Source organism: Syzygium oleosum, unplaced genomic scaffold (genome assembly GCF_021117445.2).
Source record: "Syzygium oleosum isolate NSW1041296 unplaced genomic scaffold, Sole_v2.1 Sole_v2.06, whole genome shotgun sequence".
Lineage (NCBI taxonomy): Eukaryota > Viridiplantae > Streptophyta > Magnoliopsida > Myrtales > Myrtaceae > Syzygium > Syzygium oleosum.
The window spans coordinates 5430383-5499083 of record NW_026607490.1 but is presented as its reverse complement, the minus strand read 5'-3'; the positions used below and the strand labels follow the sequence as shown (position 1 = coordinate 5499083).

Here is a 68701-nt window from a genome sequence, read left to right as displayed (position 1 = left end):
CTAAACCGGCCTAGATAAATAGCGCACAAGCGGACCCCTTCTGCGCGCGCACGCTAGATCAGGTCGACCCGACTTGATCGAACGAGAGCTGCGGGACTTTGCTTGCCTAGACTTCCGATTGAAGCGAGGAAATCGTGCGATTCTAAGCTCACATTGGCAAAAAATATATGCGCAATACCTACTATTCTTCGACACATGCGCTTTTGCATTGGGTTTAAGACTCATTACATTACGCAAGCGATGACGTAAACTCTCAGCGTCGTATTAACTTTGTGGGAACCAATGCAATCATTTAGGAATTGTTACGCATCAAATGACCCTCCAAAGGGAAACTCAACGTAAAATTTGCGATCGTAGGAGGAAGATCAATGGCAATTTTGACGCGAAGGGTAGGAGGAAATGGATCGTGGCCGTGGCTACCACTCTATGGCGACGTGGTTCGTGCGATTATTGCTTGCGGGCGAGGAAAACGGCCGGTCTTTATAGCCTAGAGGCAACGCGGTCCACGTACCGCAATGCAACCCCCACCCCCACCCTCACCCTCCCCTCTTTAGGCGCCTATGCCGTATCATCGTCATGTCGTGTCGGCGAAAAATCGAGTTGTCCACCCTTTTAACAGATGTTGTTCTAGGACCGGTTTTGGTGCGGCATGTCCTTATTGTGAAGGACAAATGGTGACGATTTTCGTACTAAGGAGTGCACGAGATGTTTATAGGATTTACGAGATGGCTATCTAATGTACCGAGATACTGTGACATTAGTTACACTCAATTACGATCAATCAATAATATGCACAATCATGGGAAATGTGGGGGAATCTCCTAATTATCTCTAATGGGTTGATGGATGTAAGGGTAATATTCATAACTTATAAATCATCATTCAGAGGCGTGGTCGGAGCAACTTTCTTCAATCATAAATGGAGGAAAATAATGCCCCTACATACTTTGGTCATTGCACTATCGCCCAGCAACCAACTAAGGAAAAGTGAATTATTCCCTCATTATGTATGCTTAACCAATTTCCGGCGCACTCGTTAACAATGTCCTCGGCTCTACAATTTCCTTGCCTCCAAATCCAAAACGACCATGTTAACGGAGAAGAAACGGTCTTAAAAATTACGTATCGTGCTCGAATGATAAGCGTGTTCGTCTTTCTCGTTCGATGCTCGGACTTTGAAATTCTCTCGCAGCCAACCGAAGAGTACAGACCCCCCCTGTATCACCGATTAGTTGGGTAAAATCCCCCGAACACCCCGTTACGAGGTAAAAGAACCCGCCTTCCGTGAGCTTAAGAGATTGTTATCGCATCCCCTCTCTCTCTCTCTCTCCATACATATGTATATCTGCTATAGCAAGCTGAGTGTGAAGAACACTAACGAGATTCGAGCATTACAATGCTTATTGATAAGAGGACGAAGTAGCAAAAAGCATATCCGAAGGAAAAGTCTTTTCTTTTTTGGGGGAACTTCTTCGCTTTCTATACAGAGGAGGGAGCAAATTACAGTCACCGATTCAAACACCACATAAACAAAAAAAAAGACCCATCCATAAGCTGACTTCGTACTTCACACACGACCTTTGACCAACACGAAAAGAAAAACCAAGAGAACAAATACATCAGATGCTCTGCTAAAACAAACATATATAAGACGCCATAAAACAGGAAGAAAAAAAACCCGTAAAAAAAGGAACCAAAAAAGAAAGAAAGACTAGGAGAGAACGTCGCCGACTGTTACTGTACCCCTCAATCCTAAACCGGAGCAGAACGAGCGACAACCTACGACCAAGCACCAGCCCACGAGAACTCCTCTTCCTCTGCATTTTCGTTCGTTTCCATCAGTATACGGCACGTCAACGCCATTCTCTTTTCTCCTTTTCCTCCTGGTTAGAACAGAGCCCACTGTAAAAAAAGGGGGGAGGTGGTTAACGGCGGCGGAGTTGGCGGCGGGAGCGGCGGGCTAGAGCCAGAGCGCGCCGGCCTCCTTAAGGAGGGGGACCAGGGTGCCGTTGATGTGGCTGGCCATGACGCGGTCCATGGCGCCGACGAGCTTCCCGCCGATGAAGACGACGGGGACGGCGGCGGAGGGCGGGGCGCCGGAGAGCCTGGCGAGGGCCTTCTCGAGCTCCTTCCCCCGCGGGTCGTGGTCCAGCTCGTGGACGGTGGGGTTGACGCCCATGCCGCAGAGGAGGCTCTTGACGGCGTGGCACATGCAGCACGTGCTCACGCTGAAGATCACCACCGCGCTCTCCGCCGCCATCCGCTCTATGCGCTCCACCGGGTCGCCGGCGAGGACGCCGACGGGCCTCGCCGCCGGGAGGTACGAGCCCCACGACTCCGTCTGGTAGTGCATTGTCTCCGGCGACGGCGAAAGGGGCGTTGGAGCGGGCGTCGAGTTAGCCAAGTGGCGAGTGAGCGAGCGAGGTTTTCGCGAGAGCTGGAGAGAGAAAGTGTCAGAGAGAGAGAGAGAGAGGGAAGAAGGTTGAGCGAGAGATGGATGGAGATGGAGGTTGGTACTTATAGACGGCGACGAACAGAGAGAGAGAATCTCAGTAGAGAGAGAGTGTGCGGAAGGGGGAAACACTTGCCTGGACCTGGGTCCACGTGGATCGGATCCATCGCGACCGTCGATTCTGTGGGCCCCGCGGGCGGCTCAGCAAGATCGGGCGGTTCAGCTCCGTTTGGGTCCGTGCACCCGGGTCCAGGGAGAAATCTCTCGAGTCGGAGAGGAATCGGGAGTTATTTATTGCTATTACAGTGGGGATTGTGGGATGTGGAGTTTCGGAAGGACGACGAAAAAAAATGAAAAAAAGAAGAAAAGGAAAAGAAAAGAAAAGAAATATAAAAAGTGGGGTCCTTCGGGTCGTCGTTGGTCAGCACACGACAGTGACGGATTAGGAAAAAAAATAATTTGCATATATGCTAGATAGATATATTAATATCTGGCTATTAAATCATGCTACTAGACACCAAAAAAAATCATGCTACTAGACCAAAGTAAATAAATAAATAAATCATGCTACGAAATTTGATAATTTGTGAATGAGCTTCAAAAAAAATAAAATTTAAAGAGCATATAAGTTTCGAGTTTCTCACATATCCTTACCACTGCACCACTCGCTGAGTAGTTATTACACGATTTAAGATCACATGGATTAATATAATCTCGATCAATAATCGCGTGAATCTGAATGTGGAGCCCACATGATCAACGGCGGAGATGAATACGTAGGTCTTCTAAGATTTTCTAAGCGCTTGTGACAGATGGAAAAAAAAATACTTTTATGGCTCGTAATGTTCCTTTCATCGACCGTTGGAATGTGCGGGACATCGATAACGACAAAAGAGATGTGGGATGATATAGATACACATCAAGCCACAAGTAAAAAAATTAGGACCTTTAGAGAAAGGAAGAATCGAAGTACAGAGGAATAAATGAGAACTTAAAACTACGAACAGTAAAAGAGAGATAGATAAAACAGAGAACAGAAACAAAGATTTTAAATTAATACTTCGTATTGATTTCTCCCATTAATGATTTACAAAGAAATGATGGTTTTTATATACACTTGTAGAGAATATGTATAACAAAATTCAGTTGAAGATTGAATAAAATTGAATGAGTTATAGATAAAGATTTAGAGATATGGAGAGGAGCTGTAAGTTTCTCGCTGAACCAATTCTGGCGGAGATGACTTTGACTTGTTCAACATGCCCCTGCAAATTGACGGGGTAGGACGAATTGTCAGCTTGGATCGTAGAAGTCGGAAACGTGCAAAAGATAGTCCTTTGGTGAAAATGTCGGCAGGCTGATCTATGGATGAAATGAAGTGAAGATAGAGCTGCCCATGAACTAGTCGTTCACGAATAAAATGATAGTTAATCTCCACGTGTTTTTGTGCGAGCATAAAAAATAGGGTTTGCATTCAGGTACAGTGCTGATTAATTATCGTACTAAAGAGTAGGTGGATGTGGTGGAAGAGCATTTAGATTTTTCTGGAGATATTTAACCCGTATAAGTTCTGCGGTCCTATCACCCACACGGGTACACTCGAGCCCACTTCTTCCACTTTTTTTCGATTATCAAATGTTTTAGTTGCACCATTTATCACTAAAAACTTATTCGGTCTCTCAATTTACCATTGAAAATAATTGTGTTTTCTTGTTTTATGGCTTCTTCGGGCGACACAAAATCTAGGCACATGGACGATGGTTCTATATCTCTATATAGGCCTCAAATAATAATAACAATAATAATAATAATAATAAAGTCAGCATGATGGTCTCGGTCCCGAAATTGGGATGTGACGGGTCGAAACTTTAGGGTTCTTGAATTCAGTCTCGAAGACAAAAGAAAAATTTGAGAAAAAGAAAAATTTAGATCGAGCTTGAAATTTCTTGGTTTTTTAGGCCACTTGGCTATTACGAGAGTTCCAATAATGATGCCCATGTTTTTGTAGTTTTGGAAAGCTCTGGCTACTCCCATTCAATGCGCCCGCCGTGAAAATGATGGTACGTTTTGCTTTTCCTCTTCCTCTTATTACTTTTCGAGCAAAAGCCACCAGAAAAAACAAAATCTCAAATCGTGTTGCATTTACGGTAAACATTTTCCGTGATGCAAAAAATTTATCCTCTAATAGAATTTCGTTAATAAGGGCCATTGAAAATCCGCCTATATTAACGCCGAAAAGCAAAATTTGCTCACGTGACTATGACGTTATTTCGAATGAAATTATTCGATGAAATCCTAATAGAGGGTAAATATGTCACACAAGTATAAATTTAGGCTTTTTTATATCGTAGGAAAAATTTTAAGGTAAATATGTCGCAGTGGGCATTATTTGATTTTTTCGATGTAAAAAAAAAAAGTTCGGGATAAATGTATCTTAATGGATATAATTTGAGATTTTTGGTATAAAAAAAAAGGGCGGAATAAATGTGTCGTACCGGACATAATTTAGGATTTTCCGCGGTCTTTTTCATTGATTTTTCTGTCCTAATAAAAGGAGGAAAAGGTAGAGGAAAAAAAGGGCGGGGGGATCAAAAGCGATTAAAATTAAATAATAAAAAAAGGAGGAAAATGACGCAAAAAATGGGGAGGGAGGTGGAGGTGGAGGGACAGGAAGAACAGGCTTTTTGAGGAGGAGTTGTTGGGTTAAATTTGGTTCATTAGACGGCTGTCTCCGTCCTTGCTGTCGGCACCACTCCTGTCCGTCTGCTACGTGGCCCTCCCTCTCCAGCCACGAGCGTTTTCTTCTTTCGATCTTCGCCTTCTTCTTTTCGTTTTTTTTCTCTCTTTTTTTCGGCTTCGCCTTTTTAGCCTCCTAAAACCACACGTCACCCTCTCGCCCCTTTCGCCTATGGAAAGGCATTATTGACCCTAGATAGCAGGTGGTGCTAGGGATGTCCCCTCCTCTCTTCTTTTTGCTGGCAATTTCTTCACCACATGTAGTGGGGGGGATTCTCATGGAATGTTGTAGCCAAAGGGACCTCCGTGTTACCATATGATTCATATGTGTATTCATATGTCAGTTTGAACATGCCATTTTTACTTTTGGCAAATTCTGTATATATTGCTTGGTAAGTGAATTGTTCGTATTCGTGGTCGTACGAAGTGCTTGTCGTTTTGGTTGGGATCAAGTGCGGGTCCCGCGTCATCTATATGTGAACTAAATTTTGGGTAAATGACACCAAACGGTCTTATACTCTGATTTAATATGCAATGCGATCCCTGAACTTTTAATTTATTCAAAGTGATTCCTAGTCTTTTGACGCCTATTTAATTTAGCCAGTGGATTATATGAAAAATGGTCAGTGTCGTCCTTCTATTAATTCAAGTACATTGATAATATTGAACATTTTTATACATTTTAGGGACTAAATTGAGCATATACAAAAAGTTTAAAGACTATATTGAATATATCAAAAGTTCATGGACGATATTACACACTCTGAACAAATTTAAAGTTCATGGATTATATTGCACATTGAGCCAAAATTCATGGACCATTTGTATCATTATCCTCTAATTTTTTTTAGCAGGTATGTTCCTTTTTGCCTGAGTTCCTTAGCGAACTCCTATTACCGTGAATTGAATTTTTGCGTCGGCTCGATCCATAGCTCCTGATCTAATAAGTTTAGACAGACCCGATCAAGAGTTTTCTCGCGGGCAATGCAATGAAAGAGGAATCTCGGGGCTGCACGAGCGAGGATTACCACACGATACGCACGACCCGTTTGGTCTTTCCTTTTGCACGAGCAACCGCCTTCATCACTCGTCGAAAAACTGGCCCAACTATCCCAATCGATGATGACAGACGTGACTCAAAACTCTTTCCGATGGATAAACTCGAAAGTTAAAGCGAAAACCCCATCCATAAGTTTGAAATTTGTCTGCCCTGTTCGTGTTGTCGTCGAATGTTCCGATCGTCGAATGTCCCGAGCTCGAATTTGGGAGGAGAACAACAACTTGTCAGATGTTGCTGGAAAAAAGAAGATTTTTGGGTGAATATTCTTTGTCTATTCATCAGGATAAGACTCGATGAACATTCTCCATAACATTCATATTTGATTTGGGCGGTCTCTCTCTCTCTCTTTTCATTTCCTTGAAAATGGTAATACGTTAATTAAAGGATAAGAATAATCCTCTTGTGCACCTACTAATCTTTATGTACTATAGCAGTAGCAGAAGCATCAATTTGTTTTCCAAACAAAAAAAAAAGTTATCTGATCAGCATCAAACCAGGTGGTCTGTACCCGCTAAGATCTTGAAATATGCTTCAATTTTTCTTGAATGAAATCCGATTACAGATGTAAAATGATTGGTTGTTTCGACGCTTCCCCCATTAAGCCGAGACGACAAACATGCTGAGAATCCAAGATTTGGCAAAACTGAGATCCATTACCATCCGTTTCGATGGACAAGCGTGATCAAGAACGAAACGGGACGTGTCCGGAACATCGCGCTTCGTGGCGGGGGCATCTCGACAGGTTATTCATTCGATGAATTTATCATCGGACAGTAGCATTCTAAAATCCTTAAATCGCATGCGCGCGCATGGTCGGACCCCGAGACACAATCGTACGGATCTCGTCTGTTCACTTAAACGTTGACCCTCAATGATAATCAAAATTCCCCGTCCGGCCATTTTCTTTCTTTCCTTTTGTTTGTGGAATCAATGCAGAAGAAGGAGAGGACAGCAAACAGCAAACAGCAAACAGCAAACAGCAAACTCAAACAAACAGCAGCAGGCGGGGGGGCCGTCCGTACAGAAGGTGTTCCCACCACGAGAGGGAAAAAGGGAGGTCGGATTTTCCCGGCATTTCGACTTGGGCCTTGGCCTCGGAGGCCGTGGTTTTTTTTTCTCGGAAAACTTTTTAAATTTCCCAGAAAATTAAAGAGAGAGAGAAAGAGAAAAAAAGAGAGGCGAGGAAAAAGAAAATGATACGGTGGGATCGTGCTTGTCGGCCCCTCTTACATGCACAGTCGGGAGGGCCGTATTGCACGACATTCTGACGTTAGACGCCCGTCCTAGAGATAGAGATAGAGATAGAGAGAGAGAGAGAGAGAGAGAGAGAGAGAGAGAGAAGAGGGGATAGGATATTGAAGTGATTTTAGTTTTTTAATATTTATTTATCCTATTTATTGGAAATTTCGAATATCTGAATTTTTGCCTCTTCTTTCTTTCTTCTCTTTTAATGAGTCAATGAGCATGCAGGGATTTTCCGGGAAAGAAAATGACTTTTGTGAAGTGGGTCGCAGTTTGGTCGGTGGCTCGACCTGTTCTGATTTTCCCGAAATGGTCTTTGTGCTTTCGGATTCATTTTTTTTTGCATCTGAAAGGGATAGCAATATTTTAATATATACATATATACATTTATATGTGTCCGTAATTTCGGCAAAAAACTATGAAGAAAAGGGAATAATGAATTCTTCACTCCGATCAACTCCGTGGACTCGTGGTTGGGTTCTTAATAGTAACAACCATCGTGTTCGCAGCGAGTCGTTTAGACTCTATAGAGCGTAAAACTATAATAAGCATACGTGAATTCAAGGATATGTTCAAGACGAGTTGGAAAATTTGAGAAGGTCCGCTTAAGAATTCTTTGATTAGAACCCTGGTAAGTTAATTTTATTATTTCAGTGGGATAAGTACACTGAAAATCATAAAACTTGTCACGAAAGTGCAATCAAGTCATAAAAGTTTTGAAAAGAGCAATCGAATCCTAAAACTTATCACAAAATTGCAATTGAGTTCTATGTACTAGATTGGATTGGACCAATTTGACAAGTTTTAGGACTCTGCTGCACTTTTTTGAAATTTTTAGGATTCAATTGCACTTTCGAGACAAGTTTTTAGGACTTAATTGCACTTTCTGATAGTTTTACGACTCAATTGCACTTTCGCGATAAGTTTTCGAACTCCCAGTGCACTTATCTCTTATTTTAATTCACGCGAGAGTTCGCTTTAACCGATCAATTAAACTTTTAAATTAAAAATTTCACTGCTCCAAGATTTTTCAAGAAGTTAGATTAAAGGAAAAAAAAAATGATGTAAGCACGTGGTAAGATAGGCGACGTGTTGTAAACTAGGATTTATTTTGGGGGGGTGTAATTATGATGTTGGGGGAGGTCAAGGCAGCAAAAGAACATGTCTCCACTCCATGCCCGTTCAAGTGCTCACTTGGTGGCCTTTCAAATTTATTGGCCGACGGATTGCACGTCGGCTTAATGCATTGCTTATTAAATCCCATAATGTGTGATTTATTTATTTATATTTATCGAAGATTGACGAGGGACACAAAAGAGAAAATTAGGACATTAGAGCATGTTACAACTCAGAAACCGCTTCATTTTGCATAGAATGCATGTAAGAACAATAAATCATGTACAAAGTAGAGCCCTAGCCTACCCATTTTGGGATTTTGCAGATGTTATAAGCTCCTAAACTTAAAAGCATTGAGGTCGGAATTGGTATCGGATCGAATTGTCGGAATTGCATGATGCTTGACTTTCGTGTAATTTGTACTACAAATTCAGCGGAAGAGGTAGTAGAGGATACCATCTTGAGCACGATTCGCATGGATTTAATTCTCAATAAAGAAAAAAAAGTGTTTCGATGATAACTGTTGGATATAAGTGTCGAGTTATGAAATGAAATCTCTTTCATTCTATGTGAGATTTGGAATGCTACACGTAAAAGTTGAAGACGTGTTAATAGAATAGTAGAGGAAACCCGCTAAGTAGCTACTACTAATTAGATAAATATTGTACTTTCGACAACTCTCGGCATTCTTGCAATGGGAAACTCAATGGCTATGGTATAATATTCCATCTCTTGTCTTCCTTCCACATGACGTGGAAAGCACGCCTCGTGTTTGTATTTATGCGTCAGTCACAAAATCAACAAAGTCTCTCTATGGCGCGCGCAAAGCACACCTCTTTCGTAGTTCTGTGCTATTCACAGTCCATCCTTTAACCCCCTCCTCCCAACAAACTTTCCCAATCAAAAACACAACTTGATTTTCATATTATAACGGGGTTCTCGTCACAAACAAAAATCAATGCGTTGAAAATCACAAATTTTTGTGTTAATACCACGAAAAGTTCCAAACTGGTACACCCCGTGACAAATTTACCATTCGATAATTTCGTTTAAATTTTACAGTCAAATTGCCGGGTTGGATGACGCGCGGCAGTTGACGGACGTACCGATTTGGGGTTTTACCTTCCGTTTCTCACAGATGTACCATTAATTCAATTTAACAGAAATTGACGGAGAGTAAATTTGTCACAAATGTACCGGTTCAGAGTTTTTTGGGATCAAAAAATTAGTCACAAGTAAATTTGTCACATGAATATCAGTTTGAGATTTTTCGTGATATTTGGCCCCAAATTTTTTTTTTCCATTGATTTTTAAAGCGCCTCGACGTCACTTTTAACCAAAGTTTACGCACACAAATAAATTCCGATTCCAAAATATTTTCTTGCAAAAAGAAAAAAAAAAGAGAGATTTCTCGAGCAAAATGATGGTGGCCTTCATAAACCTTTTTTTATTTTTCCTCGCATTCGTACAATTTTTTATTTTTCCATGAATTAGGCCGGCACTCAGAAACTGTTCCCGCACATTTGCAAAGCCTGGCGCAGACCCCCTTCCCCCCCCTTTCCCGAAACGACGACAAGTCCCGCTTTATCGACTGCAGCCCGGGAGCCGTTAAAAGCAAAAACGACACGTCGGCTTTTTCTCAGCCTTTTTGTTCCTCCTCCCCCCACCCCCCCTTCGCTAAACGGCTGACGTTTATCTCTCGCAGCGTTGACCGCTTTTTAAACCCACCCCCACCCTTTTTTTAAAAAAAATAAAAAGAAAAATCCATCTTGACTTGATTATTATTTATCTTATTTTTATGGAAAAAGCCCCCCTTTTTTTGAATTATAAATAAAATAGTAAATTAAAACTAAAGGGAGCACCACCCCCACGGCTTGTCGTTTTCGACTTTCCACGCACTACATGCGATGGCCGTCCTCAGCATGCCATAAAGGATGGGGGTGGGGGGCTTCACTTCCGAGGAATTTCATTTATTTTTGTTGGAATTTCTTTTTTTTGGGACTTTGAGCTTAACTGGGTTTTTTTTTTAATATAATGATCTTCGATTAGTTAAATCGTTAATTACTGTCGGGGATTGATAAAGGGAGGAACAGGGTATTGGTGTTGGGATCGGACGGTGCGTTTTTGTCCCGCCTGGTGTTCCTACGTTGTCGCATGTTGGGAATGTCTGCCTCTTGTTTCCATTCTCGTTTTGATAACTGCTGTTACTCCGCTTTTGGTTGGTGGGTTATTATTTCGTGAGAAAGATGTGCTGTGAATTTACAGTAAGAGAAAAATCCACCCAAAGGAACGGAACTGGTGGCGTCGTGAAGTCTCTTGGACATTTGCAGAGCAAAATTTGCATCGGAAACGCGGATGATTTTTGCCCGAACTTGAATGAACATGAATCGGGTCAATCGCAATCACCCATCGTATGAATTTCACACGAATCCCGCAAATTTCGATTGCTGTGATTGCATAATAAATGGCCGGTGGAGCGTCATCTGTACAATGATAAAGATTTACATGATTTATTCATTACAGTGGACTTTACGAGTCACGAGCTCTGAATACAGAGCAAGCTAAAAAGGAGAGCGGATTAAAACTTACCGCTAGCATTTCAATGCTAAGGCGGCTCGGAAACGATTGCACTCCATCCAACTTCAAAACAGAAGTGGGTTAATTAAATTAAGGTTGCCCTAGTCACATCTTTTCCCATTTGTAAGCATCTGTGCAGATTTGACCCACTTGTGATGTGAGAGGTTAGATTCTCTCCGGACCTTTTGACCCAACTTGCTGTCTTGTCCTCCCTCCTCTAGCTCTCTCCGGACAGTTACATGGGTTCATATGGCTATCTCATGGCTTTTGCTGGTGTCCTCGCCTTGTTGGAGCGAGGATCATGAACTTGACCAGCAACAGTACAGAACACTTTCCTATGTTGCCTTTCTTTTGCTCTTCTTCTCCTCTCTTTTTCTAAACTCTCTAACCCCTTTTGATTTGAACCGGCATATCGACAGAAGAGAAAGCGATTCTTTTTCTAAGACCCACTTGACGACACATCATGCGCACGTGGTGGTTTCCATCACCACCACCGACCCTTGTCTAGTCCATGGCACCGGGACCTCTCCGTATGAAACCGTCCCTCGTCCTGTTGCTGATAATCAACCCTTTTTTTTTTGTCTCGGTTGCTTGCATTTTCCATGTCCGCCGTCCTCAGTTCATTTCAGTTTCTGATAAAATATTGTGTTTTGGGGGTTGCTAGAGCATGGGAAGACAATGGGGAGCTTTCCACAATGAACATGCTTGGAGATCTCAGAAGGTATAACGAAAAAGAGAAGTCGAAGTGACATGGACTAAAAGGTGTGTTCCTAAAGTTTTAAACGCGAAGCGAAAGCTATTTGGACGTTTTCTTCAATCAAGAAAGTGAAATACGTCTGTTCAGACGCACGATGGCTTTGTTGCTGCCGTAGCAAACAGTAATGGTGCTGACCACCTTCAGGGGCAGCCTTGCAAAAAGATAACAGTGACATTACAAAGAGAGGAAAGTGGCTCATACGTCAAAAGATCCTCAAGCATTGCCGCTTAAGCTGTCGCTGCTGAGTCCAGTATCATTCATGTATTTATCTGCAGTTTGGTTTATTTATCTGAGGTGCAGTTGTTTATAGAATAATGTGCCCGTAACTCCAATTTATATTTCTGTAAGAAATCTCTATATCAACCCATTAAAAAAAATACCAATTTCTCGAAAAATGAATAATTTGAAAAACATTTTCTAAAAATATAATCGCTTCTGACAAAAATAAATGCATGAGTACTGTTCATTGTCATGACAATATGCTGCCACACTTTTCCAATTCCTAAGAAGCCCCAGATAGCATAACTATGAACACATTCATCTGGACACACGAAAGAAAATAGATGCACGCTTATTCACAAACCACACTACTCGATCCACAACCAACTAAATAAATGTCAGCTGATTTTGTCATAACAATCAATGTACACTGGCTCTAAAAGCGTAATGCCTCTGTCAGTTCAAGTTAACTTCACATTTTCGCACTCGCATAAAGTAAGAATCGCATAAATACTGACTACAGACACTTATGCTATGTTATATGTGCAGATGAAAGTATGTCAACTGCAGATGCACCAAGGCAAGGGAACTCCTAACTAGTGGCTCACACCTTAGATGTCAAGAGAGGACTCTCGTAAATACTCTGGCAGTCCACAATGAAATCGAACACTTCCTCCTCAGAATCAAAAAACTCGGCTTGTGATCTCTATTGCCGAGACATTGGTGCCGTTGGCAGGGACGTTGGCTGGTTGTAGAAACCACCTTCTGAACCAGGGAAACCCTGATAGGAGCTTGCTGGAGGTGTAGGGAATGGTGGTAATCCACCAGACACTGAAGTTCCAACTACTGGATAACCTGGCAGTGATTGCGGCTGTTGGCTCATGCTATAGTTGAATGGCATGCCATTATTCATTGGTCCGGCAGCGTGCATGAACTGAGGCGGTGCTGGGTATGAAGTCATGGGTGGGAGTGCTGGCGGAAGAGGTGCAGAGGATGGAGGAGGAAGCAGAGGCTGTTGCACACCGGTTGTGCCATTGTGTTGGAGGGACTCTGGATGGGGAAAAGGAGGAATAGTTGGCTGCTCGGGATTTTGAGACGGTATGTAAGGTGTTTGGTTGTTCTCGAGCCTAGGACGCTTTTCGGAAGCATAATCACCAGAAGAGTCCTTCACTGGATTACCAATGGCACCGCCAGATGCCAGCGAGGAAAGGACCATCGACAGCATTTCGGCTGATGATGTCGATGCTGTCAGCTTCGCAGCCACAGCAGCAGCAGCAGACTTCCGAGGGTCTTCCTCAGTGTGGCCGGACTGCTCAGGATAAGATGGTGCCCGCTGCGAGTACATTACTGGGACAGATTGTTCCCTGTCTGCTGGTATGTAGGTCTGGGGTGCTATGGATGTCTGGACGTCTTTCAAGCTCTGGTTGGCCAGCAATTGACTAGTATTGCTATTGAGTAACTGTTGGCAGATAGTTTTTGCCTGCTCTGACTTTGATCGAGCAGCCTGAAGCATCAATATAACTAATAAACAACCCATACTTAACAATAAGCACAGAAAGACCTGTCAAGTTGTAAACTCAACAAAGTATGCAGTCTAATACATGCATATGGTATCTCATCCCTAGCAATAGTTGTGTTTTCCTTCTTCTTCATAGGGCAATGAGTGGGCTGGTGGCATGGCCATAGAGATTCAGTATACAAAGAATTCCCTACAATCTGTAACTTAGTAGCAGATGTTTTTGGCTTTTGATGAACCACAAGGCTTGCGCATTATGCCTCTTTTAAGTTTTAGCTTTACTTCCGACCAAAAAAAAAAAAAAAAAAGTTTTAGCTTTACTAACTATTTCAAGGATAGAGCACACTTGTAATAGTATTTCAGGCATGGCCCATTTAATGACATGTGCCAAACAGGTGGAATTTGAGCGAAGCTCAACTAAGGGACACTATGCCTAGGAGGAAATCAGATTATTACAGCAGGATTTTAGATATTCAAGTGCATCCCTGGCTTAGGGCTTCCACTCTATATTTCACTTTTTTCAAGGGATGCGTTAACCTTTACAAATTTCTAGGCATGCTAGGATTATCGACCTAAACACCTTCTACTCAAAGACACTTTCATCAGATGTCGCCAAAACACAAAAAGTAGGGACTGACCTGAAGTTCATTCCGGATTCGGTCCAACTTGAATTCCTGATATTAAACCAATGTCAGTATGAACACAACCAAATCCAGTTCACTTAAACTACGTACTAGTCAAACCAAAAATGAAACCTGCTCTTGAAGAGCCTCCCTAAGATGAGACACGAGCCTTGCTCTTGAGGATTCAACTGTGGTTAATTGATCAACGCAGTTCCTCAGTACAGTATACTGACCCTGCACCTCCCCCACGAATGCAGAATCACGGGATCCCCCTGTTCGAAAGAAAATTAGTTTAACACAGACAAAGTTTAAAAAAGTAGTGGAAATTATCCTGTACTTCAAAAGGAGAAAGTCAGATCAGTTAATTGAGAATTCCATTAATTTTTTGACTCTCCAACACAAGCCTTCCCTCCTTCCTAGTCACCGACTTATTTTTTGACCTTATTCATGAACCAATGTCCCAATAACATAATCCAGTCCTTTTAAAATGATTTTACTCTACTAAAGAGATAAGGCATCGAAACCATGAGTTGAAATGCTGTTGATGTAAAATTATTACAGCGGACAACTCAAACTTCTCACGAAATTTATTTTGATCGACAGATGCTTTAACATTTTGATTGGTTGCATTGATTACATTATTCAAAAGCTGAAAAGGAGATTTCATCTTAGATCAGCCAGCATCTATCCATTAAAGTCCAGAATCTGATGAGACTACATTTGGGAATTCCTCCACTTCAGTTGGGTAGAACAAAAACGACATGACTCATAAGAACAATAGCCCTTGCCCAAATGAGGTTGATCCCACATTGTTTTACCAGAAATATGCAGGGATCATGAATTCACAATAATTTCTATAAACAGGAAAAAAATTTGAAGAATAAATCCATCAATTGTAGTTTCCTGGCTAGCATGTAAACCATAAGAAACAAACAAACATGGTCAACAGTTTTTTCCTCATCTTTCATGTTTGTGTGCATTAAGGTGGGCAACCCTGGTCCCTAGCTGCTGACTTCAGGCATATGTTTTGCTTTTCCAAACAAAACTTGCAAAAACTGGATGATTAAGAATGAGATTATCAAATTTTATATTGCAACACGGATTTCAGCGACCAGGGATACCAGAAAAGGGTACTTAGCCTACAACCATATCGCAGATTGCTGGTGATCTGGATCGCCAAACATGGCATTCCAATAGAACTTCGACAACCTACCACTCGCGAGAGAGGGGGGACGACAGTGGCAGACAGGGAAGAAGCTTGGGGAAAGGAAACCCCAAACCAAGCAACTCAGATCATGTGAAACTTTAAAAACTCACAAGTCTGATCTTCTACCAATATTGCAGGCTGAATCATAAGGTAATAAAAGCCTTTTTTTTTTATAAAATAAACTCGGGCCTTCTTTCAAGAAACATGGGCTTTTCTTTCACTTTTGACTACAAATTGTTTCTCACTCACGGGAAGAAAACTAAGCCTTTAATTTACTTATAACAGAAAACTTATTCATCTAGCTAAATTTTAATTTTATAATTTCCATATTCAATCTTAGCATCACTCCACGTTCTAGATAAATGAATTTCATTAGAATAAAAAAATTCAGAAGAAGACTACCCCCAACTAACCATGTTGTATGACATATGTTCGGTGTTCACATTTTCGTACCACCATTGGAACATTTCATGTTCTGGGTAACTCTGGTATGGACAGTACACAACCAGAATACTTGATTCACGATTGGTTACTCATGGGTATCCTACTGAAAAAAGAGCTACATGTGTTTGTTTACACTTCAACAAAAAGCAAAAAGCAATATTTTGTTTTCCCTATTATTCAACTTCCAAAATTATGGAAAGATTATATATGAATCGACATGTCACCATTTGAGTTTTATGAAAGTTAGAGGAGCCTCTGATTTAAAAAAAGTCAAAATATGTTGGCTTTAAGATTTAGATCAAATAAAAAGCAAGAAGTAAAAAGAAATTCCAAATAGACCCTAAGGTGATATAGATTCAGAGAAGAAACTGCTTATCGAGTACCTGAACCGCTGTCGCTGCCAATTTCTTTTTCTACTTTCTCAAAACAGCTGACAGCATTCCTACATTTGCTCAATATAACGTCTTCATCCACTTGGCCACTATAAAAATGTTGATAACCTGATACTATTTTGTCCAGGATATTTCCAACAGGCTGTTTCTGTTTAAACAAAAGAAAATCTTTTAGGGGAAAAAAGTACTATAATACTCATCTACTTTCTAGGAATAAGAAAGAAAGCAATAAAGAAAGAGAGAAAAAAGGAGTATTGGAAATAACATGAGCAGACAGAATTTGAGCTACCACCTTATGTCCTAAATCCTTCCCATTCCTGTCACTGTTCTCCAGGTGTCTGCCACCAAATTCTTCCTTAAGAATCTGGCCCCTTGAACCAAAGACTTTCCTCTCTTCCCATATGTTAATCTGCAGGTAAAGCAGCACGAATGCAACATTGCAAATCAAACATGTTAACTATTGCAAGCTTTAGCTTAAATAACTCATTATCCTCCTCCGCCCCCCCCCCCCCCCAAAAAAAAAAAAACAAAAACCAGGCAAAGAATAGTGCTTGCTGGAGAAGAACATTGTAGAACTTTTACAGTAAGAGAAACGTGGTCTGCATTTTCTACCAAACAACAGAAGTATAAAGCATAGCTTCTCAAAACACTTCATCATAAAAGTTACACAAGAGCTTCCAGAAATCATCCCAGGTATGATTCGGTACCACAATAAGAATTGCCCTGACTTATGGAGCTGTACATTTTTGGAGGGAAAGATAAACCATTAAAATCTTAGAAGATCATAGGATCGTTACCAGATACACGAAAAGGAATTTCCTCGATCTTTAAGTCACTAAGGATGCGCTAAAGAATTCTTATAAAGCTTCAGATATGATTTTAAAGTACGTCTCGAGATCCTTCTCTAGCACCTCATGTTTGGAAAATCATGGGACGTAATATCTGAAACACGTAACTGTACTATCCTATTAGATGTCTGGCTCATTGAGATGACTCGACCATAATAAGAAGACTTTGGAAAGATACAGTCAAGAAACAGAACATAAAAGTCCTAGACAAAGGCAAGAACCAGCAAGACCTCATTGCCGGCTGGCAAGCAGCTACACAGATGTTGCCAGTCAGCAATGGGTAAGTCCGATTCAGGAGAGAGAGAGAGAGAGAGAGAGAGAGAGAGAGAGAGGGATGAGATGAGGTTAATGAAGGTGCTTAACTCTCTCATTATTTCCCTAAAGAAAGAAACAGAATTGAAGACAGAAGATGAAAAAAGTTCCTTTGAAGTGATGCACACCCTTTTAAAGCCAAAGGAATACCAGCATACCAAACAACTGAATTAGATTGAGGTCATCAAAAGTGAAATTCTAGCAGTTGAACTCTCAAGTCTCAAAACCTCATAACATATAGGTTGTTGAGAACTGAAAACTCCGGCCACATCAAATACATTGCACGATTATCAAGTAGATAGTCGTATACGGTAATCAACTAAAATAAAGTTGCAGCTGCACAGGGAGATGTTCACATGCACGGAACATTTCCATCATAAGCAGCATCCATATAGTCTTAACGCATGTCCTAAAGTCGGTTGATTAGGATAAAATTTGTATCCCTTAAGAGCCGATGAACAATAAAGTAGTTAATATCTAACCAAAAGAAAATATTAAATGATTAAATAACCGATACTTCCACATACACCGATTTCTAAAAGGCCAGCTTTCGTCCATAACCAAACAACCCTGGTCCCTGATAATGTTACCACAAGTAACAATATGGTTACTAATGGCCGATATATTGCACTCCAAAAGGCATTAAACAAGCAAGAATTTTGCACGAGTTCCACCTTTGCCTATTAAATAATTCTTTAGTTTGATTGCCAGAGATCACATTACAGAGCAGAAGACATGACCATATAAGGTCAAGTTCGCTGATTTGACTTTGCCCTTACATATTTGTGTATTGCCTAAAAGAACATAAACCAGTAAAAAATGGTGTAGCAGAAAGTATATTACAAAAATGAATCATCTGGAGGACAAGGAGGGGAAATGAGGAGAAGCCGTAGCACATAATGCCCCCACACAAGGGAACTGAGAACGAATTTTGCAAGGCCTTCCTTTGTTGTAGTCATTATTTAGCCACCGGCACGTAACTTCTTTCCGAGTTCTCATCCTTTTAAAGACATAGTTACAAAATGTACAATATTCAGATGCATAGTTTTCTTTCACATTAAAGGCATGCCAAGCATTTATGAAAAGGTCGTATAAATGTATGGTATAAATGCTTAACAAACAAAGTCCCAAATTACAAGCACAAGAGAGATCTTTAGATAGGAAACCAGAAATTCATATGATCAAATCTGTTAGGGTATTTAGGCTCGGGGAAGAGGTAAAAGATAAATTGCTAACGAAAAGACAAAGGAATGAACCAATAAATCAGATGACAGCAAGCGGAGTAAGAAAAACATACCAATCGCAGGGCAGCAGTTTTTCCAAAATCATCCCCATTTTCAATCACATCACGAAGGGCCTCCGGAAGAACCTTCCAGAACTCACCGACAAAGTCAGAACCCTTTCGCCTACTGTTTTGCAAAATATCATTCGCAAGATATAGAAAAGCCACACGTTGTTCCCTAGGTGAGCAGTGAAACTGCCTATCCCATGTCTCAACAACTTGTTTTGCCTTGTTCATATGGAAAATACACCAATGTGACAAAGCTTAACAGCATTAAGGACAGCAACTCAGAAACATACACCACTTTCCAAATATTAGATGGAACAGAGAGTGTGAACTTTAAAGAACAAGCATTTAAAGATAAAGAAAAATTAACAAACTTGATGGAAACAGTTAGCTGGTTCTGACAGCCAGTAATAAATAACAAAAGAAACAAACCATGAAAAATAAGACCAAACAGAGTGCAGTAGCACCAACAACGTAAATGACCTCCACACAAGCTAACATAGCAGTTGACTGGATCACGAAAGGCGTGAGTTAACTTAACATTGGTCTTCACTTCCCTCTCAAAGAACCCCCAGCATGTCAGTGAAGAATGTCTATATATCAGCAAACAACATATTAAACCAAAACAGGAAAAAAGAAAAAACCTAATTTAAAGGTCTTAAACAACAGAAGCTTGACCCATCTACAGAAGTACAGGCACATTAACAAAGTTTCTTGTTGGCAATCATCATAACTTACTTAAAAAGCACATTTTCGTAGATATAGCAGGTGCCAAACAGTCAACAAGAAGTTAAAAGGATACTTTCTATGCTTGTCTGTGAACTGTTAAGCTTTGATAACTTTTCAACTAAAATCTGTGGATTGAAGGTACTGCCCATTGATGCAATCAGATTAGACTGGGCAGATTAGCCCCAGTCTACCTTAAAATTTGGTGAACCTCTGCTGGAAGCAAAAACCTGTGGAGGGAGTGGAAGAGAGAAAAAAAAAAACAATCAAAATCTGGAATGGAAATAGACAGCTGAACACAAAAATATCAGTGGAGCGCATGAGGGCTGCGAGATTATAGTTTTAATTGTTCATAGAAGATTTTCTACCAATTCCTATACTGGTCCAGCTTGAGTTAGCTGCAGAAAACCGAACACTATCTGCATAGGATAACTATTTTACTTCCAGGACAAAGTCATGCATTAAATAACATTGTGTTGGTAAGAAAGATTCAAAATGTTATCCTCTCAACGGGTGTATAAAAAGCAATGAATTAGAAAGAACAAAGCCAGAAAAAACAATCTATGAGGGGTTTCAGAAAAGATCTCACATCTAACTTCATGAATTTGACAGCATCTTATGGAGTATTGTTAAAGAATACAAATAAGAAAAACAAAGAGTTCCACAGACACGGACAACCTAATAGCATCACAGATTCCATACAAGCTTCATATATAAAATCAAAAAACAAATTTTGGCAACTGACGAATTCTAAATTATATTATGAGATCATAAACAAAGAAAAAGGATACCAAACAAAATGAGATCACAAAATAACTCAACTCCATAGAAAAGATCCACATTTCACCAGATAATGAATGACCCTATGGTTTATGAAAAAGGTATACGCTATTAGGACTCCAATCAAAATGGGTAAGCGTACCAAACTTCATACCAAATATTTAAATTTTGACCAGATAATACTAGCCATATAATTTATGGAAGAGGTACATGCTATCAAAGTACATGCTGTAACAATCAAGCATTGACATACCCATTACCTTCAACATATGCTGGACACGAATTTCATGCAGAAGTTTATGTGATCCTATTTGCATATTCATCATGGAATAGTATACTATGCTAGAATTACGAACTTGTGGTAGGAAGAAGCTATTCAGTAACCCGTATCTTAATCATTGACTAAACAACAAATCTCCATGTCACCAATATAATTCTCGTGCTATACTTTTTATAATAAATAAGAAGAAGAAAGCATTCTTCATATCAAACAGAGGGAACACAAAGAAATGTGTACTACTAGTAGCTCGCAGAAACACAATTTGAACTGCATTTAAAATGCAGGGCAGGAAAACCTCCAAGTTTATAAGCCTCTTTTCCCTGAGAAGATCTCAGAAAACTGTAGAAGCACAGACTTGAACTGAGAATAGAATAAAATAAATTTCTATCACTATTTTCCTGTGCAGGGTCAAACCATAATAGACTTGATCTCAGAGAGTATCATAGTGTATTTTTACGTTGACGGATACGCTCATGTCTAAAGTTTTGGTCATGTATTATGGATTCAGAAACAAATAAATAATTCCATCCGCTGGTTCAAAAGATCTGGAGTTTTTGGGCAATTGGTTTTGGTAGACCATATATGGACATTGATTAAATAAATCAACAATGTGGTATATTGTCAAATTGTGGAAGAGATTATCTTAAATTCTCATATGAAGAAATAAGGATGCTAAAAAGAAAAGCAAAAACTCTATTTGCAAAGCCAATGAATGGCCTTTTCCAGCAAACAATGAACACAATCGCTAGCAACATCATTGAATGTGAAAAATAAATTATGTTGCTCACTCTGTGAGGATCAAAGCAGTTAGAACTAGCATATAGAACCCATGCTCCATACTGCGTGGCCATTTGATGTTAAAATCTATTTCAGGTTTTTCTGTGCCAATTATTATTGATTGATAGCTTTCTGTCTGATGAATCTCCTTTTGTAGGCATCCCCCTGTTTCCCTATTTCTTATATGCAGAAACTAAATATCGTAGCAAACAAAAGAAAAGAGCAAAGGACTGTTTTCTGTATTATCTTAAAGAAATTGTGAATCAAAGACGAAAATTCTCTCGTGAATATACCATAGCCTTATCAGCTTCAATCAAAAGGGAACAGAAAATTGTCCTAACCTTAAAACGCAGAACAATATATGATTTTCCTGAAAATTCTAAAACCAAAAGGCGCAGCAGCCTTCATAAAACTCTCAATGAACGGTACATCCTGACAGATTCTGCAGAATCAAAGGTTTCTCACCATCCCAATCAGGTGCAGCATCATCAGAGCATGATCGGCACAGATACTAGTTCAGGCACCATAAGCACTTTCAATGCCAATGATTGAGAACACAAAAGAAACCTCCACTAATTAATCAGCAACACCGAACACAAAAGAAATTCTCCCAGACGCGCAAAAGATTGCATCTTTCCAGCACACCCTCTAAACCATAACGCACGCGAAGTCTCTCCATGCAAACTGCTACCAAATAAAAACTCCGCCGAATACTGAAAGCTGCAAATCAACTACTCCCACCATTATTACCCCAAACAGGCATAAACAGCAACTATATACACAAACTAAGCTCCAACTCCGGCACACACCCTCGAAGAGAAGAACCGAAACACGCACACCCATCTCGACCGCGCTAAGCCCAACAGCTCAAAATCTTATCTTTTTCCCTCTCCCTATCCTTACGATTGAAATCAAGAGCCTGGCAATTTAAACAAAGAATTGGGGGGGGGGGGGGGGTGGCGGCGGAGAAGAGACCTGCTTTGCGCGAATACGAAGCGAATGGCGCGGCGGCGGCGGCGAGAATCAATTGGCAACGTAGACGGAGCAGCCGATTTCGTCGCCCATTGCGGTGAAGCGCAGGCACAGAGAGAGAGAGAGAGAGAGAGAGAGAGAGAGGGAGAGGGAGGGAGGTGAAATTGGGGTGGGAGAGCACGAATTTGGAATGAAACGAGAGAGAAGTAAGAGCAGAAGAAGAAGAAGAAGAAGAAGAAGAAGCTGGGTGTTCAGGAAAACGTGGCTTTAGAGAGAGAGAGAGAGAGAGGCGTGGTTTAGAGAGAGAAAGCTCGGGGTTTTCTGCAAGAGGAGCGGTGTTTGCGTGCGAAGTGACGAAATTGAAACGAGCAGCGAGCGACGGAGGAACGAGGAAGACGACGCCGAAGTTACGAGATTGGCCCTTGCTGCGCAGTGTGTAAGGAAACCTTTGCGAAACGACCCTTCGTTTTTGGCTCCTTCGCGCACTCTCTCCCATTTGCCCCGCCTCTATATGTATTGAGGGTGGGTAGAAAATTTCCACGTCATCGTACCGCCACGTCGCCGGCTGCGGACGTGGCGCGCGTTTACGTGGTCGGATCCGGTTACGAATCGACAAGTGGCAAGCTACTCGAAATGGAGTTCAAGAAGATCCGACGGCCTGTCGGCGTTGCGAACCGTAAATTACTGACGGCGGCGGCGGCGACTTTGATGAACGTTTCGAAATCGAAATGGCCCCCCCAAACTCGACTGTCCGGCTTTCTCCGCTCCGGGAGGCTTCTTTTGTCCATTCATTCTACCTTGCCCCAATCATAAGGATCGCCATGAAAACACCATCCCTGACGGTGTTCATTGTTCGTCCTTTTACGAAAATGTTCTTCTTCGTTATCATTCTCCTTCGTGGTAAGTGCTGCAACATATCCGTTTGCTCGTTAGAATAGACCGACCCTGGTAAAGTGACCGATTTTGCCACAATTGTAGAAGGGACTGTCTCGCCTCCGACTGCTCTTATCTTCATTGTTATTAACTTTCTCTCAATCTCGACGAACTAATTCCCCTGATTAAGCGCTCATCCCTTCTGCTCGTCCTTGCTAATCTCCATGATCTTTCCTTTGTTTGCCATCTTTAGTGTCCGATCCTTATCTCCTCTTAATCTTGATGAATCCCTCCTTTATTACTGAAGAGTACACTTTCATCATCCTTGACTGGAAGCTTAGACGACTGTTTTCCCAAAGCCTCTTGATTGGCAAGTATATTCTCCAATTTAGTAAGAGTTGGGAAAGGTTGTAACAATGGCATTGTACTCCGACCGTAACAAAAGACTAAATGAACTATCAATAGATGAAGAAACTTTCAATCAATTAAATAACATTGTGGCTGCAACTGATGATGACCCTTCTTCAGAAAATCTTCTTGAAGAAGAAGGTCTTCAAATTAAAGTAATTGAAACCACTTTAGAATTAGAAGCTAAAGATCTCTCTCCCAATGAGCCAACACCTGAAATAAATGTGTTAACAAAAAAGAACAAGAATTTCTGTTAGATACTGTAGATTAAATATCTGATCCTGAAGCTAAGAAAAATTATCTAGATAGACTCCAGTTTTCCATACAAATCACTCCTTAGGCTAATACAACTTATTATCTCAAAGATATCCTTAAAAGAAATAAGAAAATTCAATTGAGGCTAATCCACATTAACGATCTCAGTAATGAGATTAATCATCAAAAATTAGAAATTCAGCCTCTTAAAGCTACCCAAACTCAAATGCAAAGGAAATTTTAGATATTAAATCTAGGATGGATATAGGAAAAGAAGAAGAAGAAACAATTGAACCTGATACTTCTGATCCGAATTTCTTAATGATTTTATCAAAAATAACTTCTAAGAAATGAATAATAGAGATAACAATAAAAATCAATGATGAGTTTGTCATTAATACTACAACACTCTTCGATACCGATGTTGATCTCAATTGTATAAGGTCTAATACCAACAGAATATTTTGAAACAACAACAGCTGCAGTAGAATCAACCTCGGGTATTAAACTGCGTATTAAATGCAAGTTACTAAAGGCTTCAGTAGTAAAAAATCAAATGTCTTATAAAACATCTTTTCTCTTAGTCAAAGATACGAGACAAAATAAAATTCTAGGAACGCCATTTATACAACTAATCCAATTATTTACTGTTACAAATGAAGGCATTGAAATCCAAGCTTTACACAAAAAAATGGCGTTCATTAAACCTTGGATTAGGCAAAGACAAATTATCATTTTCAATTTTATCACTAAACCTCAAAGGCTCAAACAAGAGCGGAGTAGCTCTAAGGTAATTGACTTTTTTAGATAAGTTTTTTATTTAATAAATCAAGAATTTTTTTTGGCAAAATTTCAAAACTTCTTGATTTATTTGAGCAGGTCTGGCTCTAGTAGGGATTTGTTTCTCAGAAAATCAGATTCAGAGGGTAAACTAACAAAATATAATTCTTTCTTTCCCAAAATGCATTGGGTAAGGTAGAACATATCCTTTGTTCTATGTGTTTTTGAAGAAATGCAATTTTATCTTTGATTTTGGGTTCAATAAGGTTTTGTTCTATTCACTTGAACTTTAAATCTTATTGTAAACATTGGAGTTTTTTTTTTTTGATGACCCAGGAACCCCCCGCACGGCCGACAGCCGGAGGGATAAACCTGGGGTGACGCTAGCGCAGGACCCACCACCACGGCGCCACACTTAAGAATCCCTAACGACTACGCTGGGGTTCGAACTCCGATCCCTTCGTGGGGGGACAAGAGCGCAAGCCAGTTGATTTTCTTTATTTCTAATGAGACATTAAATGTTCTTGTAAGATGTTAAGATTTTGTTCTATTGTAAGCATTTTAGAATGCAACATTGGAAAGGACGAGTTGACCTGATCTATGCATAGTAAAGATTGGGGATGGGTGGAGTCGATAAGATAACTGTTGCCAAGCTCATTCACGAGCAAATTTCTTCTCGATTCGACTATTGTAGTTTCCTTACAGATATTGAAGTAGCTACGAAACAACATGGAGGTGTTTGGTTTTTGCAAAGCAAGTTGGTGTGCGATATCCTAAAGCGAGAATACGAGGTTGATCATGTTGTGAAAGGATTCAATTGTTTTTTGAGGAGATTTTACCGAATACAAAAGTCCTAATTGTTCTTGATGATGCGGAGGTATGGATGCATCTCCACAAAATTGTTGGAGAAAAGCTCCGTTGGTTTGGTCATGCAATTAGGATAATTGCAACACTGGTATCGAATCTATTCTTAGTCCATATCTCAAGATTTGGCTCATGGTTACGGCATCAACATGATGACATGATCAATCCCTCGAGCTTTTTCAGAAGGGATGCATTGTGAAGAAATCTTCCAATTCTTGGTTTTGACGAAGCTGCTCAAGGACTGGCTTGTCTCGAGGAGCGACGAGATTGGTTGCATCGCGTCGGGGATTCCGGCAACTCGTTGTGCATTCCGTTTCTTCCCAGCTAGTTTTGACAGTATTTTCGCAGACGACCGACTGCCTGATCTCCTCCTCCCGCGGGTCCTTCCAATTCAGCATAAATAGAATTTTGGACATTTATAAATTATTGACGTCAAAATTCATAACCGCACTTTAAGTTATGTGATTTTATGATTATGTAAACGTTTGATAAGAAAAAGAATTATTTAACATAGCTTGAAAAGTATAGTAGAGGAAATTCCATTATAAAAAAGTGACAGAGAGAGAGGAAAAGAAAGTTAAAGTTGGGCAAAAGTACATCATAAGTGCCATAACTTGTGTACGGCGATCACTTTGGTGCCATAACTTTTTTTCGGATCACTTTGGTGCCAAGTCGGAGGAAAAGAGATCACTTTAGTGCCAATTTGGCCGGAAATCCGACGTGGGATTTTTTTATTAATTTTTGACGCCTACGTGGCTTGCCGGAGGATGAGTCAGCGTGTACAGTCAGCATTTTTATTTTAAATAATTTTTTCCAGCGTGTACAGTCAGCATTTTTAATTTTAAATATTTTTTTTCCTTTTTTTTTCCTCTTCTTTCCTTTTTCTTTTCTTTTCTTTTTTTTCTTTTCTCCCCTCGCCGGCCGGCTATCGACGAAGCCCGGGAAGGGCTGGGCGAGGGCGGCCTTGCCCATGGCCGGCGAGGGCTGCCCTCGCCGAATCTGGCGAGGGCGACCCTCGCCGGCGTCAGGCGAGGGAAGCCCTCGCCTGGACGGGCGAGGGTCGCCCTCGCCAGATCCGGAGAGGGTTGCCGTCGCCGGCCATGGGCACGGCCGCCCTCGCCCAGCCCTTCCTGGGCTTCGCCGGTGGCCGGCCGGCCATCGGCAACCGGTCGGTGAGGGGAGAAAAGAAAAAAAAGAAAAGAAAAGAAAAAGGAAAGAAGAGGAAAAAAAAGGAAAAAAAGTTATTTAAAATTAAAAATGCTAACCGTACACGCTGGAAAAAATTATTTAAAATAAAAAATGTTGACTGTACACGCTGACTCATCCTCCGGCGAGCCACGTAGGCATAAAAAATTAATAAAAAATGCCACGTCGGATTTCCGGCCAAATTGGCACTAAAGTGATCTCTTTTCCTCCGACTTGGCACCAAAGTGATCCGAAAAAAAGTTATGGTACCAAAATGATCGCCGTACACAAGTTATGGCACTTCTAGTGTATTTTTGCCGTTAAAGTTGATCAATTTAGTAAAATGAAGGTTAGAAAAGAAGGAAAATATAAAAAGGAAGGAGGGAGGAAGTGACATATGTCATATGTCCTTCTAATAATTTCCTTTAGTATGTAGAACAAATAAATAGATGTATTAATAATCTTTCTTTTTCACCAAAAGATACATTAGTTAAGGAAAAGGCAAAACGGGAAGTAGGTTAAGAAAAACCAAAGCCCACTTGCATCAATTCTACACTCGACCTCCACGAGAGAGAAGCTGCTCAATAGAAGTCTATATGGTATATCTAGCATCTCCTCTTTTTGGGTCAATATAATTAGGAGTGAGCATTGGGTCTAGTTCTACCCAACAATAGGATCGAAACAGCTAGTTCTATCCAGTTTTAGGGAGAACTAGTCCGGTTCCCGATTTCAATAACTTAGAACCGGTCGGTTCCCAATTCTAAGGTCAGAACCTACCTGGGAACCGGTGTCCCAATGTTCAACATCTTAAAATGAATCACACGTAGTGAAATGTGTGTATAACACGTGGTAAAGATGATGAAAAAGTCTAATCATGTAATGAATATGTGTCGGATTACACTAAAAAATTCATTTTTGTGGTAAAAAAGTCCCAAATATGATAAAATGATTTTTTTTTTGCGGTAACTATGTATAGACATGTTATGAAAAAAGAACACTTTTGCACGTATGGAGAATCAAACCATGATTTTCAACGTGAAGAAACAACAATATAACCCCTTGATAAATATATGTTTTTATGATAAAATGGTGCAACCATAATATTTCATTACAAAAATTTGATTTTTTTTTGACAAAACAATAATTGGACAAGTTCCCAGTTTCAATTTTTTTGGAATCGGTAGTCTCAGGGTTGCTTCCCGGTTTTAGGTCGGCAACTGCTTCAGAGTCTCAGCAGGGACAGTTCGAATCACCGCTCCTGTTCCGATAGCGGCCACAACCGTTGCGCTGGTAAAGTGGCAATACTAGAATCTTGACATCGGCAAAAGACCTCGCTAGTGGTACAACCTAACCGATGAGATACACTTTACAGGCTCTTCTAAAGCACTCGTAACTTTGTCTCCTTTGTTATAGTTAACCAAGACGACAGCAAGCCTGACCCCGCCGCAGTCGTGAACTATCAGGATAGTGATAGAAACGGTATACAGCAGCAAAACCAAGAGGCCTATCTTGGAAATTGCCTTGCTGATCACACGTCTTTCGAATGAGAAGATACAGCTCCCAACTTGAACCGGTTACACCAATAGGATTGCTACCTGATTCATTGGAAAAAAGAACTTGCTCCGGATTGGAGATTTCTATCCATGACATATAATGCGACACGTGCACAGCCAAATAACCCATGAGAAGCCACAACACTACAATGATAAGGCAAAAAAAAAAAAATGCACATTTCTTCTTACAGCTTATCGACATTCGTGGTACAACCAACTCAAAGAATCAAAGGTGAGATTGCTCAAAAGAAGAGGAGTTACGCTTCCCTCGACAGGCTCTTATCGAAACAGGAAAATCTCGATGAGCAGCAGTGGGGAGCGAACACGTTCGTCAGGCAGATTTTACCTAGTACAAAGCACAATGAAAGTCAATTGGCATGTTCATCATATTAGGTACACACACGACAATGACGAGCACCCAAAATAGGGAATTTAAATGAGCACGGGCAATGCTAGTGAGCAACAGAGATTAGAGAATTAAAACCCACCTTGGCATCAGGACTAACTTTCAGATTAGACACGATCATCAGAGCGTGTGTGCTCTAAAATCTACCCCCACCGACACCGTAGACCCGAGAATAACGAATTGCAGGAATGAGGAAAAAAGAAAAAAAAAGAAAAGGAACTTGTAATCTTTAATTGGGTTTTGCATTTTCTTCAGATCTAGCACAAGTTAGCCTCAATTTGTATCAAAACACCCCCCTCATCAAACAATTCTGAAGAGAAGCACTCAGAAAATAAAAAAATGAAATAAATGAACATAGGATGAACAAAAGGAAAGGAAAAAGAGTTACGTGGGAGCCAGAGGAGTCGAACGGGCGAAGGGGGGACTACCACCATGTCTTGGTTTTTCAGAACTGGAAGAAGAAGAAGAAAGGGCTTTTTAGTCTTTTCCACCCGATGGACCGGTTTCGGGTTTTTTTTTTTTCCTTTGGGAAACGTGGAAGCGACGTTTCCAAATAAAAAGAAAACTCTGGAAGCCCCCGCCATCCTAGGAGAAAATATTCAGTACTAACTTAACATCACGTCATCGTCCTACGTGGCGTATATGTTCCATTCAGAGTCCGACACGTGTCAGCGAAAATGAAAAATTGAAAAAGCCTTCTTTTCATTCTCTTCGCGGACAGGGGAAAGGACGGAGCAACAATAAATGCCAAAAATTGAAAGCCAGCTCCAATTCTCTCTCTCCCTCCTCTTTTCAATTTTCGGCTTTACCTGCTCAACGACGAAGAGTCTCTCTCTCTTTCTCCAGCACTTCGATCCCGAGCCCCATCCCCCTCCGCCTCCGCCGTCGCCTCCGGAGCCCGGCTCTCTCTCTCTCTCTCTCTAGCACTCCCCCCACCGCCTCCGCCTCTCCCAAAAGCCCCACCGGTCACTCCAAGCTCAGATCTGCCTCTGGCACGTCGCCCCCCAAAAGTCCCGCCGGTCGCAGCTCTCGTCGACTCTGGGCTTCCTCGGACGGCATCGCCTTGTGCCTTTCGCGGACAACATCACCACCGTGCTTGGTTGCTGTTCTGTGTTCTTTCACGACACCGTCGTAGCTGCTGTGCTGTCGCCGTGCCGAACCAGCCCCGCGTTGTGCCAGCCGCTGCCATCACCGTTTGACGCCACGCCAAGCCCGCTGATCGCAGAGCCGCTCTCGTCCGTGCCGCCGTGTTGCCGTCCCGACGCTGACCCGAGCTTGCCCCGGGCCACCCACGTCCTAGCCGCCGCTGGCCACTGGGACCTGAGCCCCCTCCGCCTCCGCGTCAACCATGAGGGAAGCTTTTTGCTTTCCATTTCGGGTCAACCACCATGATGTAAGTTTCGTCTCTCTCGTCCTTCCTCGGCATTTGCTGAAGAGAGGGTAAAAATTAACTAGGGCTTTTTTGACTGAACGTATTGTCTCTCGAGAACAAAAGATTGTATCTTGATTGACCTCACGCTTCATATACCTTGTTTTTTTCTTTTAATTTTTACCAATCTAAAAGGGGCCTTTTGATTTTATAGTTTCTCTACAAAAATCGCACTTAACATTTAGAAAGATCATATCAGGCGTTGTGGGTATTTCTCTTTCTACTAAAGAGTCAGGCCTTCAGATTTAGTCATAATATGATAATGTTGATTGGTGCTCGCTGATTCCTTAAGCTTTCTCTCTTCTTGTCATGTTGATTGAATGTATACCTAGAGCTTTTGAGATTTAAGCCACATAAATTTCTGCACATGCCTGCATGCATGAAACTTCATATATTGTGTATATTTGTTTACTTCTCTGTATACACTCTTCTATTTTCAAAGACAATGCCGTGCCTTTATAGATCTCTATGACATCTTCTGAGATTCGCTATTGAGATAGCCAGTAGGCACTAAAAAAAAGGAAAAAGAAATAGATGTACTGAAGCGCAAGTTATAAGCGTCGGGCCTTTGTTTATTAATCTCAAATGTAGTTCTTCTTAGATGTTGAAAGTCTCTTGTTTCATTGGTGCTGAAGCTCATCTTAGTGGTTGTCAGTATGCAAGCTATTGTCTAGGTATTAATATGGATAGGCTTTGGCTTATGGTTTCTTGAGAAAATACAGGCCCTCCTGGATCTGGAAAAGGTACCCAATCACCGATCATCAAGGATGAATACTGCTTGTGCCACTTGGCTACTGGTGATATGTTGAGAGCTGCTGTTGCTGCAAAGACCGCTCTTGGTCTCAAAGCCAAAGAAGCTATGGACAAGGTATGACTTCTTTTACATTATTTTTGGCCTCTCCACTTGGAGTCCTCTTTTTGTTTCTATGATGTCTTACGGTATGTAGTTTGGTGTGCAAAACTGCTTTCCAGGGAGAACTCGTTTCTGATGACTTGGGTACCACATGATAACCATTCTGGTTCTGTCCAGAACTGGTTTTTTTGTTCCCAGAATCAGTTTTGGACCAAAAATCCGTTTGTTAACGCAATTTCATTTTTCTATTTCTGGGACAAGTTTTTGTTCCAGAACCGATTCTGAACTAGAAATCAGAACAAAAAAAAAGTTGGTTTTCTATTTCTAGATAAAAAATGAGAATCATTTCTGAGAGAACTCTTTCTTCAAAACACATGTTCATCTGGAAGTCACGATCTTTGAGGTGGGAAAAAAAAGCAAAAAATCAAAAATTTCAAAACTTCACATAATGGTTTAAAATCTGTGGCTACCCACTTTGAGCGAAATTTAAATTTTTTTAGGTGCCGAAAAAAATAAAAAAAATCAAAAAATCAAAAATTTCAAAATTTCACAAAATGGCTTAGAATACCTATGGCCACCCACTTTGAGCGAAATTTAACTTTTTTTAGATGCAAAAAAAAATAAAAAATAATCAAAAAATCTAAAATTTAAAAACTTCACAGAATGTCTTAGAATACATGTGGCCACCCAATTTGAGCAAAATTTAATTTTTTTTAGATGCCGAAAAAAATTAAAAAAAGCAAAAAATAAAAAATTTCAAAACTTCACAGAATGGCTTAGAATACCTGTGGCCATCCACTTTGAGCGAAATTTAAATTTTTTTATGTGTTGAAAAAAATAAAAAAATAAAAAATTTCAAAACTTTACAGAATGGCTTAGAATACCTGTAGCCACCCACTTTGAGCGAAATTTAATTTTTTTTAGATGCCAAAAAAATAAAAATAGGCAAAAAAGCAAAAATTTCAAAACTTCACAGAATGGCTTAAAATACCTGTGGCCACCCACTTAGAGCGAAATTTTATTTTTTTAGGTGCCTAAAAAAATAAAAAAAAAGCGAAAAATTAAAATTTTAAAACTTCACATAATGGCTTAGAATACATGTGGCCATCCACTTTGAGCAAAATTTAAATTTTTTTAGGTGCCGAAAAAAATAAAAATATAAAAAAATTCAAAACTTCACAGAATTGCTTAGAATACCTATGGCCACCCACTTTGAGCGAAATTTAATTTTTTTAGGTGCCAAAAAAAATAAAAATAAGCAAAAAAGCAAAAATTTCAAAACTTCACAGAATGGCTTAGAATACCTGTGGCCACCAACTTTGAATGAAATTTTATTTTTTTAGGTGCCGAAAAAAAGAAAAAATCAAAAATTTTAAAACTTCACAGAATGGCTTTGAATATATGTGACCATCCACTTTGAGTGAAATTTAATTTTTTTTAGGTGCCGAAAAAAATTTAAAAATAAAAAATACCATTTGGGCACCTAAAAAAATTAAATTGCACTCAAAGTGGGTGGTTAGAGGCATTCTAAGTCATTCTGTGAAGTTTTAAAATTTTTGATTTTTTTATGTTTTTATTTTTTTTTCGGCACCTAAAAAAATTTAAATTTCACTCAAAGTTGGTGGCTACAGATATTCTAAGTCATTCTATGAAGTTTTGAAATTTTTGATTTTTTACTTTTTTTTCACCTCAAAAAATTAAAATTTCACTCAAAGTGGGTGGCCACAGGTATTCTAAGCTATTCTGTGAAGTTTTGAAATTTTTTTGTTTTTGAATTTTTTTAGGCACCTTAAAAAATTTAAATTTCACTCAAAGTGGGTGGCCACATGTATTCTAAACTATTCTGTGAATTTTTGAAATTTTTGATTTTTTGATTTTTTTGGGCACTTAAAAAAATTTAAGTTTCACTAAAAGTGGGTGGCCACAGGTATTTTAAGTCATTCTATGAAGTTTTGAAATTTTTGATTTTTTGATTTTTTTTGAAAAAATTCAACAAATTTCCTATTTTCTAGAAAAATCTGAATTTTTTTTTATTTTTTGGAAATTGTGATGAATTTTTCTAGAATTTTTCAATTTTTTTGGATTTTTGAATTTTTTTGAGATTTTTAGGAATTTTTTGGATTTTCTAATTATTTTTATTCCATTTTAAAAAAAATGGATTTTTGTTTTTGGAAATAGAATTTTGTGTTGTTTATCAAACGGGTTTTTGTTTCAGGAAATAGAAATTTTGTGCTGTTATCAAACGGGTTTCTGTTCCAGAAATAGAAATTTTTGGTCGTTATCAAACGGGTTTCTTTTATCAGAAACTCATCCTGGAACCAGAAATAGAAAAATCTATTTCTATTTCAGGAACTCATTCCGGAACAGAATGGTTATCATTCGCTACCTGGTTGTTTGCATTATAGATGAAGCAATGAAAAAACCTTCATGCCAAAAAGGTTTCATTCTTGATGGATTTCCAAGAACCGTCATGCATGCGCGGAAGGTTATGTATTAGTACTTTGGTTTATCAAATATGTCGTCTTTTGTACGTCAACTCCCTGTATTGTCTCATTTTTTCTCACAGGCTGCTCTGTTTTTTCTTTGACAGCTTGATAAGATGCTAGAAAAGCAAGGTGCCAAAATTGATAAAGTTCTGAATTTTGCAATTGACGATGCAATCATGGAGGAGAGGATAACTGGTCGGTGGATACATCCTTCCAGTGGCAGGACCTACCACACAAAATTTGCTCCTCCCAAGGTTCCGGGGGTTGATGATGTAAGCATTTTGGATGCTCATTTTTCTTTCCTTGGTTTAAAAGGTTTAGGAACCTGTAAGTTCTTGTGCAAGATGGCCTACTGTACATTGAGAGAGGGTCCTTTTCCTTTTTCAGTTGTTTTGCTTCGATTATTAAACTGTTTGTTAAAGTTGATCTGTTTTTAACTCCGGCCGTGTCTCATTACTTGTTTATTCTGTTGAAGGTTACCGGAGAACCTTTGATTCAGCGCAAGGATGATACTTATCTCGTTATTTGTTCGTGTTCCATATATTCCGACTGCCTCCTGCTTCTGCTGATTTAATCGGTAACGACTTCATGCCTCGCTCTCTCGTAACAAGTGTTTGTTTTTTATTCTTTTGTTAGATCACGTCTCTGTCTCGCGAGTAAGGTCGTATCTGCGGAATTTATGTGACGTTCGAAGGCCCAATGCTGTTAAAATTCACGAGTCACTGGCGAATGTGAGGGTTTTGGTAACTAGAGGCTCTGTTGGCTTGCTGAGAAAATGCAAGGATAGGGAAGAAGCATCATGCGGTGGCCTTCTTTGAATGAACTCAATAAGTTTGGCCATGTTTTTGCACGTTTCACTGGACATTTGTCGCGTCGCCGGCTTCATAATCATTCAATAGAGGATGGGTTGTGTATCAATTTTTTCTACCCATATCAGGGGGAACACAAAGGCCCTTACTATTGCATGGGGACACTAACCCTGGTTACGGAAACTAACTGGACAATTAACTCGCAATCGCTTGCCACTTACTCTATAAATACAAACTAATCCTCACATGCTATCCTCACTCGGACAACGTCTATCTCTAGACAATTCTGTAAGCGATCTTTCTAATGATCAGCTTTAATCAAACTCTCTCTCTCTCTCTCTCTCACATTTTCTATGTTTATCAACAAAAATTAATAATAATGAACATCCTCTTGCTAGTAAAACTCACTTTCTTGTTGATTTTCTCCTCTTTCGTGGTAGGCCAATCTTGATACCCTCCCCTCATTCTCTCGCTACACTCTCTCTCTCTCTCCCCTTCCTTGTTGCACTACTTCTTGGTCCCCAGCGGCTTTGCATGGAGGAACCACCGCCACGGAGGTCACTCAAAGCTCAAGGGACCGATCGGTCGGCCTATCGTGGGGAGCATACCCCAAAACGGCTTCTGCACTAGCTCATAGGAAATTAGCTTCCATGGCGACTTCGCTCGGGGCGAAGAACCTCGTGGCGCTTAGCCTCGGCCCGACCCTGGTGATCATTAGTAGCGATCCCGACACCGCCAAAGAGATCCTCCACCACTCGGCCTTCTTAGACTGCCCCGTGAAGGAATCGGCTCGCTCGCTCATGTTCCAGAGGGCCATCGGGTTCGCCCCCTCGGGGACATACTGGCGCCGCCTTCACCACGTTGCGGTGAGCCACATGTTCTCCCCGAGGAGGGTCGGCGGCCTCGCGGAGCTCGGGGGCGCGTGGCCAGGGAAATGTCGGCGAGGGTGCGGAGGGAGATGGGGGAGAGAGGGTCTGTGGAACTGAGGGGGGGTGTTGCAAGGAGGCTCTCAGAGGAACATGCAGGTGAGTGTGTTTGGGAGTGAGGTAGGGTTGGAGAGCGAGATGCTGTTGAGCCATATGGTCGGAGAAGGGTATGAGTTGATAGCGAAATTCAACTGGGAGGACCATATTCCACTGAGGTTCTTGGACTTTCATGGCGTGAAGAGAAGGTGTCATGAGCTCACCATTAAGGTTAAAAGCGTGGTGGGTCAGATTGTCGAAGAAAGGAGAAGAGGTGGGGTTGTTCATGGCGGCAATGATTTTCTCAGTGCCTTGCTATCTTTGCCTCAAGTGGACCGGTTGAGTGATTCTGACACGGTTGCTGTCTTGTGGGTAAGGATGATTTTTTAATTTCTCGATCTTTACATATTTTTCGATCACTCTTGCTTCCAAGGTTCGTTGCACAAGAACACACGTCGTATGACGATCCGATGCATATGCTTTGAATAGCTGAATTTGATGGGCCATCGCGTTTAGATCCGATGAAATTCACGTGAGACTCGCAATAGACTTGATATGCTATTATTTTGTGCATGCACAAGCAAATGCAAAGAATTACTACTTTTTTACACATAAGTAGATGACGAGAAAATAAAGCTCCGCAAAAAATTCATGAAGGTATAAATATTACATGGCATGTGTGAAAGTATTGATTTCCACTATAAGTTTTAACCATGTTACATGTCCATTTAAACTTAAAAGTTTACTTACTTTAGGAGAAGCTATAGTAAATCTCACTTGATATGCATTACGCACTGTAAACTAATTCATGACTTTTTAAAGTAGTTTTTGCTTTTAAAGTAGTCTCCTTCCACACGTGGTATGTCGCCACTCTTGTTGCATTCACGGGAGCAATTCGCCATATAGAATTCAGATTTAATGAACTCCGAGATCTCTGGAGAGGAATAGTTGTCTCTGCGTCTTCTATTGGTAAGATCCTTCAGCATACTATCTCAAAAGATAATTTGTCTTTGCCTAGTCCGTTGATTATATTCATGTACTTGTACATTCCTCTGCTTCTATTAGAGTCGATAGCTGACCCAATGTTTCTTTGAAAAATATGCTATGTGAAGCTTGACTTAAAAATCAAAGGACAGAAATCAGATGCCTAATTGCAACATTAACCAATATGATTGTATTTTTACTTTTCACTGAATTTGTATATGAAACTCATTGCTTATCTCCTTGTATCTGTATGAAATTGTACAATCTTAAATAGGTCAAACTGCTCTTGTGTGTTCTTATCTTCTCATTGGTGCTTCCTTTCAATGCATGAGTATGGATAGCTGCTTATGTTTTGAATGAAATCCACGAGGAAATCGCATGGCTCCAAGTTGTCTCAAGATTTCTGCTTTTAGTCACAGTATGCTTTGTTAACGATTCATTATTTTTTTTAGCCCCTGGTATCTGTAATTGTATGTTCAGACTCAACCTTGAAGCTCACGTATTTGCTTATAATTCATGTCTTTTTTGCAGTCCAGTATTCTTGTCCTAGCTTTCTTTTCCATTTCAAGTTCACAACTCTCTCCTGTCTCAAATTAGCATGAGAAGAAAAGAACCTTTAAAAGTATGAGACGATGGGTCAGGCTTTTGGAATACCGGACAGTGGTCTTCTAAGTATGAACCACTGCATAAACTTCTTCTGAATAAAAAGATTTCGTCAGTCCTTCATGGCATTCGTAGAAAGGTCTGTTTTTCCTTCTCATATTGATCTCAAATAATAGCTCTCTACCAAATGCCGGGTCTTCAATTTCAGCGGGACTTACGTCAGTGTATATAATCTATTTTCTGATGCACCAATTTCTTTGTTAATGTGTTAAGAGTAACTTCATTTCATTTAGTTCAAAAGAACGAGAAGCTTTTAAAAGTTTTGAAGCATGTACCTTTCCTCATTACAGCATAGAGGGGACTAAAGGTGTTTCACGTTCAATAGATTCACGAATGTTGGGGCAGACGAGAAGTTCTTAAACGTACATTAATGTCCTATAAATGCGAAACTTAGTTTCTTTCTTCTTCTAGATAGTCAATACAGAGTCATTCTCTTGCTCATGCAGAACTGGTCATATATTGAGAATGCTTTCATTAGTGTCTTCATTCCCACGACGATGAACTGTCAACTGGGGATGTGCAACTTGTTTTCTATTAGCATCTTCCGGTAATCAAATTTGGTAGTTCGAGCATATCACTTGGCGAAACAAATAGAAAATAGGTCCACTGTCTCTGCCATCAAAGTATGCAGCTAAAATAATAAGTAGAAGAGCTCTGAAACTCCATTGTTAGATAGAAAAAAAAAAAAAAACCAGCACAGGTGAAAGCTCGGGAGTCTTATCCTGATGTTCTACATCGTCTTTGTCTTCGTAGCACAAAAAGGAAATGAAATAAAAGAGTGGTAGCGCCAGGAGAATTTGACCGGCTCTTCCGAGATTAGTTTCCTTGAGGCAAAATGATTAGGCTACACAAACTATTAATAATTTTTAGCACGTGGATTAAAAAAAAGGGAAGATGAAAGCTCTTTCCTTTTTCAAATTTGGGTGTTACAATCTCTTTCGTCTTAATAAATAGTGTATCTCGACCTTTTCCTCTAATTAATAAGGAAGAATTTCTTATTTTGGATTGAAATTTCTATTTTGAACAATCTACCGAGAGACTCAGAATAATTTTCCATGACGGGTAGATAACTTATGTTAGCAATACATTTTAAGCTTTACAGTAATTGGATTATCCACTACATTTCTGGTTTACTTAGCAAACCGAGTTACATAAAAGGGAATAATTAGTGATTATCAAAATTTTATACAATGAAAGAGTCCAGGCCGATTTCGCACAACTAGTGAAAAATAAAGAAGCACAATTGGTGGAAAATAATTTAAGCTTATAAAAATTAGTGGAAAACAAAAAAGTAAAATTTCGCACAATGGAAGAGTCTAGACCCAAAACCCTCTTTGTCTGAAGTCCTCAATCAGATACCTCCCAGAAGGGAATCTCCCTACGGTTTCTCTCCACTCCTCGCCGGAAACCACGGAAAATGCTCTCACCGGCTCTCTCCACATGGATGTCGCCCCATTCCTTCCCTTCTTCGGTGGACGTTTTTACGCGTTGATGGATCATGCTAGGCCCCACATTGTGCAGTATTTTACAAAAGGTTCTCTTGTCATCCGCGATCATCAGTATGCCCAAAACCTAGCGCAGATTTGGGCTCTTTACAATACACTTCCTCCATCTGTTCACTATGTAACTACATTCATGGTTTTGTACTCGAATCCCATCACCGGACATACTATAGTGAACTTCCGGGGGCTGTACGAGAATGAGCAGGGAGAGAGTTTCTCGAGGTATTTTGTCTTAACCCGTCCTACCATCCTTCGTTATCACTTTTTTTAATGACTTAATTGACATTAGGGCTCTTTAGACCTTCAGCCTGCAACCCATCCCAGGACCCATTTTAGACGTTGCACGCGTTTTTAGCGCCATGTTCAGGACCGGGGGACCATTGGGACAACTGCCACCACCGGCTATACCGCCGCCGCCGCCACCGGCTCTACCACCACCACAAGAAGGCAGCAGTGTCGGGTCGAATGAGATTTGAGTCGGGTCGAATGAGGTTTGAGAGGATGTTAGACTGCACTCATTTCAGATTAGTTAGATCGCTCGGTGCTTTAATTCTCTTTTGAACTTTGTTTCGATGCTCTAGTTGTGTTTTTCTTTTAAATATTATCTTCTTGCGGAGAAAATATTCAGTGCTAACTTAGCACCACGTCATCGTCCTACGTGGCGTGCATGTTCCATTTAGAGTCCGACACGTGTCGGCTTAGCTGGAAAATGAAAAATTGAAAAAGCCTTCTTTTCACTCTCTTCGTGGGCAGGGGAAAGTACGGAGCAACAATAAATGTCAAAAATTGAAAGCCCGCTCCAATTCTCTCTCTCTCCCTCCTCTTTTCAATTTTCGGCTTTACTTGCTCAACGAAGAGACTCTCTGTACTTTCCCCTGCCCGCGAAGAGAGTGAAAAGAAGGCTTTTTCAATTTTTCATTTTCCAGCTAAGCCGACACGTGTCGGACTCTAAATGGAACATTCACGCCATGTAGGACGATGACGTGGTGCTAAGTTAGCACTGAATATTTTCTCCGCAATAAGACAACATTTAAAAGAAAAACACAACTAGAGCATCGAAACAAAGTTCAAAAGAGAATTAAAGCACCAAGCGATCTAACTAATATGAAATGAGTGCAATCTAACATCCTCTTAAACCTCATTCGACCCGACTCAAACCTCATTCGACCCGACACTACTGCCTTCTTGTGGTGGTGGTAGAGCCGGTGGTGCCGGTGGCGGCGACGGTATAGCCAGTGGTGGCAGTTATCCCAATGGTCCCCCGGTCCTGAACACGGCGCTAAAAACGCGTGCAACGCCTAAAATGAGTCCCGAGATGGGTTGCAGGCTCAAGGTCTAAAGAGCCCTAATGTCAATTAAGTCATTAAAAAAAGTGATAACAAAGAATGGTAAGACTGGTTAAGACAAAATACCTCGAGAAACTCTCTCACCACTCCCTGCTCATTCTCGTACAGCCCCCGGAAGTTCACTATAGTATGTCCGGTGATGGGATTCGAGTACGAAACCATGAATGTAGTTACATAGTGAGCAGATGGAGGAAGTGTATTGTAAAGAGCCCAAATCTGCGCTAGGTTTTGAGCATACTGATGATCGCGGATGACAAGAGAACCTTCTGTAAAATACTGCACAATGTGGGGCCTAGCATGATCCATCAGCGCTTAAAAACGTCCACCGAAGAAGGGAAGGAATGGGGCGGCATCCATGTGGAGAGAGCCGGTGAGAGCGTTTTCCATGGTTTCCGACGAGGAGTGGAGAGAAACCGTAGGGAGATTCCCTTCTGGGAGGTATCTGATTAAGGACTTCAGACAAAGAGGGTTTTGGGTCTAGACTCTTCCATTGTGCGAAATTTTGCTTTTTTGTTTTCCACTAATTTTTATAAGCTTAAATTATTTTCCACCAATTGTGCTTCTTTATTTTTCACTAGTTGTGCGAAATCGGCCTGAACTCTTCCATTATATAAAATTTTGATAATCACTAATTATTCTCTTTTAAGAAACTCGGTTTGCTAAGTAAACCAGAAATGTAGTGGATAATCCAATTACTGTAAAGCTTAAAATGTATTGCTAACATAAGTTATCTACCCGTCATGGAAAATTATTCTGAGTCTCTCGGTAGATTGTTCAAAATAGAAATTTCAATCCAAAATAAGAAATTCTTCCTTATTAATTGGAGGAAAAGGTCGAGATACACTATTTATTAAGACGAAAGAGATTATAACACCCAAATTTGAAAAAGAAAAAAGGAAAGAGCTTTCCTCTCCCTTTTTTTTAATCCACGTGCTAAAAATTATTAATAGTTTGTGTAGCCTAATCATTTTGCCTCAAGGAAACTAATCTCGAAAGAGCCGGTCAAATTCTCATGGCACTACCACTCTTTTATTTCATTTCCTTTTTGTGCTACAGTACAACACGATGTAGAATATCGGGATAAGACTCCCTGAGCTTTCACCGTGCTGGTTTTTTTTTTTTTTTCCATCTAACAATGGAGTTTCAGAGCTCTTCTACTTATTATTTTAGCTGCATACTTTGATGGCAGAGACAGTGGACCTATTTTCTATTTGTTTCACCAGGTGATATGCTTGAACTACCAAATTTGATTACCAGAAGATGCTAATAGAAAACAAGTTACACATCCCTAGTTGACAGTTCATCGTCGTGGGAATGAAGACACTAATGAAAGCATTCTCAACATATGACCAGTTCTGCATGAGCAAGAGAATGACTCTGTATTGACTGTCTAGAAGAAAGAAACTAAGGTTCGCATTTATAGGACATTGATGTACGTTTAAGAACTTCTCGTCTGCCCCAACATTCGTGAATCTATTGAACGTGAAACACCTTTATAGTCCCCTCTAGGCTGTAATGAGGAAAGGTACATGCTTCAAAACTTTTAAAAGCTTCTCGTTCTTTTGAATTAAATGAAATGAAGTTACTCTAATGCATTAACAAAGAAATTGGTGCATCAGAAAACAGATTATATACACTGACGTAAGTCCCGCTGAAATTGAAAGACCCGGCATTTGGCAGAGAGCTATTATTTGAGATCAATATGAGAAGGAAAAACATACCTGTCTGCGAATGCCATGAAGGACTGACGAAATCTTTTTGTTCGGAAGAAGTTTATCCAGTGGTTCATTTGGAACTATAGCTTGACTTGGCTCTCTTTGCATTAGAAGACCACTGTCCGGTATTCCAAGAGCCTGACCCATCGTCTCATACTTCAAAGGTTCTTTTCTTCTCATGCTAATTTGAGACGGGAGAGGTTGTGAACTTGAAATGGAAAAGAAAGCTAGGACAAGAATACTAGACTGCAAAAAAGACATGAATTATAAGCAAATACGTGAGCTTCAAGGTTGAGTCTGAACATACAATTACAGATACCAGGGGCTAAAAAAAATAACGAATCGTTAACAAAGCATACTGTGACTAAAAGCAGAAATCTCGAGACAACCTGGAGCCATGTTCATTCAAAACATAAGCAGCTATCCATACTCTTGCATTGAAAGGAAGCACCAATGAGAAGATAAGAACACACAAGAGCAGTTTGACCTATTTAAGACTGTACAATTTCATACAGATACAAGGAGATAAGCAATGAGTTTCATATACAAATTTAGTGAAAAGTAAAAAAACAATCGTGTTGGTTAATGTTGCAATTAGGCATCTGATTTCTGTCCTTTGATTTTTAAGTCAAGCTTCACATAGCATATTTTTCAATGAAACATTGGGTCAGCTATTGACTCTAATACACTACAAAAGAATAAGGTTTTAGCCACGAATTTTGCCACGAAAAATTCGGCAAAATTCGTCGCTAAATGAATTTGCGACGAAAAAAATTTCGTCGCTAATACGTCGTCGCAAAATTTAGCAACGAAAAATTTCAATTTTCGTCGCTAAATTGCGACGAAAAGAAATTCGTGGCAAAATTCATCGCTAATTTGTCACGAATTTTATTTGTGGCAAAATTCGTCACTAATAATTCGTGGCAAAATTCGTGGCTTATTTCCACGAACTGTATTCGTCGCAAAAATTCGTCGCTAATTTGCCCCAAAAAAACAAAAATAAATATTCTATTTTTTTTATAAAAAAAAAATCATGGCAAAATTCGTGGCTAATTTGCCACGAATTGTATTCGTCGCAAAATTCATCGCTAATTTGCCACAAAAAAACAAAATTATATTTTTTTTATAAAAAAAATTCGTGGCTAATTTGCCACGAATCGCATTCGTCGCAAAATTCATCGCTAATTTGCCGCGAAAAAACAAAAAAAAAATATTTTATTTTTTTTATTAAAAAAAATTCGTGGCTAATTTGCCACTAATTGTATTCGTCGCAAATTAGACACGAATTTTGCCACAAATTTTTTTTGTGGCAAAATTCGTGTCTAATTTGCCACGAACTGTATTCGTCGCAAAATTCGTTGCTAATTTGCCCCTAAAAAACAAAAAAAAAATTCTATTTTTTTTATAAAAAAAATTCGTGGCAAAATTCGTGGCTAATTTGCCATAAAATGTATCCGTCGCAAAATTTATCGCTAATTTGCCCCGAAAAAACAAAAAAAAATTCTATTTTTTTATAAAAAAATTCGTGGCTAATTTGCCACGAATTGTGTTCGTCGCTAATTTGCCCCGAAAAAACAAAAAAAAAATTCTATTTTTTTATAAAAAAAAATTCGTGGGAAAATTCTAGGCTAATTTGCAACGAATTGTATTCGTTGCTAATTTTGCCCCAAAAAAACAAAAAAAATATTCTATTTTTTTTATAAAAAAAAAATTCGTGGCAAAATTCATGGCTAATTTGCGACGAATTGTAACTGACCACAATTGTGTAACCCAGAGCCAGCAATCCACCTAGTGTCATCCGTCCAACTTTGTTTCAATATAAGATCAAAGAGAGACAGACACGAATAGCCACCCAATTCATCGAATTTTAGTAGGAACACAACTCAAGGATAAAAAATCAGCCAAAGTCAATAATTTTATTGAATTGCCAAATTGCAAAAGGCAAGTCTGCTCAGACAAAGTTAGTCAAAGCCATGAAATGACACTATCAGTTGAGATCAGACAATTATCTAACATGCAGCATTGAGTAAACATAATTATTTGTAGCCATACAAATTGACAACTTAAAAAATGAAGCAACTATGACTATTAATCGGAGTACCACCAAAAGTTTCCATCTTCATAATTCCTTGATACAGTTGTTTGGAAATATTCTATGGACACGTTACTCTCATGGCTACTATCAAATATATGTGTGTAAGTTGATTCTTACATATGCCAATTCTCAAATTGCAGAAGAAAACTGTCTCAAATGCTATATCTAGCTGCATGTGAAGGTTCATAGGAGTGAAATAGAAACCTTACAAAACTGATAAAGAGGACAAGACATCAGCATAGTAAATCATCAAGTCAACTCAAAGGACGACTATTTAGTGTAATGAAATATGAGATGTTTCTTACCTCAAACTCTGCTTTGGGTCGGATAATGAAATGCTTGTCCACAATCCTCTGGTCACCCAGGGAAAGATAGTACCTAATACCAGATTGACGCACCTTAATCCAATCGTTTATTCGTGCTTCTTCACTGGCTGATGGAGGTCTCAGGTACATCTCAATAAAGCTAAAAGCAAAAGAGGATGTCACCCCCCACAACCAAGTTCACTCGTTACAAAAGAGTAGCAGCTTGCAGATATACTTACTTATCTGTTTGAGCTTCATTTCCTTGGAGAACCTGGGCAGGAAAGGAATCTGGAGACTGTAACGTTATGTTGCACTATTAATTCAAAGTTTCCACCACAAAACACATAGGAAAAATTTATTCAAACAGGAGATGGCGTTCATAATAGCATGTTTTGTTTATAACTTCTTGAAAAACTACCACGGATCATGACTTTCAGTACGACATACTCTTAACACAGCATTTTAAGTAATCATGATGTAAATACACATCACAAGTAACTACTGTTACTTGTGAAGAAGGCACTATTGACGAAAAAGTTTGTTGATTATACACCATGAAACAAATTTTAAAGAATCCCAAAAACAACTAAAGTATCGAACAATAAAATGTGTCAAGAATAACAAGGAAGTAGATTACTGCCTCTTTTTGTTAGTTAAACAAAAAAAAGTACTCACAAGTCCCAATGGGGTTTACATATAAGCATTGGATCATAACTCTGCATCAGTCCAGTAATAGGCCCCTTCGTATGGTCACGCATAGAAAGGTTCACCAAAACAGTGACCATCTCAGAACTTTTGTACCCTGAGATGACTAACATAGGACAGGTTCCATCATGATTTTAACTATCCTCACTCTTTTATACCTGCATTTCATGGTTTACACAGGATAACTTTTCGCTATATGAATTTTACTGTTGGGGTGGGGAGGGGAAGCAGAGAGGGGGGGACAGAGTAGTGGGGTACACAAATTAAAAAAATGTACAGGGAGAAGAAGCTAGAGCAGAACTAGCACTCATTAGAGATCCACTGTAATAGATGGCAAGAAATATATGACCAAAATACACACTCAAACGAAAAGACAAAGTAAGCACATAAACATGAATGAGGTCAAAGTCTTATCCTAGTGAAGGTAATGATTTCTCCCAGATTTAAATTTGAAAATTGCACAATACGAACATCGCTTCTGCATTTTATCTTGTAGATTGCTTCCCTGAATGATGAAACAAAGCTATTGTTGATTCTAATCTGCATAGAAGTCCAAAAAATAAGCAAGGACAGCAAGCTTAAAAATGGCAAACATGAAAGACCAACCTGTGCATGGTGTAAATCTGGCTCAATGTGTCTCCTAAACAATGGAAGGATGCTGTCAATGAGAGAATCCTGTGAATGAGAGTCTCCAATATCATATTGAACCTTTGAAAGGAGGCTAAAATGGACACCACCAACCTGATCCAGAGAAGAGACGAATCTGATCATACAATTATCTTTAAGAACGAATCAAAGAGTCGTGCAATTTTTGAAAAAGAAATTACAACAGCAACCCGAATATCTAGCAAAGACCGCAACCTCGCATGTAGAGCATAAGTACCATCGACAATCACCTAAAACAATTAATTGAAGAACAAATGAACCCACTGCAACAGTGCCAAGTAACATGTCAACCCCCGAGTTATAGAAGCATACCACACCAGAGGAAGCACTCTTAATTGTCTTTGAACCGACACATCTTTTGTGCTGAAAATCGAACACAGGTACCAAAGTATCTTTTCCATTTGTCAGATCCTATTAATAAAGTTTAAATCATTAGACACAGCAAGCAGAAATGGTAAAATAATGTATAAGACATTCACACAACTCAGTCAACAACCAATATCCATAGGGAGAATAGAAATGAATCACCACTAGAACAATCGAGGATATCACAAGAATAGCTCACAATCACAACTTTGAGAACACGTACTCCCAGTTTCACATTATGAATTTAACTCTTCATGGTAAAGTCAAAACCTCATAAAAAGAAAAAAGGAGAAACAACTTAAGATTGGCAACTGGATTTAGAGTCCCAATCTCCTCGGCTGCCCCCCTCGAAACCCTCGAGCTCGGCCCGCACTCCACCGAGGACACGTCGATCGACGACGGATCGCCGGGCTCGTCGCGTCCGGCGGTTCTCGCCGTTCTCTCCATCGCCGGAGCTAGCCATGGCGAATCTCGATCGCACCTCGCCGAATTCAGGCGAACCGCTGGAAGAAACTCGAGATAACGAACCGGAAAACCACTGATTCCAAGCTCCAAGGGGGCGGAAACCACCGGCGAGAGGCGAGAACAATGCGAGAAGGGGGAGGGGAATATTGTTGCCGTCCATCGTCGGAAGCGCCGCCGAATCGATCGGGTTTGGAGCCGGGAAAACCCTAGACGTGTGTGGCCATCGCCAGAGACCGCAAGAAGCAGCGCCGGATTCGGGATCGGACCTGCGAATTTGCGACGATGAGGCGTCGAATTCGCCGGAGACGCGAGCAAATTAGAGGTTGGATTTTGGGGGTGAATTGAGAGGTTTGAGGGTGGGGAGAGGGAGAGAACAGAAAGAGAGAATCGGGGTGATTGAGAGTAGGGGTTGGGCCAGTCCACCCCTAACCCTAGACCAATCTGCACAGTATTAATCCTCAATTTTGAGATCGAGAACCGCCGGTCGGTTCCATGAACCCGCCCGGGAACCGAACCGTCGGTCCGGTCCGATTCCCGAACGGATCCATGGAACCGGTCTCACTAAATTTTCCTGGACAAATAAAAAAAAAATATGTGGACCAACATCGGATCAACGGAACAAAAAGAAAACAACATAATTTTTCGTACAATTCCTATACTATGATCGGTTCTATTAATCACATCATCCATAAATCAAGTGGGTACCCATCAAATGAGTGTCCAGAGATAAGAGAGCAGAGAGTTATGAGTGTCTAGTTACGTTTTTCTTTTTTTTTTGGTCAAATTGTTTTAATTAAAATTTTAAAAAATAAATATATTATTATTATATTACCGGTCCGGTCCGGGTGGGCGGGTGGGCGGTTCCACACGGGGAACCGGACCGGTCCCCTTGGGAACCACCGGTTCCGATCCGTCCCGGGCGGTCCTGGGTTTTTTGCACACCCCTGATTGAGAGGTTTGGGGGTGGCGAGTGGGAGAGAGAAGTGAGAGAGAGAGAGAGAAACGGGGTGAGGGGGTATATAAAAAAATTTAAAGAATTAATCACGGATTTAGCCACGAATTTGAAAAAAGGCTAGTAGAAATGAAATTCGTGACTAAATCCGCGGTAAATTTGCCACGGATTTAGCTACGAATTTGAAAAAATTGCCCACACACGCCTAATTCAAAATTTTTCAAATTCGCGGCTAAATCTATGGCAAATTTACCACGGATTTAGCCATGAATTTCATTTCTACTAGCCTATTTTTCAAATTCGTGGCTAAATCTAGGGCAAATTTGTCACGGATTTAGCCACGAATTTCACGAATTTGAAAAAAATTGCCCACACACGCCTAATTCAAATTTTTTGAAACTCGTGGCTTTCTACTAGCCTATTTTTCAAATTCGTGGTTAAATCCGTGGCAAATTTGCCACGGATTTGAAAAAAATTGCCCACACACGCCTAATTCATTTTTTTTCAAATTCGTGGCTAAATCCGTGACAAATTTGCCACGGATTTAGCCACGAATTTCGTTTCTACTAGCTTATTTTTCAAATTCATGGATAAATCCATAGCAAATTTGCCACCGATTTAGCCACGAATTCAAAAAAAATTGCCTACACATGCCTAATTCATTTTTTTTGGAATTCGTGGCTAAATCCGTGGCAACTTAGTCACGAATTTTTAAAAAAATGAATTAGGCATGTGTAGGCAATTTTTTTTCAAATTCGTAGCTAAATCGGTGGCAAATTTGCCATGGATTTATCCACGAATTTGAAAAATAAGCTAGTAGAAACGAAATTCGTGGCTAAATCCGTGGCAATTTAGCCACGAATTTCAAAAAAATGTCCACACACGCCTAAAATTCATTTTTTTAAAATTCGTGGCTAAATCCGTGGCAAATTTGCCACGGATTTTAAAAGAAATGTCCACGCACGTCTAAAATTCATGGCTAAATCCGTGATTTAGCCACGAATTTTAAAAAATGAATTTTAGGAGTGTGTGGACATTGTTTTTTAAAATTCGTGGCTAAATCCGTGGCAAATTTGCCACGGATTTAGCCACAAATTTTAAAAAATGAATTTTAGGAGTGTGTAGACATTTTTTTTTAAAATTCGCAGCTAAATCCGTGGCAAATTAGCCACGAATTCCATTTTTACTAGACTTTAATGAAATTCGTGGCTAAATCCGTGGCAAATTTGCCACGGATTTAGCCACGAATTTAAAAAAATGAATTTTAGACGTGCGTGGACATTTTTTTTTAAATTCGTGGCTAAATCCGTGGCAAATTTGCCACGGATTTAGCCACAAATTCCATTTTTACTAGACTTTAATGAAATTCGTGGCTAAATCTGTGGCAAATTTGCCATGGATTTAGCCACGAATTAAAAAAAAAGAATTTTAGATGTGCGTGGACATTTTTTTTTAAAATTCGTGGCTAAATTTGTGGTAAATTTGCCATGGATTTAGCCACGAATTTCATTTTTACTAGACTTTAATTTGCCACGGATTTAGCCACGAATTTTAAAAAATTGCCTACACACGGCTAATTCAATTTTTTTCAAATTCGTGGCTAAATCTGTGGCAAATTTGCCACGGATTTTGCCACGAATTTCATTTATACTAGCCTTTTTTCAAATTCGTGGCTAAATCCGTGGCAAAATTGCCCACATACGCCTAATTCATTTTTTTCAAATTCGTGGCTAAATCCGTGACAAATTTGCCACGGATTTAGCCATGAATTTCATTTTTACTAGCCTTTAATGAAATTCGTGGCAAATTTGCCACGAATTTGAAAAAAATTGCCCACACACGCCTAATTCATTTTTTTTCAAATTTGCCACGGATTTAGCCACGAATTTCATAAAAAATTGCCTACACACGGCTAATTCATTTTTGGGTTAATACCACGAAAAATCCTAAACTGGTACGTTTGTGACAATTTTACCCCACACTATTTTTCTGACCATAAAAAACCCCAAATTGGTACACTTGTGACAAATTTACCCCGAACTATTTTTTTGACCACCAAAAACCCCAAACTGGTATACTTGTGCCAATTTTACCCCGAACTAATTTTTTAATATTATTTTTTATATTTTCGAATTTTTTTATTAATTTTTTTATTATTTTTTCTTTACTTTTTTTTTTCCTTTCTCTTCAACCTCTGGCCGGTCGCCGGACCGGCGACCGGGCAGAGGCGGAAGTCGGCGAAGTCGGTCGACCACTTGCGAGGCTCGACCTCGCCGGCGTTGGGCGAGGTCGGCCTCACCCGCACACGCGGCGGGTCGAGCCCTCACTGAGATCCGGCGAGGCCGACGCCCGGCCGACGAGACCGGCCCCCGCCGGATCCGGCGAGGCTTGACCTCGCCGTTGCGGGCGAGGCCGACCTCGCCCAACGCCGGCGAGGCTAACCTCGCCACAACGGCGAGGTCGAGCCTCGCCCGAGATCTGGCGGGCCGGCCCCACGGCCGGGCGAGGCCAACCTCGCCTAACGCCGGCGAGGTCGTGCCTCGCTAGCGCCGCCGGGGCCGGCCCCCGCAGATCTGGGCGAGGCTCGACCTCGCTGGTTGCAAGGCGAGGCCGACCTCGCCCAACGCCGGCGAGGTCGAGCCTCGCCAGTGGCCGGCGGGGCCGACCTCGCCGGCTTCCGCCTCTGGCCGGTCGCCGGTCCGGCGACCGGCCAGAGGTTGAAGAGAAAGGAAAAAAAAAAGTAAAGAAAAAATAAAAAATATCAAAAAATTCGAAAAATAAAAAATAATATTAAAAAATTAGTTTGGGGTAAAATTGTCACATATATACCAGTTTGGAGTTTTTGGCGGTCAAAAAAATAGTTCGGAGTAGATTTGTCACAAGTGTACCAGTTTGGGGTTTTTTATGGTCAAAAAAATAGTTTGGGGTAAAATTGTCACAAATGTACTAGTTTAGGGTTTTTCGTGGTATTAACCCTTCATTTTTTTTCAAATTCGTGGCAAATTTGCCACGAATTTCATTTCTACTAGCCTATTTTTCAAATTCGTGGCTAAATCCGTGGCTAATTTGCCACGGATTTAGCCACGAATTTGAAAAAAATTGCCCACACACGCCTAATTCATTTTTTTTCAAATTCGTGGCTAAATCCGTGACAATTCATTTTTACTAGCCTTAATCTTTACTTTCATACCTCAACCTTAATCTTTACTTTCATCATAATCCATGGAAATAGTAATGAAAGTTCAGGTATTTATAAAATACAAAATATGAAGAAAATATATCAAAAAGTGTATTTACTCTTATTATACCTTGGAACCTTACAAAGGATTTTTTTTTAAATATCATCTTTTTAAATAGATTAGCAACTTAGAACTTTTTAAAAACATTCATTATCAGTGGTTGAATACTATCAAATAGAATTTTAAAGAAATTGATTTATGTAATTTCATTGTAACAGTTGTCATCGCAAGTCTCCTTCCTGCATTTGTAAAACATTGTTAATGTCAGAACGTAAATGGACAAACTTCTCTATAACTTATTTAGTAAAAATAATCATTATGAAGGAAGAGAAAACTTTACCATGGTTTCTTCAAATGGCTCCGTGACGTTCTTATTTTACCATGATTGCCACGAATTGCCCACACACGCCGAATTTTTACTATATTAATTTCCGTGGCTAAATCCGTGGCTAATTAGCCACGGAAATTAAGTATCGCGGCATTTCCCTACTATATTTATTTCCGTGGCTAAATCAATGAAAAAACCTAGCCGTAGTATAAATAGGGCTCCAAAAAAAAAAATTCTGGGGCTACGCCCCCGAATCCCCCGTAACATTTGCTCGCTTACTCCAGCTTGGGCAAACCACCATAGAGATTTGTTCGTCACGTGGAGGGTTGGGGTCGCACAAAAAATATGTCGGGTCGAATGATGAACCGGATCGAGTACATAAAATTCAAGACATATTTTACAACTAATTTAGTCGCGGATTTAGCCACAAACAAAAAATAGTCGGGAAAGTCAAGCAAGAGTTTATTTTTGTGGCAAATTCCGTTGCAAATTAGCCACGGAAAATTTTTCGTCACAAATTCCGTCGCAAATTAGCCACGAAAAATTTTTCGTCACAAATTCCGTCGCAAATTTGCGACGAAAAATTTTTCATCGCAAATTAGCCACAGAAATTTTTTTATCACAAATTCCGTCTCAAATTAGCCACGGAAAATTTTTCGTCACAAATTAGTCACGGAAAATTTTTCGTCGCAAATTCCGTTGCAAATTATCCACGAATTTTTTTTCATCGCAAATTAGCGACGAATTTTTTTTTCTTCGCAAATTCCGTCGCAATTAGCGACGAATAATTTTTCGTCGCTAATTTTCCGTGGCTAAATCCTTATTTTTTTTGTAGTGATAGAAGCAAAGGAATGTACAAGTACATGAATATAATCAACGGACTAGGCAAAGACAAATTATCTTTTGAGATACTATGCTGAAGGATCTTACCAATAGAAGACGCAGAGACAACTATTCCTCTCCAGAGATCTCGGAGTTCATTAAATCTGAATTCTATATGGCGAATTGCTCCCGTGAATGCAACAAGAGTGGCGACATACAACGTGTGGAAGGAGACTACTGGGATAACCCATTGAGCACCCATGTGACAATGATTATTCAGAGGCTGCTTCATATGAACAACTACAGCATGACACAAGCATTCCTGTCAAAGCTATGCAAATGTCTAGACTGAAACTCTATCACTGCCCATGTGCCTCGTATACTTGCAATTTCTTATAGTGCTTGACAGTAGACGATTCTGTTGCAAAATTTCGTAGTAAGACAGAACAAGAATAATGACCCAAGCGAAGATGGAAACAAGATTCTTGTTATGCCTTTCTAGAAACATGCCATTCCACGGTGACTTCCAGTAAAAGGTGTAAACTAACCATCCTCCAATGCTCAGGACAAACACAACCCCACCCACAAGCACACGGCAGAAAATAATTCCACTAAAAAATGCAAACACGTCTACTGAGGCAGCTTTCCTCATTGCCTATGCAAGCACAAAAGTTCTCTTTTTATTCACCCTAATGAAGGGCGACCTCAATTGGATATATTAACACCTAAAGCTCCTATTTTCTTCTAATTTCCCACAGACAAAGGAATGGATTATCAACCTTTTCACCCACGAAAGTATATCATAAGGCGCCTATGAGTGCCAACAATCCTAATAGACTATCAACCGTATACCGGCAAAAAGGTTTTCTGTCTTTCATTTGCAAATAACAATGGATGAAAGATACTAAATAAGTAAAAACTTCAGAGTTCTTACAGGCTGCCCCAGCAAACCATGGCAAGAGAAACAATGGAAGACAGACATGCGACCTCATTGTTGGTAAACGCCTCCTGCAAAGTAAGCTATTTAGTGACACAAACTCTTTTATAAAGATACAGAGTACAGGATGTAAAAAGTTAAGACAAAGCATAAAATCACCAGAACAAAAATGTGTAGTCTGAAAGTGAAGAACATCATAATGCGACGCCCCCCCTTACTCGCGATTGACTGCAGATGCCTGCTTACCACCTCCTCTGTTTTTTTTCCCTCCCTCCCAACCTCCCTCCGTCCTCCCTCCATTTTTTTTCTTGGAGAAACCAACACATAGCATTCCCTCCCCACACACCCACCCACCTCCCCTGGCAGATGATATACTTCTTTGAACTTACTGCTGCAGGAGCAAACTCTAATGTCCCTGTCCTTTACACTTACTTGCCAAATATGAAATACAATTGGAATGCCTGTACTATACGACAGCTGAGCAGTAAACCAAATCCAACTGGACCTTCAATCCAAACTGGAATCACCACATGATCAAATTGTGTATTGGTCAGACACATCCAGATAATGAAGAAAGTAATAATGACAGCAAAACTGCAATGATAATTGATAACCTGCCCAAATGTAGCAAGACTGCCACCAATGCCTCCTTTTTATTTCAGCAAGTCAACGGACATCTGCATAAACCACATACCATGGTAATTGCTGCTTTCCCTTCTGACAATCATAAAACCACTAGGCTGAAAATGTGTAGGATATAAGATGCGCAAACAACCGTACCATAATTGATGGTACAAGGTTAAAGCTGGCAAAGACTTGAAACACAGGAATCCAGAAGCCGCTCCCTTTTGTCCGAGAAAATTTGTGAATCACAAAGGGAAGGATCGATCGGTAAAGAAGCCTGAGAGCATTAGACTACTAAGTTAAACAACGATAAAGATAAAAAGGACAACCCACCTCCAGTACACATTTCGAGGGTCGGAAGAATTAAATCAGAAACTGATCAAGACCATTTAATAAAGGCAGTGCCATTTGGCAACAAAGAGCGCAAAATCGTAGACAACACACTGACACCTTCTTAAACTTAGGACTTAGGATTAGATATTAGATAAATCTCTTCCGCTATCATTTTGCTGCACAATGGGCGTTAGCTCCTTTTCTGCTGTGAATAACTGTAACTGGTCGTTAAAAAAGAAAGAACTACTGCTGTGTAATCACAGAAAAGAAAGCAAGCCAGAAAAAATCGACCACTGTACCCCTACACCAGCTACTACAGTTGCTGGCTGCACTGCAATTCACCACCACTCTGCTGAACAATAACAGCACTCCTCCAAGTCATCGTTAAACAAATTTTCTGCAATCTTTCTCAAATCCTGTCTCATTCACACTAGCACCTCCAAAGTCCATTCTTGCAGCCCTTAGCCCAAAACCCATACTAAAGCACCACAAACAAAGTTTTTACTAACACCAACAGCTTAGAAATCATTTATCAAAGCTTCTAAATCCTTTCTCTCGTATTTTTTTCACCTCTTCTTGTCATCATCCTCCATGTTCTCATTGAGATGAAGCTGATCAGATTTGGAATTTGGATTGATTGCAGCGTCAAACCAATCTTAAAAAAAAGTGTTCAAGTTGGATATAATCGTACCAAATATGCATGCAAATATGCACTAGTTTATTTTCTGTCCTCATCTCCATTTCAACCCGGCAAACCAAATTGACTTTCCTAGGGTAGACACCTCATCACATTTCAGCTAAATTTAACTCCCGCACCTCCATCGAAAGGGTACCCAGATACTGATGTAGTCACCAATGAAGAGATAGTTTCCCCTGCTGAATGGTTTTTTTGGACAAGATTCAACCCATTTCAGGTGCAAAGAAATGGCCCAATTGTAAACAAAGAGTTACCATTCCTGTCCACTCAAATTCATTGGAGTCCACTCAACTTCATTGGAGTACAAATAAAGCAAATTCTGACAAAAGAAAAACCTAAACCAAACAAAAAAAGGAAAAATTCTCTTCATGACCCACTTCGAGACTGTGCTAAACATGTCCAGACAGCACCGTAATTCGCTTGGACAAAACCATCATAACCTCACCTTTTTCACCGATATAACCGGTGCTAACCGAAAAAGCTCATTTACTTTGCAAGCTAAAGGTTGAAAATTAGCTAATCACAGAGAAAACCCAGTTCAGGGTAGCAAAGAAACTGACGTATCATTGACGTGAAGCTACAAAGAAACTCACAAGATCAAGGACAGAACAGAAATGGCGACGGCAATGTAGTCGCTGGAACAGCCCCCTTCTTCCGCGCAGCCCGCCATCGAATCCTCGGACTAAGGAATCGAGCAAGAGATGATTCTAAATTCGTGTATCATCGGTTATGATTCTGACATCAACCATATGAAAGCATATGTAGGACTAAGGTGATGAAAATCTGGAACTGAGGGCGGTCTGCGAGCTCAAGAGCAGGACGTCCATTTTTGCGGTTAAGGCTTAGACCACAGAGGAAAATCTCACCTGAAATTTCTTGCCTTTTTAATATTAGCCCGAAAAAAGGAAGGAGATTTGCTTGTCATAATTAGTCTAGATGTTGACGTGATACAGGTGAGATCTAAGGAACCCGAATTTTGACTATGTATGTCTAGATTTTTTCGAAGGTTCACGTTGATCAGTTAAAGGAACATATAAACAAATTCATAGTGGTTGGTGCTTCTATGATTAATTTAGGATAAACAGCACCAAAGTTGGTAACTAGTGGTAAAGCGAGCGATACTATCTTCCGCGAGCCGACACAAGATCGAGGCGTGTCGTGAATGAACATGTTGTGCCTTGGGCATTCGTTACCTTGTGCGGGAATTACGATGACGAGCTTGTACACTTACTGGTTGACTAAGTACTTATGCATAAAACTAAATTCCGTAACAGACATGGACACTCACGATAACGCTTGAAAGGTTAACTACGTTGGTCTCCCTCCCTCCCCTCTCTTGATAGTTGAATAATTTTCACGCAAAATTAGAAGATGAGCATACAGTTTGCTAGAATAACATTTTTCAATAAAATGATACATGAGAATTTTCTCATTTTCAAAACCACTTTACAGTTCTAGAATCCCCATTAGTTGCTTTTTAATGCAGTTTCTCATGCTCATACCGGTCTACTCGATAGTCTTTCATCATAAGTTGCTCTCATCCGTAATTATTTTTTCGGTGATGCAAATACAATCTCGTCATATCGAACATAACGATGTCTCTACAAATAATACTTAAATGGGTTGCTCAAAATACCTCTTAAACTTACTAAAAACATATGATTTCATCTAAGTTAAGCATCTTGGAGGCATTGTTGAGTACATACAGGCTTGCGATTAATCTTGACACTCCTCATGACGTGCAAGCAAATCTTAGAAGTGGAACAAAACAACATGGGTAACCCACATTAGGCATCAACCAGTGGACTTACCATAGTAATAAATATGGTGAAAATAAGGAAGGTGACATGGCTTGGGCTCTTCAAGCTCCTCCACGATGCATATGAAACATAAATCTCCGTAGGCACGATCTATGTTTGCAAATTTAGAAGCTTCCAACAGTATGCTCGTGCGCCGCGGTCGATCAGGTTAAAGTATATCTCAAAGTGAGTCATAAGCCCATTTCTAACCCATATTTAATGGACTAAGTTATTATATGGATTTGTTATATTCAGTAAATTGGTTATAAATGGGTTTAGGACGGTAAATGCCAAGATAATATGGGTGTTAAATAAGTTGACAATTCACTTAGACCCAATCCACATTTATGGCTCTCTCTTTACTTTCTCACGTCATCACTTGATCTCACTTGCTCCCTCCGCGCTCTTACATTAGTTTGGGTATGAATTTTCCTAAATTTAGTTAAATATGAAAGTGTTTTAACAATATGAATTGAGTCTGGTTTGAGTCTCTAGATTTGTATTGCACGTGAATAGGTCAAAATGAGTCAATTTGAGTCGGACAATTTTCGACCCGACCCTCCCATTTGATGGGTCTAAGTCAAAGGAAACGTGCTCTTGACATGGAAATTGCAAGTGAATCAATCTAGAGTTACCTCAATTTTCACATGAAAGCATCCGAAAGTCAAGGAAGGAAGCCGAAAGCCGAAAGCCGAAACTTTGTTCTAGGTGTAAATTTCTATGTGGTTACTAATTTCTCAAATCGTTGGTAGTTTTCGCATTAGTATCTTTCGGTTTTCTTTTTTTATCTTTTTGAACGTGTTGGTGAAACAAGGGCCTATAGAATTGCCCACTTCAAACACTTAGACCCCATTCGGTTCAACTTTCCCAATGGGCTTTCGGCTTCCAAAGCCCTCTGGAGAAATGCTAAGGCATTTGGCAAGCCTTCCAGCTGTCTCAAACTACCCATACTAATTCTTTAATATTCCTATTTTGCCATCGTTGTTACTGTTCATCTTCTCTACGCAAGAGCGGCCGGTGAGGTCACATGACCCCGGTGACGCTCGCCTAGGGTTGCGCGACCTCGGGCGATGGCTGTAGCCCTCTGCTAGCTCTAGCTAAGGGTTTGCTTTTTTTTTTTTTTAATAAAAAAATAAACCCAAAGTCCTTTGCAAAAAAATTTTTGCCAAACACTACTTAGGGCAAAGTAACTTTACAAAGTATTTTTAACCAAACGCAATTTGCATTTTCCCAAAGCCCATTTGCAAAGCCGAACCAAACGGCGCCTTAGAAATATTAAGCCGAAAGAAAAAAGGAACACTAAGAAAATTAAGCCACACCGGTTAATATTTGATACTTCTTTTTTTTTTTTTGTTAAAAATATTTGATACTTCAGTCTCCAGCATTCCAGTGCTTCTATACCATGAAGATAACTACGGTGGCCTACATACTTCTTAGGCGGGTAATGACCAAGATCAATTCAGTACCATGAAGACATCTTCATTGACTAGCCAATCAAGATGCTTCACAGATATGAAAAACATTGCTTACACTTGGTCGAAAAGATGTCTGTCGACACATCGAAAGCAACAAATGCAGGATCAAAGTCATCAGTAATGTTCAAGGCAAGAAGTGATATGCCTTATTCTCCAGAGAATATGGCTTCGATGATTTCTCGACAGCCCTGAACTGCCAAAGAATTTGTATGGCGACCCTTCTATAAAATTGTTGCCCTAATTTAGCACTACGAAGTAATGAAAAATCTTTTTTTAACAGGAAAGAAAAAAGAATTGGGATACAGACATTTTTTCTATGATGCAAATTGAAGAGAATGGGAATGATGTCGGTGGGGTCCTGGTCCACTCGATGGCAAAAGTTACAAGATGGTGCCCAACAGCCATAAATGCAAGAACAACCAATAGGCGATAAGGCCCAAGCGAGCTCCGGGTCGACTCATCAAAATCCTGCCACCCGATACCCTGCATGGTTCACATGCAACCTATGTTTATTTCTGAGTGCTCTCCAAGCATTATTCCCACAAAAGCTCTCTCCAATTATGAAAAGAAAACTATTAAGTCTGCTCCTAGTGAAAAACAAAACATGCATTTGGCATACTGGCAAGGAAAGGTGTTTCCAGGCAAAACTACTTCAAAATCATCTCTTAGTAATTCTCCTCCATTGGATGATCTAAACATTCCAAAGGATAGCCAAGTAGAAAAACCAAAAACATCATATTCATTCCAGACAGCTCAAAGGGGTAGGCCTTCAAAACAGAGCACAAAATGCACGTTACTACTGCATTCAGATGTGAAAATTAATATAGAAATTGTTTAATGTGGTTAGTATTTGAAAACTATATCCTTCCCTCTCATTATCACCATCTGATTAAGCTTTTAGTCCTGATAAAAGAAGTTTTCATTGTGGAAAGAGAACTAAGAGTGTAAGCAAAAACGAATGCAAGTCAATCTAAGTTAAGGATCTAATCATATAGTTTTAAAAGCATCTAGATCTGACAGGAATCTTCCCTAATTTTGGTGTGCAACCTAAAGAGTTTATAAAGTAAAAGACTTAAACATATGCCATCGATCCGGTCTGCAACCAACTTCCCTTGTTTCGGAATAAGGCCTGATGTATTGAGGGACTTGAAAACATGACCTGCAATGGAGTTGTTTTACAATTTATACTTGGATTCCGGCCCTTCTTACTCTAGATAAATAAAAAATCAATACCTTTGTCTTCATCGGTTTCCTTGTTGCCGATTAAAGGATTCGACTCCGAGTCAATGCTGAGAGCAAGATGGTCTGCTGATCCTTTTCCCATAGTCTGCGCCAGAGCAGATGAAGGAACAGGAGGCATCTGACGGTTTTCCAACTGATACCTGCATAAGCATGAACAACTAATAATAATATGATACTGCTGACAACCAGCATATTGCAACCAGAATAGTTGGGATACTTGAAAGAATAAAAGAAGAAGAATACACTTTCAACACAGAAAGAGCCAAAGTAGGTCTGCGCTACATCAGTGAATTTCTTTTAAGATGAGTTGCCCCTGCCTAATTTAAGTTTCACAGGTTTTCGTTTTCTTCCTATACTGAGGTTCTAACCTAGAGGCTCCAAAGTCAGAGATGATTCGTACCGAGGCATCATCAAAAAAGGCAGAAATAATTATGAAACGGAAACAGCAATAAATCATGAGCCCAATGCCCAGCAAATCCAACCAGTATTCAGATGCAAAGAAATCTTTGACCATTCTGAAATGGAGGGCAGGAACAGCAGCTATAAAAATGGTTGTTCTTCAAACAATAACTAACATCTACCTACAGCATCGGCTAGAACAAGAAGGTAGCTCTCTGATGGTCTACTTAAGGAAAGAAAACGTAGCATCAAGGAAACATACCATGACCTTTTCTGGGAGTAGCTATGGGAGCTAAAACTCAAGGGAAGGAAACAAATACAAAATGAGACAATCTATTATCCATACAGAAATCTCCAGTCCTGCCTCCTAACAAATGGGAATGAGAAGAGGGCCTTCGATATGACCTTTTAATACCAAGATGCCCATTACTCGAATATAATAGCAAGATGCATGCCAAAATTTGTGGTTACTGTGCTCAGTAAAACCATGGTCCGAAAGCAGAATAATGTGGTTGGGTGGGGGGTGAGGGAACTGTATGAATAAACCAAAAAAGAAAAGATTACCACATCTTCAACTTCAGATATCTCTGAACCAGCAGGCAATGAAGGTGCTTCAAAAATGCTTCTCTCCCGGATGATCTCTGGTTGGGTACTTCTACCTTGAAGTGAATCTCCAAGCAATTTAACTTTACTCGATAACTCCTCCACAACCTTCTGGCTTCCTAACAACTTCATTTCAAGTTCTTGGGCTTCCGATTTAGAGTTTTCAAATTCCATAAGCACATTCACAATTTGCTTTTCTAAGGTTGCTAAAAGTCCCTTTAAGCTAGAAGTATTGTGGTCTCCAACTAACTCACTGCCACCAAACATATTTGTAATTTTCTCCAAAACAACTCTTAGCTCAGATAAATCTCTCTTCATCTTCTCTGAGTCTTCTTCATATCTCATACGTGTTTCAACTTCCTCCCGCAAATGCTTCTTTTCAAGAACCAGGTCAGCAAGGGTGGACTGTAGCTCTTGATTATCATGTGACAACAAACTTATTTGCCCTTGAGCTCTAGTAAGACTATCTACAATATAGAATAGCTTTATCACATGAGGAGAAATTTGGGGCTCTGTGTCTCCTCCTAACTCTTCAGAGGAGATTCTGACCCCATCGACCTTGTCCAAAAGTGCTGTCCGTTGGGATGGGGACACGAATGACCTTTCTGCTGCTAGAGAAACGAAAAAACAAATATATTATTAAGTGAGAATCGGCAGAGATTCATAGAAACAAAAGAAAAGCTTGACAATAAGATCATGACACAAGACTGCTCACCTTGTTGCTTCATCAACGAGTTACTGTGCACCTCTAAGAGTTCAACCTCTCTTTCCTTCAACTTGTCATAGTCAGCTTGACAGTCCTTGAGTTTAAGCCTCAGCTCACCACATGAATTTTGCAAAGTCTCTGCCTCAGTCTCCAGCTCAAAGACCCTATTTTGCTTCGTATCTCTGTCTTCTATGGCCTCCAGAGAAACTGCTTTCGCTTCTTTAAGTTCAGTTTCCAAAGTTTGTATCTTTGAAGTTGCCACCTCCCTTGTGCTCTGGAACTGCTTAATCAAAGCATGAACAGTTTGAACGGAAAATAACAAATCTCGAATAGGCTTGGCATGTTTGCTGCCATCAACCTTCTTTTGATGCCATTCTGCATTAATTATACTACTTTCTCTTTCTTCTGCATAAGATCTACCTGAGGCTTCCAGCTCGGCACTAGACAACTGCCCAAGAGAATTGCGCTCAACTTCTAGCAGTAATTTTGTGGTGGCATCAGTACAGGCAGATAATAAAGTCACGATGTCATCTTCCAACATGGCTACTGTATTTCCATGCTCTAGCTTGTACGTTTCCATATCTTGCTTCAGAGATCTCATGTCCTGAGACATAGCTTTTACATTATCACATCTTTCAAAAGAGCTGCCGGAATTTCATCTATAAATGTGGAAAAGCCTTCAAATTTGTCAACAAGAACTTTGTTTTTTAACTGAAAACCTTCTATGGTCCTTCTAAACAATGAAGAGATGTCTTCACCCACCATTCATCAGACCAGCTTCCATCTCAACACCCAGGCTATTGCTAAGTTCAACAGGGAGCTGTTTTATGGTGATGGGATCTCCCTGAGACATAGAAAGAGAAAAGCTACATAAGAAGCCTTTGCATAAACGGTCATCAGCAGTAAAGAAGCAGATATTCGACAATACCTCGTGGACAGTTTGCTTTTCTGCTGCTTCTAAATGTAAGGAAATATGTTGATCCTTTACTCTTTCAAGGATATCATTCATTCTCTACAAGCACTCCCATTTTTTCTCGAAGCAATCCTTGATGAGGGGAAACAACGTTTCGTTTTTCACAAGGGCATGCAACTCATTAAGGTAACTGACAAGTTCTAGAGACCCGCTCTCCAAACTGCCGTTCTTGCCAGCCATTTCTTCTAGACATGCATTCAACTTTGAATGGAGTGCTGATACCTCCTGGTTATATCTCTTGTTTTGATTCTCAAGCTCCAACACACTATTCTCAGCCTTTGACACTGCATCTTCCAATGATTTAATGCTTACAGAAACATCTGCCAGCTTGATTTCCTTGGTTGCAGATTCATCTTGCAGCTTCTTCAGCTCAGTCACCATATGGCTTCTCCCACCTTCTATATTATGGTTCTGCTCAGTTAATAAACCAACTTTCTTCTCCAGCTCCAATGATGCACCTTCTAGTGACTTTATCGTTCGTTGTGCATCTGCCAATTTGCCAGTCTGAATGGAGATCTCCTCCTTCAGTTTCTCTAGCTCCGTTTCGGAAGCAGCTCTACAGACTTGAGCTGCTTCCTTCTCATCGGTGAGTGCATTAACATCATTCTCTGCCCGTGACAATGCCTCTTCAAGGGACTTCTTGAGAGCACAAGCCTCAGTGAAGTTACTAGCTTGGGAAGAAGCTTCTTCAATGGCTTTCAGCAGCTCTTTTTCAACATTTTCCTTACTTGTTTCTAATTTCCCTCTTTTCTTCCACAGGCCTGAGGACATCAGCCCGTGCTGCTGACAACAAATCTTCCAGAGCATTGATAGATACTTTGGCTTCAACTAACTTGCTTTCTAAGTCAATGGCTTCTTCTTTCAACTTTTCAAATCCCTGCCTTTCCTCTTGCAACAATTTCAGATCAGCATGGGCTTCAGCTAACCTGCCAAATAAATCACTAGATTCCTCTCAAACTTTGGCCAACTCTTCTTCAGCAAGTTCCTTAGCCTCTTGACAGTCATTGAGGTACCCCGCCAGCCACTTTAACTTTTCCACAGGCTCTTCAAAGACTGTCTGCAGGAATATCGATACCATCAATGGACTCAATCACCGTCTGCGACATGTTATTACTCTCCAATAAAAACTGCTCGAGTTGATCCCGTTGATCTTTTAGGGCAACAAGATCCGCCTCCAACTTTGGTATGTGCTCAGTGTGAGTAGACATTCTGTTTATCTGATCCCTGGACTCAGTAACTGCAGATTCCTGCTGCTGTATCTCAAGCCTCAGTTTTTCAATTTCTGAGTTCTTCTCATCCAGAAGATGTTTCAAGTTTTCTCTATCTTGAACCAGTCCCTTTCCTTTCTTGACTGCCATAGATAACTTTTCTCTCAAAAGAGCAGATTTCTCTTCTGATCGTTCGAGATCTTTTTTCAAATGATCCTTTCCCTCTTTGAGTGTTTCAAGTTCTCTAGACAACAATTGCAACTGATATGAAAGATTATCAACCTTCTGAGATTTTTCCAGCAACTCTTCTTCAAGTACTTTCTCATATAGCATTACCTCCTGAACCCGCAAATATAACAGACTTTTAATTCTTTCAAATGATTCCAAATCAGCATGAGAAGGACCCAGCTCAGAAGTTCTCTGCTCCTTAACCATTTCAAAGCATCTTTCAATGAGAAGGTTGCAGTCAGAAAAGGACAGCCGTTGATAGACCCCAAGGTCTTCTTCAACTGAGATTCCAGAAGCTTTCACCAACAGCATGACCATTTGCTCCTTCTCCCATGACACTTGTTGCTCCTTTTTGACAATATCATCGTAGTCAAATGTTCAAACTGGGTATGCCAGGACCGCAGCCTTTGTAATCATATGCCCCACCGGCTGTCAAAAAGAATGCATATGCCCATATAGTCACCATGCTGAATGGAACCTGCAGTTACTTAGAGATGTCATGTAACTGAGCTCAATCCTGTATTGTGCTCAAAATACTTTAAAATTGCCTTGGCAATTACAAGAAACGCTTGACCAAGCTATCAATCAGACTTTCATGTGACTGGTGAACCAAATTAAGGGTCCTTCTCAGGGAAAGAGTGGGCTGTACAATTCTAAGCACTTCAAAACAAAAGGGGTGGAATCTGCAACACTTAACATATAATTCGATGTCTTCAAAATTCAAAGTTCACAAGGGAAAAAGATCAAAGCCTGGAACAACGGTTTGGAAGATGAATCTTAAACAACTATTCAAGACTGTACAGACCGCATATATTCGGAACAATCTATGCCCAAAGATGGAGATCCCTCGAAGACACTTGAAAAACAAAAGCGATGTTACCACACATGAGATAAATTATTATGTTTGCCCGAATAGAATGAAAGCAGAAAATGACTTTAAAAGAGACAATAATTTTTTTGGACTCATTGATAGAGATTTAAGAGTGCAAGCGAGAGAAGCCTCTTACCAAGGACATAATAAGAACCAATAGTATCAGCGGAACGCTGATCTCCACACAGCCACCAGCTTGAGGAAAACCATAACAGAAAAATGCTAAACCAACTGCAGCAACAGTTGGCGCAACCACCACAGGGTTTATCAGCCTGCAAAAGCAGAATCATATTACCCGGAAGCTCACAAATTTAGCTTTGATCCATAAAATTCTAAATGAAATTAAAAGAGAATTGTAGAAGCTGTATTAGGTTTCAGATCATAAAAGAGTTTCCTCAAAAAGATAACATTAAGAACTGCCCTTTAAATCAGTACACTGCAGTGCATCATTTGTAGATACAGAATTAGCTCTACAAGGGTAACTAAATATATGCGGCAACACTCATCTATAAAATCCAAATTACCTGATTAAGAGGGACATTAAACCCGCAAGCCCTAGAAAGCTTTGGAAAATTGAACCAACGATTATAGCACCTTGCAATTCCCTCATTATATGCCTAGACCTCTGCACATAATTGGACAGTACAAGTTAGCATAATTGCAAGAATTTCTACAGAAAACAAGAAAAAGACTGCCTGGGTTGCGCGTTCAACTTCATTTCCGTCAAGAGTAGCCTAGAGATCTTTTTTTTTTTTTTTTACCTAAAAAAGTACCGCTAGATATAAAAGACGATATCAAAAAAAACAAAAGAGACTAAGACAAGGTGACACATTGTCGTGCTTCCTGCTTATTCCATCAAGCTGATTCCTTGCATGCTCATTGTGATCATTTATTTCTAAACATGTGGAAGAAATGGTAGGGAATGACTTTGTATGACAGTATGAATTCATCAATATAAGAGAATTACATGTTCAGTGAGATTGCAATATTCCCGTGAATTCATTATTAGTAAAGCTGGTGCCAAAAATACAAATGAACTCCCTTGAACTAATGGAAAATGGGTACCAAAGTAAGAGTTCAGCAACGTAGTAATGCCAGACACCAATAGCATTGTGGAAATTACAGTCGCGGTATCCTTCTGTAGTAAAAAATGTTAAAGACATGTCAACAAAATATCAAAGTAACATTGAGATAACATCGAATTTCTCTCTCCAAAACTAAGCTTACATCGGATCCTCCCATGGTTGGGACCATGATCAAGGGGATGAATATAAGTGCACCAGCCAGTGACAAATAGTGTTGGCAAACTGTAGTAAATAATTGGTACTGCAACCGACAGATATAAAGAGGAGTAGGGATATGCAAACTTTGACACTCACTGAGAACTCCATGTCCAACAACTTCATTGGTTCGAAACGATTAGTCAAGCATGACGCGTAAGATGATTCTACCTTCTTCCAACAAATATGTGGTAATTGGATGTGTGTGTTACTTAAGTTTTACAGTATTCCCCTTTCCCTAGTTGGCCTTAATATGGTCCAGTGGTTAGAAAGATAAAAAGAAAGAAACATATTACAAGCACGAACATTATCATAAAGAGTAGCTATTGCAACTAAGCATGTGCGTATTTTGCCTGAGTCATGCAAACATCCATGAAAAGCAAAAGCATCGAGATCACCTTTGGAGAAATGTAAGCATCATGCAGTGAGCAACTAATGTTCCTTCGAATTAGAACAAGATAACTATTATCGTATCCGCCCTCGCATACGGGTTGCGAATTGCAGCCTAAGTGCTCACTAGGCACTTGTATTGTGTAGGCACCGCAATACAAGTGCCTACACAGAACTTTACCAAAATAAGATATACAACAAAGAACTTTATCAAAGAAATTTATCAAAATAAGACATATTTACCTCCATGAGAATTGATTCTGGAGCCTCCATGGTTCCTCCTTCTTTGCACAATGCTGTTGTCACGTATGCCCTTAGTGGACGAACTAAGACATCAGAATCAGCTGAACGTGAGAAATAGGGCGGATCTCTCCTCCGAGATTGTTTGAAGAAACTTTGGTTTAGGGCACGAAGAAACACAGATTCTGTGAGCAAGTCCTTGTAGTCCTTCATGGTTTTTAAATCATCAGCCGGCATTTTGTGGCTGATCATTACCGCACTCTGCACCAATACACATCGACCTTAAAGAGTCATGAAGAAACACTTCCCGGATAACAAACAAAGGCTAGTACCATGTAAAAAAGAGAAAATTAACCATGCACTCACCGCAGCAGCTTTACATTCAACAAAAAATGAAAACCAATGTTCGTCATGAGATGGAACTCAATTGTTAGGAATTCGTTGGTTGTCAAGGACTGCGCCTTTCTGCCTAAAATGAGCCTTTATCATATCAACGACACTCTGTCATGGAGAAGGAGAGCTTTAGTAATCCTGGAAATTTGGAAACTGAACATGGTGCTTTGGGATGGGAAGTTGACATACAATGGTACCAAACCTGAGTATCACGAAAGTCTCCAACAGCTATTACTGCCATATGACATAACCGGTACCATTTCTGATAAAACTGCTTCAGAGTCTCAGCAGGGACAGTTCGAATCACCGCTTCTGTTCCGATAGCGGCCACAACCTTTGCGCTGGTAAAGTGGCAATACTAGAATCTTGACATCGGCAAAAGACCTCGCTAGTGGTACAACCTAACCGATGAGATACACTTTACAAGCTCTTCTAAAGCACTCATAACTTTGTCTCCTTTGTTATAGTTAACCAAGACGACAGCAAGCCTGACCCCGCCGCAGTCGTGAACTATCAGGATAGTGATAGAAATGGTATACAGCAGCAAAACCAAGAGGCCTATCTTGGAAATTGCCTTGCTGATCACACGTCTTTCGAATGAGAAGATAAAGCTCCCAACTTGAACCGGTTACAACAATAGGATTGCTACCTGATTCATTGGAAAAAAGAACTTGCTCCGGATTGGAGATTTCTATCCATGACATATGATGCGACACGTGCACAGCCAAATCACCCATGAGAAGCCACAACACTACAATGATAAGGCAAAAAAAAAAATGACATTTCTTCTTACAGCTTATCAACATTCGTGGTACAACCAACTCAAAGAATCAAAGGTGAGATTGCTCAAAAGAAGAGGAGTTACGCTTCCCTCGACAGGCTCTTATCGAAACATGAAAATCTCGATAAGCAGCAGCGGGGAAGCGAACACGTTCGTCAGGCAGATTTTACCTAGTACAAAGCACAATGAAAGTCAATTGGCATGTTCATCATATTATGCACACACACGACAATGACGAGCACCCAAAATAGGGAATTTAAATGAGCACGGGCAATGCTAGTGAGCAACAGAGATTAGAGAATTAAAACCCACCTCGGCATCAGGACTAACTTTCAGATTAGACACGATCATCAGAGCGTGTGTGCTCTAAAATCTACTCCCACCGACACCGTAGACCCGAGAATAACGAATTGCAGGAATGAGGAAAAAACAAAAAAAAAGAAAAGGAACTTGTAATCTTTAATTGGGTTTTGCATTTTCTTCAGATCTAACTTGTGCTAGATCTGAAGAAAATGCAAAACCCAATTAAAGATTACAAGTTCCTTTTCTTTTCTTTTTGTTTTTTCCTCATTCCAAATCTGATCAGCTTCATCTCAATGAGAACATGGAGGATGATGACAAGAAGAGGTGAGAAAAATACGTGAGAAAGGATTTAGAAGCTTTGATAAATGATTTCTAAGCTGTTGGTGTTAGTAAAAACTTTGTTTGTGGTGCTTTAGTATGGGTTTTGGGCTAAGGGCTGCAAGAATGGACTTTGGAGGTGCTAGTGTGAATGAGACAGGATTTGAGCAAGATTGCAGAAAATTTATTTAACGATGACTTGGAGGAGTGCTGTTATTGTTCAGCAGAGTGGTGGTGAATTGCAGTGCAGCCAGCAACTGTAGTAGCTGGTGTAGGGGTACAGTGGTCGATTTTTTCTGGCTTGCTTTCTTTTCTGTGATTACACAGCAGTAGTTCTTTCTTTTTTAACGACCAGTTACAGTTATTCACAGCAGAAAAGGAGCTAATGCCCATTGTGCAGCAAAATGATAGCGGAAGAGATTTATCTAATATCTAATACTAAGTCCTAAGTTTAAGAGGGTGTCAGTGTGTTGTCTACGATTTTGCGCTCTTTGTTGCCAAATGGCACTGCCTTTATTAAATGGTCTTGATCAGTTTCTGATTTAATTCTTCTGACCCTCGAAATGTGTACTGGAGGTGGGTTGTCCTTTTTATCTTTATCGTTGTTTAACTTTGTAGTCTAATGCTCTCAGGCTTCTTTACCGATCGATCCTTCCCTTTGTGATTCATAAATTTTCTCGGACAAAAGGGAGCGGCTTCTGGATTCCTGTGTTTCAAGTCTTTGCAGCTTTAACCTTATACCATCAATTATGGTACAGTTGTTTGCGCATCTTATATCCTACACATTTTCAGCTTAGTGGTTTTATGATTGTCAGAAAGGAAAGCAGCAATTACCGTGGTATGTGGTTTATGCAGATGTTCGTTGACTTGCTGAAATAAAAAGGAGGTATTGGTGGCAGTCTTGCTACATTTGGGCAGGTTATCAATTATCATTGCAGTTTTGCTGTCATTATTACTTTCTTCATTATCTGGATGTGTCTGACCAATACACAATTTGATCATGTGGTGATTCCAGTTTGGATTGAAGGTCCAGTTGGATTTGGTTTACTGCTCAGCTGTCGTATAGTACAGGCATTCCAATTGTATTTCATATTTGGCAAGTAAGTGTAAAGGACAGGGACATTAGAGTTTGCTCCTGCAGCAATAAGTTCAAATAAGTATATCATCTGCCAGGGGAGGTGGGTCTGTGTGTGGGGAGGGAGGGAGGGAGGGAATGCTATGTGTTGGTTTCTCCAAGAAAAAAAATGGAGGGAGGAGGGAGGGAGGTAGGGAGGGAGGGAAAAAAAACAGAGGAGGTGGTAAGCAGGCATCTGCAGTCAATCGCGAGTAAGGGGGGCGTCGCATTATGATGTTCTTCACTTTCAGACTCTTAAAGTTCTTATCTACACATTTTTGTTCTGGTCATTTTATGCTTTGTCTTAACTTTTTACATCCTGTACTCTGTGTCTTTATAAAAGAGTTTGTGTCACTAAATAGCTTACTTTGCAGGAGGCGTTTACCACCAATGAGGTCGCATGTCTGTCTTCCATTGTTTCTCTTGCAATGGTTTGCTGGGGCGGCC

General features: G+C 40.1%; 4 protein-coding genes, 1 long non-coding RNA gene and 2 pseudogenes across 8 annotated transcripts; 2 read left to right on the top strand and 5 right to left on the bottom strand.

Annotated features, from left to right (window-relative positions):
• Positions 1-1875: 1875 nt before the first annotated feature.
• LOC115680284 (glutaredoxin-C1-like) lies at positions 1876-2475 on the bottom strand. The gene has a single exon (XM_030604077.2). It carries the CDS (start codon positions 2351-2353, stop codon positions 1961-1963), a length of 393 nt encoding a protein of 130 aa, XP_030459937.1. The 5' UTR covers positions 2354-2475; the 3' UTR covers positions 1876-1960.
• A 10072-nt stretch (positions 2476-12547) lies between these two features.
• On the bottom strand, positions 12548-22797 carry LOC115680226 (uncharacterized). 2 transcript variants are annotated; one of them, XM_056312767.1, is made up of 9 exons: positions 22328-22797; positions 21818-22072; positions 19592-19745; positions 18799-19046; positions 16634-16750; positions 16333-16489; positions 14431-14570; positions 14314-14349; positions 12548-13663 (listed from the first exon to the last, which is right to left on the bottom strand). In XM_056312767.1, exons 3-9 carry the CDS (start codon positions 19665-19667, stop codon positions 12866-12868), a joined length of 1572 nt encoding a protein of 523 aa, XP_056168742.1. In that variant the 5' UTR covers positions 19668-19745; positions 21818-22072; positions 22328-22797; the 3' UTR covers positions 12548-12865. The 2 variants fall into 2 exon arrangements, with proteins under 2 accessions (XP_056168742.1, XP_030459854.1); XM_030603994.2 differs by lacking the exon at positions 21818-22072.
• Positions 22798-30678: 7881 nt separating this feature from the next.
• On the top strand, positions 30679-33990 carry LOC115680233 (adenylate kinase 4-like). The gene is made up of 6 exons (XM_056312452.1): positions 30679-30703; positions 30791-30945; positions 31050-31068; positions 33315-33415; positions 33521-33688; positions 33892-33990. Exons 1-6 carry the CDS (start codon positions 30679-30681, stop codon positions 33988-33990), a joined length of 567 nt encoding a protein of 188 aa, XP_056168427.1.
• Positions 33991-34709: 719 nt separating this feature from the next.
• LOC115680122 (cytochrome P450 78A4-like) lies at positions 34710-35707 on the top strand (annotated as a pseudogene).
• A 7778-nt stretch (positions 35708-43485) lies between these two features.
• On the bottom strand, positions 43486-45764 carry LOC115666619 (uncharacterized). Of its 3 annotated transcripts, XR_008816886.1 has the most exons (6): positions 45481-45738; positions 45330-45398; positions 45109-45243; positions 44974-45042; positions 44037-44092; positions 43486-43957 (listed from the first exon to the last, which is right to left on the bottom strand). XR_008816886.1 is itself a non-coding variant. In XM_056312774.1 (5 exons), the coding sequence occupies exons 1-5, from the start codon at positions 45567-45569 to the stop codon at positions 43938-43940; spliced, it is 324 nt and encodes a 107-aa protein (XP_056168749.1). In that variant the 5' UTR covers positions 45570-45764; the 3' UTR covers positions 43486-43937. The 3 variants fall into 3 exon arrangements, 2 of the variants coding, with proteins under 2 accessions (XP_056168749.1, XP_056168748.1); XM_056312774.1 differs by lacking the exon at positions 45330-45398 and having other exon boundaries at positions 43486-43947; positions 44974-45007; positions 45481-45764; XM_056312773.1 differs by lacking the exon at positions 45330-45398 and having other exon boundaries at positions 44974-45007; positions 45481-45717.
• Positions 45765-51372: 5608 nt separating this feature from the next.
• LOC115680200 (uncharacterized) lies at positions 51373-54664 on the bottom strand. The gene is made up of 5 exons (XR_008816888.1): positions 54525-54664; positions 53058-53178; positions 52892-52954; positions 52710-52794; positions 51373-52348 (listed from the first exon to the last, which is right to left on the bottom strand). It is a non-coding gene; the product is annotated as an uncharacterized LOC115680200 (long non-coding RNA).
• A 3057-nt stretch (positions 54665-57721) lies between these two features.
• On the bottom strand, positions 57722-62942 carry LOC115680120 (trans-Golgi network-localized SYP41-interacting protein 1-like; annotated as a pseudogene).
• Positions 62943-68701: the final 5759 nt, after the last annotated feature.

Coding starts and splice junctions, on each gene's coding strand:
- LOC115680284 (XM_030604077.2), bottom strand. CDS start 2,353: ATGCACTACCAGACGGAGTCGTGGGGCTCGTACCTCCCGGCGGCGAGG.
- LOC115680233 (XM_056312452.1), top strand. CDS start 30,679: ATGTTGAAAGTCTCTTGTTTCATTG. Junction 30,704..30,790: donor GAAAGTCTCTTGTTTCATTG/GTGCTGAAGCTC, acceptor TGGTTTCTTGAG/AAAATACAGGCCCTCCTGGA. Junction 33,689..33,891: donor AGGTTCCGGGGGTTGATGAT/GTAAGCATTTTG, acceptor ATTCTGTTGAAG/GTTACCGGAGAACCTTTGAT.
- LOC115666619 (XM_056312773.1), bottom strand. CDS start 45,569: ATGGAAAAGATACTTTGGTACCTGTGTTCGATTTTCAGCACAAAAGAT. Junction 45,008..45,108: donor CAGATTTACACCATGCACAG/GTTGGTCTTTCA, acceptor TTCATCATTCAG/GGAAGCAATCTACAAGATAA. Junction 44,093..44,973: donor AGATAAAATGCAGAAGCGAT/GTTCGTATTGTG, acceptor ATAACGTTACAG/TCTCCAGATTCCTTTCCTGC.
- LOC115680226 (XM_056312767.1), bottom strand. CDS start 19,667: ATGGGCAGTACCTTCAATCCACAGATTTTAGTTGAAAAGTTATCAAAG. Junction 19,047..19,591: donor TTCACAGACAAGCATAGAAA/GTATCCTTTTAA, acceptor AATGCTGTTAAG/CTTTGTCACATTGGTGTATT. Junction 14,350..14,430: donor GGGAGGCTCTTCAAGAGCAG/GTTTCATTTTTG, acceptor GTTTAATATCAG/GAATTCAAGTTGGACCGAAT.